This window comes from Phyllobates terribilis, unplaced genomic scaffold (assembly GCF_046119375.1).
Source record: "Phyllobates terribilis strain yellow unplaced genomic scaffold, ASM4611937v1 Scaffold_167__1_contigs__length_4167997, whole genome shotgun sequence".
Lineage (NCBI taxonomy): Eukaryota > Metazoa > Chordata > Amphibia > Anura > Dendrobatidae > Phyllobates > Phyllobates terribilis.
In genome coordinates this window covers 3,833,258-3,905,346 of record NW_027362927.1, presented here as the reverse complement: position 1 = coordinate 3,905,346, position 72,089 = coordinate 3,833,258, and the positions used below count along the sequence as shown (strand labels likewise).

General features: G+C 44.3%; 2 protein-coding genes and 1 non-coding gene across 6 annotated transcripts; all 3 read right to left on the bottom strand.

Annotated features, from left to right (window-relative positions):
* Window positions 1–1,965: 1,965 nt before the first annotated feature.
* LOC141207906 (uncharacterized) lies at window positions 1,966–17,542 on the bottom strand. Its single transcript, XM_073664468.1, has 5 exons — window positions 17,321–17,542; window positions 17,115–17,238; window positions 16,934–17,031; window positions 15,818–15,908; window positions 1,966–6,439 (listed from the first exon to the last, which is right to left on the bottom strand). Exons 1-5 carry the CDS (start codon window positions 17,540–17,542, stop codon window positions 5,415–5,417), a joined length of 1,560 nt encoding a protein of 519 aa, XP_073520569.1. The 3' UTR covers window positions 1,966–5,414.
* A 24,228-nt stretch (window positions 17,543–41,770) lies between these two features.
* On the bottom strand, window positions 41,771–71,793 carry LOC141207915 (uncharacterized). Of its 4 annotated transcripts, none has more exons than XM_073664479.1 (13): window positions 70,421–71,793; window positions 62,870–63,077; window positions 62,561–62,740; window positions 62,354–62,477; window positions 62,173–62,270; window positions 61,884–61,974; window positions 50,080–50,237; window positions 48,117–48,266; window positions 47,811–47,987; window positions 47,604–47,727; window positions 47,423–47,520; window positions 47,134–47,224; window positions 41,771–43,646 (listed from the first exon to the last, which is right to left on the bottom strand). In XM_073664479.1, the coding sequence occupies exons 2-13, from the start codon at window positions 62,945–62,947 to the stop codon at window positions 42,457–42,459; spliced, it is 2,559 nt and encodes an 852-aa protein (XP_073520580.1). In that variant the 5' UTR covers window positions 62,948–63,077; window positions 70,421–71,793; the 3' UTR covers window positions 41,771–42,456. The 4 variants fall into 4 exon arrangements, with proteins under 4 accessions (XP_073520580.1, XP_073520579.1, XP_073520581.1 ...); XM_073664478.1 differs by having other exon boundaries at window positions 70,438–71,793; XM_073664480.1 differs by having other exon boundaries at window positions 62,870–62,993; window positions 70,438–71,793.
* Window positions 46,039–46,157, bottom strand: LOC141207936 (U5 spliceosomal RNA). The gene has a single exon (XR_012278210.1). It is a non-coding gene; the product is annotated as a U5 spliceosomal RNA (small nuclear RNA).
* Window positions 71,794–72,089: the final 296 nt, after the last annotated feature.

The following is a 72,089-nucleotide window of genomic DNA, read 5'->3' as shown; positions in this document are numbered from 1 at the left end:
CAACTGCTAGGATCTTAGCACCTTTGTTCATTTCTCATATCGCTAAATTTCATGGTGTTCCCAAAAACATAATATTTGATTGAGGGGTTCAATTTCTGTCTAGTTTTAGTTCCAGATTGGGTAACAAGCTGTTTTTTTTCTCTCAGTCTATCATACCGAGACTAATGGTCAACCAGAAGGATGAACCAGGAAATAGAGCAGTATTAGTGATGTTTTGTCTCCTCTAATCAGGAAGACTGGGTGGAATTTCTGCCCCTTATCGAGTGTGCTCTAAATAACCGTTCCTCAAAGGCTACCGGGACCTTGCCTTTTTTTAGCTGCTGTAGTTTTAATCCAGTGTTTGGGAATATTTCAGGATTCCAATCTTCCCTGCCAGAGGAGGAGAGATTTTGTCCCCAACTAATTAAGGTCTGGAGGGAGGACAAAAGGGATTTTTTGGTAGCTAGTGACCAGGCCAAAAGTGGTGCTAACTGCAGATGTAGGATTGCTTCTATCTTTAGGATGGGGGATTTTGTGTGGTTGTCCTCAAAATATCTGCGCTTAAAGATCACATCTAAAAAGTTTGCACCTAAATTTGTAAGTACTTATAAAATTATTACAAATTTAAATCCTGTGACAGTTAATTTGCAACTTCTTATTACCTGGAAAATCATAATTCTTTCCATTCTTCTCTTTTCAAAAAATTTGAGGGGACCTCAAGACATAAATGAGGTGGATTTGGAAGGGTGTCGGGAGTAGGAGGTAGAGCGAGTTCTTAGTTCCAGGTGGGTCAGGCGCTGTCTGCACTATCTCGTTAAGTGGAAATATTATGGTCCTTAAGGTAGCTCCCAAGTTAATATGGGGGATCTTCCTGCGATCAGATAAACAGATTATTGGGTGGGGTTGGGGAAAACCCAGCAGTCATGGTACACATTGGTACCAATGACAAAGTTAGAGGAAGGTGGAAGGTCAAAGGGAATTAGGAGAGAAGCTGAAGTACAGGACCTCTAAGGTAGTGTTTGCATAAATACTGCCGATTCCACTAGCATCACTAGAAAGTTAGCGGGAACTTAAGGAGATAAATAAGTGGCAGGATAAAGGGTTTGGGTTCATGGAGAACTGGGCCTACTTCTGTTGGCTACAGGCTCTACGATAGGGACAGGCTGCACCTCAACTGGGAGGATGCAGATGTGCTGCAGTGAAAAATGGTCAGATGGATGGAGGAGCTTTTAAACTAGGATCTGGGGGGGAGGGAGGTTTTATGTGCAAATAAGGGGATAGAGTAGACAGAGAGAGAGAGAGAGAGACAGTAGGGGTCAATGAGGATTTAGGGGGCTGGGACATTCAAGGAAAGTAAGGAGGCAAGTAGGAGTAATAAATAGTTAATAGTATTAAACGTCTGCTGGCAAATGCAAGAGGTCTTGCAAACAAATTGAATGAATCAGAGACTCTAATGTCAGCCACAGATTACGATGTGGTGGGCATTACGGAAACCTGGCTGGAAAGCCATGACTGGGTGACAAACATAGAGGATTACACTACATTCAAAAGGTTAGGAAAGAAAAAACGGTAGAGGGGTGGGTATTTTCATTAAATCCAACTTAAGACCTCAAACTCAATGATGACATGGGGGGGGGGGGGCTTCGACAGTGTAGAGTCAGTATGGGTAAATGTACATGAAAATGCCAATAATGTAACGCTGTTAATTGGAGTTTGCTACAAGCCTTCTAATATAGCTGAACATGTAGAGGATGAAATGCTGCAACAAAAAAGTCATGGTCAAAGTGTTGGCTCCCTTGAAATTGTTCCAGAAAATGAAGTAATTCTCGCAGAAAATTATTGCAATTATACATATTTTGTTATACATGTTTATTTCCTTTATGTGTATGGAAACAACACAAAAAAAACAGATAAAAAAAAGGCAAAGTGAACATAATTTCACACAAAACCACCAAAAATGGGCTGGTCAAAATTGTTGGCACCTTTTCTCAAAATTGTGGGGTGTGGGTAAACAACTTCGTTTCAAGCATGTGAAACTCGTTCATACTCAATTGTGGCAAGTAACAGGTGTGGGCAACATGAAAATCACACCCAAAACCAGATAAAAAGGGAGAAGTTGACTCAATCTTTGCATTGTGTGCATGCGTGTGCCACACTAAGCATGGAGGACAGAAAGAGAAGAAGAGAACTGTTTGAGGACTTGAGAACCAAAATTGTTCTAATCTTGAAATTATTGATTTTTTTCAAGTCCATCTCCAAAGATCCGGATGTTCCTTTGTCCATGGTGCACAACATAATCAATACATTTACAACCCATGTCACTGTAGCTAATCTCCCTGGATGTGGACAGAAGGGAGAAATTGACGAAAGTGTAGTCCAGATGGTGAATAAGTAGCCTCACCAAAGTTCCAAAGAAATTCAAGCTGTCTTGAATGCCCAGGGTGCATCAGTGCCAGCATGAACCATCCGTCAACATTTGAATTAAATTAAACGCTATGGCAGGAGAATAAGGCGGACCCCACTGCTGACACAGAGGCATACAATAGCTACACTGCAGTTTGCCAAAATGTACATGAGTAAGCTAAAACCCTTCTGGGGAAGCGTCTTGTGGACAGAGGAGACCAATATAGAGCTTTTCGGTAAAGCACATCGTTCTACTGTTTAAACAGAATGAAGCCTACAAAGAAAAAAATCACAGTAACTACAGTGGAATATGGTGGAGGTTCAAAGATGTTTTGGAGTTATTTTGCTGCCTCTGGCATTGGGTGCCTTCACTGTGTGCAAGTCATCATGAAATCTGAAGATTACCAAAGGATTTTGTGTGGCAATGCAGTGCCTAGTGTCAGAAAGCTGGGTTTGCGTTCTAGGTCATGGGTTGCCAGCATGGCAATGACCCCAAACATACATCAAAAAGCACCCAGAAATGGATGGAAACAAAGTGCTGCAGAGTTGTGAAGTGACCGCCAATGAGCTCGGATCTAAATCCCATTAAACACCTGTGGAGAAATCTTAAAATTGCTGTTTGGAGAAAAATATTAAAATTTGAGAGTCTTCAGTAGTTGATACCTTTGGCTAACTGAAAAGATGGTAAATTGCAAAATTTCAAGACTACTCAGGTCTCTTCTTTAGACATAGTATAACACAAAATCTGAAGTGTCATATATTTATACACAACAGGGCACAGGAATAATGCAATAGATAAGATAAGTGGCATGAAGCAGAACTATTAGTATGGGAGAGGGAGAAGCAGTTGTGGCCATGAATATTGGAACAGTTCATTGATAAGGAGTGTGAAAGTTTTATTGTCCTGTGATTGAGGTCGGGTCCATGATTGTGATGCCCCCAAACGGTCTGAGGAGAACATTCCTTAGTTAATGTAGAAATACATAAAGCCATGCGACACATTAACTCCTGATCTGTGAGTGTGTCAAAGATTGTCATAAGTTTGTAATTCCACATTTTTCTGTCTCTCTGAGATTTGAAGTTACCTTTTAATACAAGTAATTTCATGTCAATGATGCTGTGATCAGGGATAAAAAATGTCTGGCCACAGGTAGATCTATTCTTTTTTCTTTTATTGTGTGGCGATGAGAATTCATCCTTGTTCTAAGTTTTTGCCCTGTCTCCCCTACGTACAGACCCCCAGCTGGACATTTGGTACATATAATTAAGTACACTACATTAGATGTGATGCAGCTGAAAGTACCTGGGATCTTGTGGTTGTCTCCTGATTTGAGTTGGGAATCTTTATCTGGTCAGTGGTCATTATAAATAGACAGGTTTTACATTTTTTCTGGCTGCAGGGAAAAGTTCCTGTAGCTGTTGGAAAGGACAGGGAGTTTCTGATAATGATGCTTCTTAGATTTGGGGGCTGCCTAAATCACAGAAGTGGGGGGTCTGGAAATATAGATTGTAATCGGCATCTTTTTGTAATAATGGTTGTAATTTCTATGCAGCTCCCATTAGCATCTCCAGATTTGGATTGTAGGTGACTACTAGAGACTCCAGATTGCTTTCTTGTTTAGTTTTGAAATGTAGGAGATGATTCCATAATATTCTGGTGGCTCTTACAAGAACAATTGTAAACCAGATTGCATGGTAGTCCTCGTTCAAAAAGGCCTTTCTGAGGCCACCAATGTGTTAATTTCAGTACAGGAGTAGTTGAGTGTTAAGTTGATGGTGGGATGAAATTGATTAAAGTGTTCATGGAACGTCTTAAGCTGTTGCTGAGATTCTGTCCAGATGATTAAACTATCGTCAATGTAACGGTAGTAGGCAAGAGGCCTGATGGGACATGAGGACAAGAAGTCACTATAAAGCTTGGCCACAAAAAGATTTGCGTACTGTGGAGCCATTTTACTTCCCATTGCTGAACCAGTCTCCTGTAGATAAATGTTATCAAATTCAAATAATTGTGGGTGAGGATGAATTTTGTAAGTTTCACCACAAAGGTGAAACAATCCTCCTTGTCTGTTTTCTTTCCCTCCCAATACCTTTTCTTTCTACCACGGTTAGGTTTCTGGGAAGTTATACTTATTCCTTTTATTTTTGGTTCTCATTAGCTTGCCTTCTTTGCCCTATATGAATGTGTCTTAGTTTCTCACTCAGGGTTTCCATATCTTCACACTTTTCTTTCCCCTTGTTGACAGTGTATTGCTGCCCCCCCCCCTCTGATTCCTCAGGAGGTAAGAGAAACTCCTCAACTGCCTATTAGGGAGTTAGGTCTGAGGTGTTATTTTTAGTTAGCTGGGGCCTGTCTGTACAGAGACCAATTGGGTGTAGTTGCTGCATTCTTCCCTGTGTGGGTACTCTGGTGGCTATCAAGATGCGCTTTCTGGTTAAAAGATTTCCCAAATTTTGAACATGAAAATGGCTTCTCTGCCCGACTCTCCTGAATCTCTTTTGCTCTTTATGATCCCAACTAGTCTCACCAATTACAAAAGGTCTTTAGTAAGCTACCTTATACAGGCTGCTAAGAATATCATTCCTCGTCAATGGAAAAGTACTTCTCCACCTACTCTGGAGGAGTGGTTCTGTGACATAGCTCTTCTAAATAGGATGGAACATTTGATTGCCCGATCCCCCACTGATTGTGAGTCTTGGAGAGACTGGATTGAATTCCAGGAATCCGATGCCTACCGTCTTACATCACACTGATGTGACCCACCCTTTTCTCTGGTGCGTTTCTTCTCTGTTCGGATTGTGCTCTGCATTGGTTCGGGCCTGGCTGCACTACGTATGGTTTCCATTGGATTTTAGTAACTTCATAATTGTAATACTGATGGCCTAAAATGTTTTCTTCCTTCCTTTTTCTTGCTATAACTTGATGTTTTATTGGACGTTATACTTATATTCTATGATATATTGATGCTGATATTGTCCTGGTTATTCATTTTTTTTTTTTTTTTTTTTGTAATTGAAAATTATTTAACCTTTCAATAAAAATTGAATTTTGAAAAAGGCTTCTCCCCTGTGTGACTTCTCTGATGTTTATTAAGAGTTACTTTCCGCGTAAAATATTTCCCACATTCTGAACATGAAAAAGGCTTCTCCCCTGTGTGAGTTCTGTAGTGTTCAACAAGATTGCATTTCTGTTTAAAATGTTTACCACATTCTGAACATGAAAAAGGCTTCTCCCATGTGTGAGTTCTCTGGTGTATAACAAGACTGTATTTCAATTTAAAATGTTTACCACGTTCTGAACATGAAAAAGGCTTCTCCCCTGTGTGAGTTCTCAGGTGTATAACAAGACTGTATTTCTGTTTAAAATGTTTACCACATTCTGAACATGAAAAAGGCTTCTCCCCTGTGTGACTTCTCTGATGTTTATTAAGAGCTGATTTTCGTGTAAAATATTTCCCACATTCTGAACATGAAAAAGGCTTCTCCTCTGTATGAGTTATCTGGTGTATAACAAGACCGTATTTCTGTTTAAAATGTTTACCACATTCTGAACATGAAAAAGGCTTCTCCCCTGTGTGACTTCTCTGATGTTTATTAAGAGCTGCTTTTCGTGTAAAACATTTCCCACATTCTGAACATGAAAAAGGCTTCTCCCCTGTGTGGGTTCCCTGGTGTTTAACAAGATCTGATTTCTTGTTAAAATATTTCCCACACTTGGAACAAGAAAATCTATTCTCGGCTGTGTGAATTTTTTGATGGTTAGGAAAAGATTTTTCGAGAGGAAAACTATTTCCATATTCTAAAAATGTCTTCTTTGCTTTAGGAGCAGTTTGTTTTTTAATGCTTAATTTGTGACTATAATTTTCCTTAGTAGTTGGTAATGAATCAGAAGACAGGACCTGTTTCAAAGGATCAGATGACAAATCTTTGCTGTGAAGGGATGATGGTATATCTGGAGTAATGGCATTCAATTCAATTGTATCCTGTGGGATCTCAAGATCTTCTGATTTAAAAATTGAAGATGTCAGCATTACCTCTGATCTCCAGGTACAGTTATCTGCTAAGATAAAAATCTATTATTTTTCAATAAAATATCCTTGGATTTTATTTTTTTACATTTCTACTTAAACAGTCTATAATAATGGCAAGTTATGTACCGTATTTTTCGGACTATAAGACGCAACGGACCATAAGACGCACCTAGGTTTTAAGGAGGAAAATAAAAAAATAAAAATTTAAGCATAAAATGTGGTCATGATGCACTTTTAAGGGGGAGGGGGGTCTTCTGCTGACACTGGTACAGGGGTAATGTCCCCCAATTCTGACAATATCCCCCATCCTGGTATATATGCCGCCCCTTCCTTTTATACGTGGTCCCCATCCCCATCCTGGTATGCCTGGCATCCCTCCATCCTGGTATGCATGGCACCCCTCATCCTTATCCTGGTATGCATGGCACCCCTCATCCCTATCCTGATATGCATGGCACCCCTCATCCCTGTCCTAGTATGCATGGTACCCCTCATCCCTGTCCTGGTATGCAAGGCACCCCTCATCCCTGTCCTGGTATGCAAGGCACCCTTCATCCCTGTCCTGGTATGGATGGCACCCATCATCCCTATCCTGGTATGCATGGCACCCATCATCCCTATCCTGGTATGCATGGCACCCTTCATCCCGGTCCTGGTATGCATGGCACCCCTCATCCCTGTCCTGGTATGCATGGCACCCCTCATCCCTGTCTTGGCATGCATGGCACCCCTCATCCCTGTCCTAGTATGCATGGAACCCCTCATCCCTGTCCTGGTATGCATGGCACCCCTAATCCCTATCCTGGTATGCATGGCACCCCTCATCCCTGTCCTGGTATGCATGGCACCCCTCATCCCTGTCCTGGTATGCATGGCACCCCTCATCCCTGTCCTGGTATGCATGGCACCCCTCATCCCTGTCCTGGTATGCATGGCACCCCTCATCCCTGTCCTGGTATGCATGGCACCCCCAATCCCTGTCCAGGTATGCATGGCACCCTTAATCCCTGCCCAAATATGCATGGCACCCCTAATCCCCATCATGCTGCACATTAAAAAAAAATAAACACTCCTACTCACCTCTCTTCTCTCTCCTCCAGCGCTGCGTCCTGTCTGCCTGCACTGATCTCTCCATGTGAGCCGTGCATGACGTCACTGCCATGCACGGCTCACAAGGAGAGATTAGCTGCTGGAAGTCACTGCTTCCCACGCCGGGACTGTGTGCACGGGGAGCAGTGAATTCACTCTCCTTCATAGCCGGCACATAGCGGAGCCGCGCTGCGGCTGCTGGCTATCTCCTGTGCCCGCTCATTAAAGGGAATGAATATTCACCCCTTCCCCATGCCCATGGGCATGGAGAGAGGTTGAATATTCATGCCCTTTAACAGCGGGCATAGGAGAAAAAAAGGAGGAAAAAAGTGCGTCTTATAGTCCGAAAAATACATTGAATTAATTATTCACCAAGACACTGACATTTCAAAATCTAATAGAAAACCTCATAGGATGAACCAGTAGAGCGTGGTTTTCAACTGTTTGTTCATTCTGCCTTTCAAATATGGAATAAAAAGCCACCAAGTTATGTAGGCAACAATAATACCAATTAAAACTTCTACTCATCTCACAAACAACAAGCCCCACTCAGGTCCATCGTCTGTAAATGGAAAAAAAATCATAGTTACCGGTAACAGGATTTTACAGAGCCCATGATAGCACCACCTGAGAGATGGTATCCGCCCACCCAGGACAGGAAACCTGCTGAATAAAAAAGGCGGTACCTCTCCTCCACATCAGTTTTGTTTTAGAGCATGAGAGAACCTCCAGACAGTCTGTTAGTACACAACTACCACCAATAAAACATTTCTCACTATACACCCATATATAGAGAACACCATAAGTGATAAAAAAAGGGGGGGGGCATAAAAGGGTGCTGTTATGGGCTCTGTAAAATCCCGTTATCGGTAGGTAACTATGATTTTTTTCCCCTTCTCCTATGATAGCACCACCTGAGAGATTTATATAGAACAGACACCTTAGGGATGGATCACCACTTGCAACACCTTTCTCCCAAAGGATAGATCAGCAGATGAAGAAAGATCAAGCCGGTAATGGTTATAAAAGGTAGAAGGAGATTACCATGTTGCTGCCTTACATAGGTTATCAATGGACACTTCTGCCTTCTCAGCCCAGGAGGCTGCACCAGCTCTGTGGAATGGCCCTTCAGGTTCTCTGAAACTGGCACATTACTAGGGAAATATGCTAAGCTAACAGTGTCCCTGATCCAGCTAACTATAGTTCCCCTTGTAACTTTAAGCTCCCTGGAAGGAGACAAATAAGGCATCACTTCTCCAAGGCCTTGTTACCTCCAAATACTGAACCAAAACCAGTCTAACATCTAGAGTATGAAGCCTCTGTTCCCCTAAATCTGTTGGGTTAGGATACAATGAGGGGAGAATGATCTCCTGTGTTCTGTGGAATTTGGAGGCCACCTTCGGAAAATAGGCTGGGTCTGGTATTAATGTAACTCCATCTACAGTGACCTGTGTAAAAGGATGATTTACTGACAGAGCTTGTAAGTCACTAACTCTACGGGCTGATGTTAGCGCTATCAGTATCACTGTGTTCAGAGTGAGAGTTCTTTCTGTCACGCTTCCTAAGTGCTCAAAAAGGAGACTTAGTCAGGGCTTCCAGGACCAGGTTTAGATCCCAGGGAGGCATTCTCGGGGTAGCAATAGGTCTGGATCTATTGCACGCCTTTTTAAACCTGATAACCCATCTATCTGCTGCCAAATTATAGTTATATAAAGCTCTAAGCGCTGATACTTGCACCTAAAGGGTACTGGTAGCCAACCCCATATCTAAGACCCTTTGAAGAAATTCCAGAATAGCTTTATAGGAATTTTAACCTTAGCTCACTGCGCCGAAATAGATAGGAATTTTGACCATGTCCTACAATAGATCTTAGTCGTCACACTGCTTTTGAGCAGAGTAGTTACTAGACCTAGGGAAAACCTTCCTGGATTAGTAACGACCTTTCAAACTCCAGGCCATCAAATGCCCAACCTCTGATAATGGAAGCCTGGGCCTTGCTTGAGGAGATCTGGAGTATCTGGAAGGACCCATGGATCTGACTGGGACATCCTCTTTATCCAGGTGAACCAGGGTCTCTTGGGCCAGAATGGGGCGATTAGTATGACCCTTGCCTGCTCCTCTCGGATCTTCCTCAAAATCGTTGGCATTAACATTAGTGGGGGGAAAGCATAGGCTAGGCCAAAGCTCCAGGGTATTTGTAATGCATCTAATGCATAGGGTCTTTCTTTTGGATTTAAGGAGCAGAAGATCCTTGTTTTTCTGTTTCGTTTGTTTGCGAAAAGATCTATTTCTGATTGACCCCAGCGATCCACAATTTGCTGGAATACTGTTGGATTCAGCTCCCATTCGCCCTGATTCAGTATATTCTGACTCAGAAAATCTGATCTTTAGTTTTCTTTGCCTCTTATATGCAGAGCCGAGAGCATAAATTGATGTTGTTCTGCAAACTACAGAATCTGCTCTTTCACTAACAGGAGAGGTCGGGATCTCGTGCCCCCCTGATGATTTACATAAGCGACTGTTGTACTGTTGTCTGACATAATTAGGATGTGTTGTTCCTGTAGTTGGGAACTGAACTTCATCACTGCATTCTTTATCGCCGACAGCTACTTCATGTTTTGAGAAGGCTTTCTCACTGTCCGACCAGATTCCTTGTATTACACGATCTCCCAGATGTGCTCCCAGTCATCTGAGCTTGAGTCCGCTGTAATTATGTCCCTGACCTGATACGACCAGGGAACTCTCTGTGACAGGTTCTCCCGATCCAGCCACCATGCGATTGAGCTGATGGCTGTATTGGAAAGTGTCATCTTCCTGTCCAAGTGTCCCCCTGAGTTGTTTCTCCGCTGCTAGGATATCTTGCTGCAGATATCGGGAGTGTATCTGAGCCCACTGGACTGCTGGGATACATGATGTCATTGTACCTAAAAGAGACATTGCTTTCCTTAGGGTCATGGATGGATTCCTGACTACTCCTTAGTCTAAGGACATAATTCTGTTTTTCTTGTCTTCTGGTAGCAGACAAGTCTATCCCTCTGAGTCCAAGATAAGCCCTAAAAAAGACGGAACCTTCCGACGCTCCACGCTTGACTTCTCTAGATTCAGTATCCATCCAAGATTGATCAGGCTGGCTCTGACTCTTGTCAATGCGAGTTTTCAATGCTCTCTTGATCTGCATACTACCAGGAAGTCGTCCAGATAAGGGACATTCTGGAGGTCATGCGCCATGACCTCCAGAATGATCTTCGTAAAGATTCTCGGCGCCATGGAGAGGCCAAAGGGCAGAGCTGTGAACTGAAATTGCCTCACACGATTGATGATATATACAGCTACTCTCAGATATTGCTGGTATCCTGTATGGATTGGGAAGTGGTAATAGGCGTCCTTCAGGTCGAGGACACTCATAACAACCCGGGAACAACACCTTTATGGCTAATATTATAGATTCCATTTTGAAGGGTCTGTAGATTAGAAAGTTGTTTAGGCCCTTCAAGTTGATTATGGTTCTAAAGGAGCCATCCGGCTTCTTTATCAGAAACAGGGGCGAATAGAATCCTTTCCCCTGCTTGCTTATCAGTCTCTCTCAGAACCTTCTTTTCCACTGGTTTTAATACCTCTTGCTCCAGGGATGTTTGCTCTCTGGGCCTCCTGGGAGACGAAATCCTGAAGGTCTGCAGGGGAATGGATCTGAATTCCAGTCTCAGTCCTGTCTTTATAATCCCTAATATCCAGGCACTGGATGTAATTTTTTCCCAGGTAGGCAGGAAGTGGGACAGTCTTCCTCCTACCTGGGGAGGCCCATCACTTAGGGGTTTTTCTGTTCTCAGAGGAAGGACCTCCGAACATGAAGCCTTCACTCCTTGTCCTTTCATCTGCCCTGGTCTCTGAAAAATTTACCTATGCTATACCTCCTTTTACAAAAGGAAGTCTTGTACTGAGGCATCAACACACTGGAAAACCTGTGTTTCTTATCTGTGGCTTTATCCAGTATGTCATCCAGAGCTTTGCCAAAAAGAAACTCCCCTTCACACGGGATTGAACAGTTTCATCTTAGACTGTACATCACCTGACCAGCTCTTGAGCCACAGAGCTCTGCGAGCTGCGATGGATAAATTCGCTGATCTGGCGGCCAGCCTTACTGAATCTGCCGACGCGTCCGCGAGGAAAGCAGCCGCCCCCTGCATTAGCGGAAGACTGGCCAGGATTTTTTCCCTTGGAATGTCCCCTTTAATCTGGTCTTCTAGATGCTGAAACCAGACCATCATTGACCTGGCTGTGCAAGTGGCTGCGACTTCCGGTTTCAATGCTCCCGCTGGTCCCTCCCAGGTTTGTTTTAATAAGGTTTCCGCTTTTTTTATCAAGAGGATCCTTGAAAGCTCCTAAATCCTCAAACGGCAGGGTGGATTTTTTTTAGAGAATTTTGATACTGTCACGTCAATTTTTGGGGTTTTATCTCACCTGGTTGATTCTTCTTCCTCAAACGGGTATCTTCTCTTTGAAGGTGATGGTAACTGCCCTCTCCCATCAGGTCTTTTCTATTCCCTGTCGATAAACGATCCTCTCATTGACAGGGAATGTGCGCCTCTTCTTCTGATCCAGACCCCCAATCATGATGTCCTGAACAGTACTAGGGGTCTTGGTATCGGCTATGCCCATAGTTGTTCTGATGGCTTTAATCAGCTTATCCGTGGTTTGCACTGGAAAACATGGCCTACCTCCTGTATTGCTATCTGAGGAAGATGATGATGATGAGGATGACGAGTAGGTAGGAGAGGAAACAGACTTCCCCTTGCCCTGGAATACTACAGAATTTCTGAGTCTGATGTATGACATCTCAGCTTCCTACTCTTTTTACGTATAACCAACGTCTTTAGGGAGTCCCTAACCTCCGTCTGGATTAAAGATTTTAAATCCATAGCAAAATTAGGTGTTTCCTCTGATATGGTTTCTTGGATACAACTCGGGCTAAGCTTTTTAGTATAAGTGTTGGGAAAATTAACCCTGCACAGCGCACACTCCATGTTATTCCTCTTGGCACTACACTTTTTGGGTTTTTCCTAGTAGAAAAAATACATAGAAAAAAGGGACCCATCTACTATGGTGAACTTTCACATAGATCACTCACTACTCTGCCGTTCAGGGTACCGGAGATTGAGGCTGGATCAATTCATATGATCGCTCCCGGCTGGAGGTGGTGGACTCGCGACCTGCCCTGCTCCTCTGGCTGGTCTTGCTGCCGCTTGTCTGACTGACACTGCTGTGGCCTTGATGGAGCTGCTGTTGCTGCTGAGGCTGCTTTGGTGGCTTCTGCTGCTTCTGCTCTGGTGACTGCGGCTCTTGCCGCAGGGCTCTTCACTTCCTGACACACGCCCTGCGTGTGCGCAGCCCCATGGACCAGCATTCCGGCGCGCAACGTCAGCAGGGTGCGCCGGAAACTAACATGCGCTCTGCGTGTGTGTAGTCCTGGTCCCGGCACGCTACGTTAGCAGGGCGCCCCGGAACCTCTTGACACGTGCCCTGCATGTGCACAACCCCGGAAGTCCCACTTGCCAGCGCGCTTAGCCACAGGGTGCATAATACCACTGCACTCCCGCGTGTACCCTTGGTGGGCGGATACCCTCTCTCAGGTGGTGAAAAAGGAAAAAAAAACAGAGGTTTCCATAAAGGCTCTTGAAAAGCAACATGGCTTCCATAACCCAATCCAGCAATATCCGATCTCCCAAAGTCAAATCTCCCCCTTGCTTCTGAGCCTTGCAGTGCGCCCAAACCACATTTAGCATCTATGTATTTGACATTACTATAGTGAGAAGAACCCACTTAATTTACGGTGTGTGTCTCCTGGAGCACAATCTGGGCACTATGTGTTGGGCAATAAAATGGCATAATTGCAATTTTCACTCTCCAACATCCACTGCATTCTAATATCCGGAAAGTGCCAGTAGAATCAAAATAGTCACTACCCCTTTAGATTAATTCCCTGAGGGTTAAAAATTACACAATGGAGCAATGGAGTCACTTTATGTGGATTTCACTGTGCTGCCCTGCTTAGGGCAGCACGATAGCTCAGTGCTTCGTACTGCAGCGCTGGGGTCCTGGGCTCAAATGCCACCAAGGACAACATCTGCAAGGAGTTTGTATGTTCTCCCCGTGTTTCTCTGGTTTCCTCCCACACTTCAAAGACATACTACTGATAGGGAATTTAGATTGTGAGCCCCAATGGGGACAGCGATGATAATGTATGTAAATCGCTGAGGAATATGTTGGCGCTATATATATATATATATATATATATATATAAAGAAAATAAAGATTATTACTGCTCTGGTTTTCTGTTATTACGTCATATTAGGGCTTCTGCAAATGGTGTGTCCCATCTCCTCTGGGATCTGCTCCCCGACGTCTGCTTCTCTCACCAGAAGCCGCCTTATTCATCCTGCAGGCGGCGCTGGTGATGGAGGAGACGTCAGAACCAGAAGCTCTGTATGGCGAAGGCTCTGTCCAGCCACTAAGATTAGGGTGCCTGGGACCTGTAGTACCATCCAGTCTGGCAGTATGGGTGTGTGCTGTCCAGCTGGAGTAATCTGCTCCCTGCTTCAGCCAACTGGAAAGCACCACACCCTACTAAAGCTGGAAGCATATTGCTGGAAGCTGCCAGATACAGCCTTGTTCTCCTCTGGGTCAGTCCTCTGTGCTCAGCTCCCGGCTTGTGTATTTGTTTCCTGTTGTGACCTCGGCCCGTTTACTGACTACTCTTGTGTCTTCTGATTTTGTATTTTCTCTGCTCTCCTGGTTCTGACCCGGCTACCTGACTATTCTTCTTCCCATCTCACTCCACAGAACAGCAGGTAACACTGTGGCCCAAGCCTAGGGGTCTCTGTGTAACGCCAGATCCATGTAGAGGGGGTTAAAGGGTAATGAGCAAAACTGTGAGTATAGACAATAACACATCTCCTGAAATGATCAAACTCAAGAGTCTTCATCAGTAAAAAATGAGTAACTAATGGTGAAACCTCTCTGGGGTAATTATAGTATGCGGCTTGGTGGCTCTTGGCCATCTAAATTATTGTAAGGTCTAATAAATATTTTCTATCACATGAGATTCAAGAAAAAAATATACTTTTATTAAAGAGAACTATGTATAATAGTGCAGAGCTGAAAATGTCTTAATTTTAGATCTCGGGCATCTGGGAGAGTCAATGGAGACCTTTTTTTTAAAGGCTACCAAGGAGTTACAGACTGAAGTAAGTGAGGCCGGACGATCCCACCACAATCAAACTATCATACAGAATGAACCTGGAAAAAAATAACTTATTTTTTTATTCTATGTTACATCCTCAACAACAATGTATGTATGAGAGGAGAACTACAAACTAAACTGGAGTTGCACTCATTTGTGGTGGACCATTGGCGCTACTATGAGTCCTGACCAGAAGAGTAGAGAAAGTATTAGCGCCCCAATTTCAGGAGAGATTGTGCAGTAATGTGAATTCCTTAGGATTGAAAATATAATGTAATTTATGACGTGGAGTGAATCCATGAAACCAGGACTCGAGCCAACACATCTCCTGCAGGCGGGAATAAATGTATATTACAGCCATCAGCCACGCACAGCTTAGAGATATATCATGCACAGGTGTAATGTTTTCTGTATAGTTTATCACAATCCTGTTTGAAGTTAGTCCGTTTTAGAAGAAATTGAAAACTCAATATAAAGGGAGACTCTACTGTTATTGTACAGAAATTCACACTTGGCCTCACTGCACATTTAATGTTGTAGATCATAAAAGTGACGTTTGGCCAGAAAGACTGGACCTGGTCTTGTAGGAACCATATGAGGACATTCAGCAGGACAGAAGGGAGAGAAGGTAGATTCATCCAATAAGATATCAGGGATCTAGGAAGCCAACACCATCATTACCCTCTGTTTCTCTTACAGGCCCATCATAATATTTTTCTTCAAGTGATTTTCTAACTTGTCAGCCCATTCTTCATACGCTGTCATTTGGCTTTGTAGTTAATAATAATAATCTTTTTATTTATTTATTTTTTGTAGTTTACAGATCTGCGCAGGTCACGGTCAGCGTCTCCTAATCCCAGGGGGTAGGTGGATTGTCGAGGTTGTAAGTTCTATAGAAAAGGGCTTTCAATGTCCAAAATGATTTGAACAGTTTAGGGTGGAGGAGAATGTTGTGGCCTAGAGGCAAAATGATGATCACACGATTGTGATACGGCCGGACTACACCACCGATAAAGCAGCCACAGCCGGTGACTGAGAAGAATCTGTGACTTCTCTGCATTTAGTGGTTACTACTCACCTGGGTAGTCATATGTAGGAATCTCCTCTTTACAGCGCTCATCACCCCTCACATATGTCTCTGTAGTATTAATATGGGTCAGATCTTCACCCTGAAACAAATATTGGAAAAGTCACAGACAGATGGAGAAGTCCCATCTATGATTAGCTCTAATCCTGCCATCTCCACCGTTCTCATTACAATAGTCTATAATATAACCGGGGATGCGTATCTCTGTCTTAAGCCTCGATAGACTGCGCATGCGCGACGCGCAGTCTGGCTCCAGACAGAATCAGGCATCCAGCCGTTACAGGTAAGAGGAGTATATGGCTCCGGAGATCGCGATATGCGTAGGCACTGAACACATACCACAATCTCCGGCGCCATACTTACCTGATCGGGAGGAGCGTTGCTGCAGCGCCTCTCTTCTTCGGAGATGGGGCTGGAGTGAGGCGTCGGATTGGCGCATGAGCGTAGTGCTATCCGGCGCCATTTTACTGAAGACACATTTACAGTGTGCGTTCAGCAAAATGGCGCCAGACAACGCAGTGCTCCGGTGACACACTCCTCCCCCGGCCTCCGGCAGAACAGGGCGCAGAAGAGCTGGAGCACAGAGAAGAAAGGGGAGTATAACTGTTTATTTTTTTGTATGTGTGTACAGTGTGAAAGGAATGAGGGGGCCACACATATCAGGATTGGGGGGTGAGGGGGCCACACATATCAGGATTGGGGGGTGAGGGGACCTTGCATACCAGGATGAGGGGTACCACACATACCAGGATTGCAGGGTGAGGGGACCATGCATACCAGGATTGGGGGGTGAGGGGTACCACGCATACCAGGATGTGGGGGTGAGGGGTGCCATGCATACAAGGATTTGTGGGTGAGGGGTGCCATGCATACCAGGATAGGATGGTGGGGACAGGATGGGGGCAGCACAAATACCAAGAGGGGGGCAGCACATACCAGCATGGGAGACCATATACCAATAAAAATGCTCACCACCTGGGCGTAGAATGGGTTCAATAGCTAGTATAAAACATATAATACTGGTGGATAAAACAAGACTGAGCACAAGACCTTCACAGCAGTCTACACATCATAGGGGAGATCTCATGACACCTTCTCTCCATCTACCTGATGATCCTGAGGAACATTGGGGTCTTCTTGTTTACAGTCCTGTGGAAGAAGAGGACGGGGACATCTCTCTGGTGTTGTTCTCTTACTGGATAAATCTGTAGGAAACACATACAGGGACTGAATTCATTCTTTACATACAGATAATTATAGGCCATGTGTATTTAGTCCTGTCTATTACCTGGTGATGTGAGGGGCTGGGGAACCTCCATCATGACGTCCTTGTACAGATCTTTGTGTCCTTCTAAATACTCCCACTCCTCCATGGAAAAATAGACAGCGACATCCTGACATCTTAAAGGAACCTGACACATACAATGATAATGTCATCCCCCGATCCCTTCATATTGTTACTGTATAATGTCCCAGCATTCCCAGCAGTGTCACCTCTCCAGTCAGCAGCTCAATCATCTTGTAGGCGAGTTCTAGGATCTTCTGGTCATTGATGTCCTCATGTATCAGGGGGTGAGATGGAGGTCCTGTGATTGGGCTCAGGGGTCTTTTCCATCCCTCAGACACAGGGTCCTGACAGCGCTCACTAGAGGTCTTCTTCACTACTGTGTAATCCTGGTTATGGAGAGACACATTAATAAATCTCCCTCCAGACATTTCCAGAGTCCTCACCTCTCCAGTTCTGTCCATCTGTTATTCCCATAGATAAGAATGATGTAATGGGACGTCATCAGAATCTCTCACCTCTCCAGTAAGCCGGAAGAGGATCTCTAGGGTGAGGTGTAATATCCGCTCCGCCATCTTGTCTCTGTCCATATCCATCCTTGATGGGTAAATCAGGAAAATTCTCTTATATAAAAGATCTTCACTGAGGGGATCCGATATTGTAGGGACCTGAATGAGAAGATGATGAGCCTATATAACATCATAAAAATCCTGTGTAAGAATACAATTACTGGAGATAATAAGGGGAAATGTGGTGGGCCACTGAGGAGGTCCCAGATGTTGCAGAAGGGCCAGCTGGGGTATGTAGTCTCAAAGGCAGCAGATAATGATGTCACAGTAGTTGAAGTGGACCCCTAAACACTTCCCTAGTGTCCACAACAATTGTCGGAAGGTGGCACTTGTGGATGGTATAGGACCCCCAGGGGGCACTCCTGTAGTTGTGGTGTCTGGGTGCAAGTTTGGAGTGTCCGTGATGTTTGTGCAAACTCAAGCAGCCAGACACGGAGGTGAACTTGTAAACATAACAATTTTACTGAAGGAGGTAACGGGGTACAGTCTCTCTTGAAGGCAAAGTTTACAGTATTTTGTGCATAGGAAAGTAATGGTTCTCTCCTCATGAGACAAGCGAGGTTATGGTCTCTCAGGGCGGCTGGAGCAGAGTCCTCTTCACTTGCTAGTAGAGGAAATGCTATGCACAGTCTAAGAAATATTACACTGATGGAGGGACCTTCACAGATTGGCTCTCCGTGGAAACACACTAAAGTCTGGGTGTGCTCAGTTTTTAGCCCACCGTTCCCTTTCGCAGGGGGTAGGTTTAAACAAAAAGTCGGTGGTGTGGCAGCCACGTGGATCTGGTCCGGCTAGAAGCAAACAGGATAACCAACGTGCAGGAGAGCACATGAACAGCGTTATCTCTCCTGACTGGAAGACGCTTGTCTTTTTGGGAAGGAGATTATGTGGAGAAAAATGTCCCCCCAGCGTGGACTGGCATGGAAACTCTTCTGTGAGAAATAGTGTCTGTCTCCTATATCTTCATTAGGCAGCTTGAACCCCCCACTACTGATTTGTACCAGTGCTCAGTCAGTGTGCGAGCCCTGAGCTGGGAGACTCCTCACAGCCGTTTCTATGGCAGCTTATTGTGAGGAGAATAATCACTTACCTTTCATATACACACATTGGCCAGTAGATGGCAGGAAAGTCCAATTTACAATGCAATGTATTATATCCCCTAACTCACAGTGCCCACAGTGGAACAAGTCTACTATCACACTACAACTGGCTCATTTAGCAGCAGTAGAACGGGTACCGCGATGCCACAGAAACATATGAGGAGATATATTATTTTACAGTACCGTATTTTTCGGACTATAAGATGCACCTAGGTTTTAGAGGAAGAAAATATAAAAAAAAAATTTAAGCAAAAAATGTGTTGACATTGCTGACACTGGTATAGGGGTAATGTCCTCCAATTCTAACAATATCCCCCATCTTGGTTTATATGTCCCCCTTCCTTTTATACGTGGCCCCCATCCCCATCCTGGCATGCCTGGCATCCCTCCATCCTGGCATGCATGGCACCCCTCATCCCTATCCTGGCGGCATGCATGGCGCCCCCCATCCCTATCCTGGCATGCATGGCACCCCCCCATCCCTATCTTGGCATGTATGGCACCCCCCATCCCTATCCTGGTATGCATGGCACCCCTCATCCCTGTCCTGGCATGCATGTCACCCCTCATCCCTGTCCTGGCATGCATGGCACCCCTCATCCCTGTCCTGGCATGCATGGCACCCCCCATCCCTGTCCTGGCATGCATGGCACCCCCCATCCCTGTCCTGGCATGCATAGCACCCCCCATCCCTGTCCTGGCATGCATGGCACTCCCCATCCCTGTCCTGGCATGCATGGCACCACCCTCATCCCTGTCCTGGCATGCATGGCACCACCCTCATCCCTGTCCTGGTATGCATGGCACCACCCTCATCCCTGTCCTGGTATGCATGGCACCCCCCTCATCCCTGTCCTGGTATGCATGGCACCCCCCTCATCCCTGTCCTGGTATGCATGGCACCCCCCTCATCCATGTCCTGGTATGCATGGCACCCCCCTCATCCATGTCCTGGTATGCATGGCACCCCCCCTCATCCCTGTCCTGGTATGCATGGCACCCCCCTCATCCCTGTCCTGGTATGCATGGCACCCCCCTCATCCCTGTCCTGGTATGCATGGCACCCCCCTCATCCCTGTCCTGGTATGCATGGCACCCCCCTCATCCCTGTCCTGGTATGCATGGCACCCCCCATCCCTATCCTGGCATGCATGGCACCCCCCTCATCCCTGTCCTGGTATGCATGGCACCCCCCTCATCCCTGTCCTGATATGCATGGCACCCCTCATCCCTGTCCTGATATGCATGGCACCCCTCACCCCTGTCCTGATATGCATGGCACCCCTCATCCCTGTCCTGATATGCATGGCACCCCTCATCCCTGTCCTGATATGCATGGCACCCCTCATCCCTGTCCTGATATGCATGGCACCCCTCATCCCTGTCCTGATATGCATGGCACCCCTCATCCCTGTCCTGATATGCATGGCACCCCTCATCCCTGTCCTGATATGCATGGCACCCCTCATCCCTGTCCTGATATGCATGGCACCCCTCATCCCTGTCCTGATATGCATGGCACCCCTCATCCCTGTCCTGATATGCATGGCACCCCTCATCCCTGTCCTGATATGCATGGCACCCCTCATCCCTGTCCTGATATGCATGGCACCCCTCATCCCTGTCCTGATATGCATGGCACCCCTCATCCCTGTCCTGATATGCATGGCACCCCTCATCCCTGTCCTGATATGCATGGCACCCCTCATCCCTGTCCTGATATGCATGGCACCCCTCATCCCTGTCCTGATATGCATGGCACCCCTCATCCCTGTCCTGATATGCATGGCACCCCTCATCCCTGTCCTGATATGCATGGCACCCCTCATCCCTGTTCTGAAATGCATGGCACCCCTCATCCCTGTCCTGATATGCATGGCACCCCTCATCCTTATCCTGGAATGTATAGCCCCTCATCCTTATCCTGGTATGTATGGCCCCCTCATCCTTATATGTATGGCCCCCTCATCCTTATCCTGGTATGTATGGTCCCCCTCATCCCCATCATGCTGCACATAAAAAAATAAAAATAAACACTCCTACTCACCTTTCTTCTCTCCTCCAGCACTGCGTCCTGTCTGCCCCACTGATCTTGCCATGTGAGCCACGCCTGGCATCACTACCATGCGCGGCTCACAAGGAGAGATCAGCTCCCGGAGGTCACAGTGACTTCATGCTCCTTAATAGCCGGCACACAGCTGCAGAACAGCTCCTGCTGGGAGATCGCGTGTGCAAGCTATTAAAGGGCATGAATATTCACCCCCTCTCCACGACCATGAGCATAGAGAGAGGTTAAATATTCATTCACGCTCCCATGGGCGTGGGGAGCACTGAATATTAATTTTCTTTAGCAGCGGGGACAGTGTAGGCTGCAGCAGGCGGCTGCTGCCTCCTGTGCCCCACTCCCCCACCGCTACCGCTCCCCCCACACATCATATATATACCCCCTCATCCCCCAACATTCGGACTATAAGACGCATCTCCTATTTTCCTCCAAACCTCATCATCAACTACAAAAAAAGTCTGACTGCTGTGCTTGCCAACAAGGGTTTTGCCACCAAGTACTAAGTGTTGTTTGCAAGAGGAATCAAATACTTATTTGTCACTACAAAATGAAAATAAATTTATCTAATTTATACAATGTATTTTTTTTTTTTTTTTGGATATTTTATCTCTCAATGTTAAAATTAACCTACCCTTAAAATTACAGACTGTTCATGTCTTTGTCAGTGGGCAAACTTACAAAAACAGCAAGGGATCAAATAATTATTTCCTTCACTGTATGCACGTTTTTCTCAATATCTGAAATTAAATCAGAATAAACCTTTCCCATTTTAGGTCAATTAGGATTACCATAATTTTTAATATTTGTCAAGTGCCAGAATAATGAGAGAGAGAGAATGTTTTAAGGCAGAGAATGTTTTAAGGCATATTTATTACTTACTGCAAAGTCAAAAGTTTACATATACTAAGATTACTATGCCTTTAAACAATTTTGGACTGCCCATATGATCATACTGTTAAAGGTCCGGGTGGTAGAACCTCTGTGCTGAGATATGAGGAGGGACCAGTGGGGCGTAACTGGACCCTGGCTACACGGCGGCTTAATCGACTCCGTGAACCAAGAAGGGACGGAGAAGGTGGAACAGGTGCCACACTGGGACCGACCTCCAGTGAGAGCAGGCAACTCCCACGGGACTGATGGCCAAAGCCAAGAGGCATGACAGATGAGCATGGCTGATAGACAATGCAGGTAAACGGGCAGGCAGACTGACAGGCGGACAAGGCTGATAGACAGGCAGGCAGCACTGGGACCTGAGGGCTGGAAAGAGTGCTTAGAATACAAACCACAACTTTGCACAGGCACCTCCATTTTTGAGGAGGTGCTTTAAATAGGGGCAGTCCTCCGGCCATTGGCCAGGCACTTTTTAGGACGGCGCGCGCGGCCCCTTTAAGAGTACAGTGCCCTGGGAAGACGCTGCGGTGAGACCAGAGGAAATAGCGGGGAAAGCCGAACCATAGCCGCGGTGATGAGTGGATCGACGTTTCTGCCGCGCAGGAGGCAGAGACGCCGACACTACACATATCACGTGTTTGGAAGCTTCCGGTTTTTTGGCAACATCTTAGTTATTTAGAGACACACGTATGGATGTATTTTAATACACACCTGACACACACTGCTTCTTTGTGTAGCATCATGGGAAAGTCTAAAGAAATCAGCCAAGATACCAGGAAGAGAATTGTGGACTTGCACAAGTCCAGCTCATCCTTGGGTACAATTTCAAGATACCTGAAGGTGCCTCATTCATCTGTACAAACAATTATACGCAAATACAAACAAGATGGGAATGTCCAGCTATCATACCGCTCAGGAAGTAGGCGGGTTCTGTGTCCCAGAGATGAACGTGCTTTTGGTCCAACATGTGCATATCAACCCAAGGACAAAAGCAAGAGACCTTGTGAAGATGATGGCGGAAGCTGGAAAGACTGTGTCAATATCCACAGTGAAACGAGTGCTGTATCAACATGGGCTGAAAGGCCACTCTGCCAAGAAGAAGCCATTACTCCAAAAGAAACCTAAAAAAGCCAGATTAATGTTGGCAAATGCACATAGGAACAAATACCTTAATTTTTGGAGGCATGTCCTGTGGTTTGATTAAACTAAAATTTTGGGCATAATTACCATTGTTACATTTGGAGGAAAAAGGGAGAAGCTTGGAAGCCTAAGAACACCATCCCAACTGTGAAACACGGGGGTGACAGCATCATGTTGTGGAGTTGTCTTGCTGCAGGAGGGACTGATGCACTTCACAAAATAGATGGCATAATGAGAAAAGAATAATATTTGGCAATACTGAAGCAACATCTCAAGACATTAGCCATGAAGTTAAAGCATGGGCAAAAAGGGTCTTCCAAATGGACAATGACCCAAAGCATACTGCCAAAATGGTAACAAAGTGGATTAAGGATAACAAAGTCAATGTTTTGGAGTGGCCACCACAAAGCCCTGATCTCAGTCCTATTGAAAATTTACGGGCAAAGCTGAAAAGGCTGCGAACGAGGCGACCTACAAACCTGGATCAGTTACACCAGTTTTGTCAGGAGGAATGGGCCCAAATTCCAACCAAACTATTGTGAGAAGCTTGTGGAAGGATATCCCAAATGCTTGACCCAAATCATTCAGTTTAACCCCTTTACCCCCCCAGGGTGGTTTGCACGTTAATGACCAGGACAATTTTTACAATTCTGACCACTGTCACTTTATGAGGTAAGAACTCTGGAATGCTTTAATGGATTCCCCTGATTCCGAGAATGTTTTTTCGTGACATATTGTACTTCATGACAGTGGTAAAATTTCTTCGATATCACTTGCGTTTATTTGTGAAAAAAATGGAAATTTGGGGAAAGTTTTGAAAGTTTCACAATTTTCAAACTTTGAACTTTCATGCACTTACATCAGAGAGATATGTCACACAAAATAGTTAATAAATAACATTTACCATATGTCTACTTTACATCAGCACAATTTTGGAAACAATTTTTTTTTTTTTTTTTTTTTTTTTTTTAGGGAGCTATAAGGGTTAAAAGTTGACCAGCAATTTCTCATTTTTACAACAAAGTTTACAAACCATTTTTTGGGGGTCCCCGTCACATTTGAAGTCACTTTGAGGGGTCTTTATGACAGAAAATATCCAAAAGTGACACCATTCTAACAACTGCACCCCTCAAGGTGCTCAAAACCACATTCAAGAAGTTTATTAACCCTTCACATGCTTCACAGCAATTAATTGAACGTGAAAGGAAAAAATGAACATTTAACTTTTTTTCACTAAAATTAACTTTTTTTCACTAAAATTTTACTTTAACCCCCAATTTTTTTTATTTTTACAAGCGTACCAGGAGAAATTGGAAACCAAAAGTTATTGTGCAATTTCTCCTGAGTATGCTGATACCCCATATGTGGGGGAAAGCCATTGTTTGGGCGCACGGCAGGGCTTGGAAGGGAAGGAGCGCCAATTGATGTTTTCAATGCAAAATTCGCTGGAATTGACAGCGGACCCCATGTGCCTAAACAGTGGAAACCCCCACAAGTGACCCCATTTTGGAAACTAGACCCCTTAAGGAACTTATTTAGAAGTGTGGTGAGCACTTTGGACCCCTAAGCGCTATGCAAAAGTTTATGACGTAGAGTTATGAAAAAAAAATCATTTTTTTTTCCACAAAAACGATCTTTTATCCTAAATTTTTTTATTTTCCCAAGGGTACCAGGAGAAAGTGGACCTCAAAATCTGTTGTCCAATTCCTCCTGAGTACGCTGATACCCCATGTGTTGGAGAAAACTACTGTTTTGGTGCACATCAGGGCTAGGAAGCGAAGGAGTGACGCTTTGGAATGCAAACTTTGATGGAATAGTCTGCGGGCATCATGTCACGTTCTCAGAGCCCCTAATGTGCCTAAACAGTGGAAATGGCCAACAAGTGCCCCCTTTTTGGAACGGATACCTGATTTGTGAATCTTATAATGTAGTGTCATACGTCAGTTGTGTAGTGTTCGTCAGGTTGTCATACGTCAGAAATTAATTTAGTAGTCCATGGAAGTATGGTACTTTTTGAAGCATTCTTTCATGCACAGGCCAGGTTTGTCGGGGCAGGTGTCACATTGATGAATGGTGTCCTTGCGTATTCACCTTTTATAAACACACTCGGCACTTCTTTTGTGACCTTTTTTTCCGCTGTGAGGCATCTGCCCTGGGAAATGCTGGTCTGGTACAATTCGAGGACCTTCAATTCCGGAAGTACTGGGGCCCGCTCAGTCACCACTGCAAAATATCAGGGCCTTGATAACTACCTCCTGGAACTGAAGGTACAACGTAGAAGTCTGGCCTGCACATTGTGATAGAAGGAAAGCGTTGTGCATTGCCATCTGTACAATGTGCACGGCCAACTTCTTGTACCACACCTTGGCCTTTCTCAAAGCACTGTACAGCTGGAGGACTTGATCAGAGAGATCAACTCCCCCCGTGTACTTGTTGTACCCCACTACACAGTCTGGTTTGATGACCTGTGTAGTGGAACCTTGTACAGTGCTGAGGGTGCTGCCATCACCATGTATGGTGGTCAAGAAAAGGACATCCCTCTTGTCCTTGTACTTGACCACCAGAAAGTGGTCGCTACATTGGGCTCTGCTCTCACCCATTCTGAGCAGCTGCCCAATTAGCGTCTTTGGGAGGCCTCTTTATTTTTGCGGACAGTATCGCAGGCTGCGGTACGTAGCGCAGAGAGGGACTAGAAAAGAGGGGCACCAGTATAAAAGTTAAAGTATAAGTGATAACCTTTATCCAGCAGTGTGTGCAACAAGTCCCACACAATTTTCCCACTCACTCCCAAAACAGGGGGGCATTCAGGGGATTTAATCCGGGAGTCCTTCCAGTCATAAACTCTAAATTTGTGAGTGTACCCTGAGGTACTCTCACAAAGTTTATACAGCTTGATTCCGTACCTGGCCTTATTATTGGGCAGGTACTGACGGAATCCAAGCCGCTCCATAAAAGCCATTAAGGACTCATCCACGCAGATGTCCCTTTGGAGCACGTACACTTTAGCAAACTTGTTGTTGAAGTGGTCGATGATCGGCCGAACTTTGAAAAGATGATCAAAGTTCGGGTCATCGCGTGCAGGACACCTTGCATTATCGTTGTAATGCAAGAACTTGTGGATGGCCTGAAAACATTTCCGGGTCATGACCATTTGTAACACTGGAGTGTTATACAAAACGTCAACACTCCAATATTGTCAAAGTTCTGGCTTCTTCAGGATCCCATATGAAGGACCAGGCCCCAAAACTTCATTATTTCTACTGCGTGTATAGGAGACCAGTTAGAAAATGATGAAGAGGGGTTTTGTTCCAAAAATTGATGAGCGTATAAATTAGTTTGGCCCACCATGAGGTTTACAAGATCCTCAGAGAAAAAGACTTTGAAAAAGTCTAGTTCTGTGAGGCCGGTGGTGTCAAACCTGATTCCTGATTCCGCCACAAAATCAGGAATCAGTGGCTCATAATTTTGGGGGGCAAGGTCCACATGGGGTCAGTAGTAGGGGGAGGGCGCTGGTTCATCTCTTCTCCTGGGGCGTCTGAGTGGCGGTTCAGCAGCACCTGAAGGACTCCCACTTTCCCGGCTCCATGTTTTAAAATTGTAAAGAATAAAGGATCTTCATATTCAATCGCTTGCTGGAGTGCCACCTTCTATCTGCTAACAGGATATCAAAGGAAAAATCTTTCTTTGCGCAGAGCACCTGCTGATTAGCGATCCCTGGCTATTTGTGACTGACGCTCACTGGACTGCAAAAAGGTATGCGATTGGAATAAGATCTGTGGTCACTGATCAGCGCTCGGCCGCTGCACGAAGCGCAAAGAAAAAGGAAAACGGACAACAGTCGAGCGATGAAGTGATGATCAGCACTTGGAGGCAGAAAGGGGTATGGGAAGGGGGAGAGGGGGATTGGGGTGGATGAGGAGGGATCAAAAAATCCTACTTACAGTTGTTGTCTTTCAGATGTCGTCTATCAGATGTCTTCTGTAAGATGTCTTCTGGAGCAGGAGCATCGATTGTGGTGTCACAGGCTTCTGTGGCCCAGCACGGAGCACAATCGGACAGCGTGACCGCCCTCTAGGAAAAAAAATGGTTAGTTGAAAAAAAAAAGGTAAAGTAGCGAGCACGAGTGCTGATCGGTGATTTGCGTCACCGATAAACTCTCGGTGGCTGCTGGATGTACGCACGGAGGTGGTGCAAAGTGAGGGGGGAGGAGAAAGAATTGACAGGGATGAAATAAAGTCGTGAAATGCAGCGAGCTTGGACGTTGATCAGTGAAGTAGTCACTGGTCAGCGCTCGGCCGCTGCAGGACGCACAAAAAAACAAACAAACTGGGGGCAGGGTGGGTAAAAAGGAGGGGTTTGGGGTGGATGAGGGGAGAACAGAGATGGACTTACCAAAGTCTTCTCTGTTCTTCTTTCAGCAGCAGGTCCAGGAGTAAGATCTGCAGCAGCAAGACACGGAGCAGGAGACCCAGGACGCAGCAGCAGGACGCCAGCGCAGCAGCGACTGGAGCAGGTGAGAAGGTCTTGTGGTGTCACAGGTGCTTCTGTGGCAACACAATGCCCAGCACAGAGGTGATCATACGTGACCGCTCCGTAGAAATCCTCACCAAGTGTGAGGAACTGCAGGGCGGTCAAAGGGGGAATGATAGGGTAGTGACAGCCAGGTCACAGGCCAGTCACCTCTCGATCAGGAACGCTGATTGGTGCGATCGATGATGGCATCGATCGCACCAGAGATGGCTGGGGCCTGGGCAGCATCACAGGGGGTCACAGGGAGGTGACAAGTCGGTCACCGCCCTGTGACCGCCTTGTCACCTGTGTTCAGGTACTCTGATTGGAGCGATCGATGTCATCATCGATCGCTCCAATCAGAGCTGTCTGGGGCCTCTGCTGACATCACAAGGGGTTATGGGGCGGTGACAGGTAGGTCTCAAGCCGGTCACCGCCCCGTGACCGCCCAGTCACCGCGCGGTGGCGCTATGATCGGTGCGATCGATGTGATTGGCGATCACACCAATCATAGCGGGTTGGGGAGAGGGCTGGGGTTTCTTAGCAACAGCCTAGGATCGATGCTCTTATGAGCACCGATCCCAGGCTGCACATCACTGTTTCCGGCAATCTGATTGCCAGAAACAGTGAGAAATGCTGTGATTGGCTGTTCAGAATTGTAAACTAAACGGTCCCTAATTGACCGACACTTTCTGAAAGTTATTGTGGTAGTAGATCACACGGCACTCCCAGGTCCGAGTTGACTACAAGTACACCCTAGTGTTTTCTGAGGATATTAAAGATATGGTCACTCTGATTGTCCAAAGTTCCTATTTCTCGTGTTATCCCATCTTTTTCTTGGTTAGGTATGAAGGAGTGTCTGTACCCTTGTTCCATGAATCTGGTGTTCATGTCTATTGGCCGTATATTAAAATCTGTGATATTAGAGCAGCTTCTTCTCAACCATAAAAATTGGCCCTTGGATATTGTTTGTTTTTTTTTGTTGTTTTTTTTTAGGGGGATGGGGTGGCGGCTATCCCACTTCAATAGTTTACTAGTGCTTGTAAGTATTTTGTAGATAAGTGTCGCTAGGGTCCCATCCCGCTATATCTTATTTAGAACATCCAGGAAAGGCAACTGGTAATAATTAACCTCTGATGTAAATCTAAGGCCGACTCTATTGATGTTGAGTTCCCTGACAAATTCAAGAAACTTTTCACTCGTCCCTGAGTAGATAATAAGAATGTCGTCAATATATCTATACTATGTCCCAGTATATGGATGCCACCACTTATGATCATTATGAATATTGTGATTTCCTCCCACTAGTCCAGGAATAGGTTAGCATACGAGGGGGCACAGGGGCTCCCCATCACAGTACCGCTGAGCTCGGGGGAAGTACTTCCTGTCAAAAAGGAAGAAGTTATGAGTAAAAGTGAATTTTAGAAGATCCTCTATGAAGTCATTATGTCTGCTACACTTTATTGATCTCAATTTCAAGAAACGTCTTACACCTCTGATGCCATCCTCATGCTGTATATTACTGTACAAAGCCTCAATATCTAGTAAAGCCTGCTCCCCTACATGCATGTATACATGCTCGAGGGTATACATGTAGGGGAGCAGGGAAAGGGAAGACCATTTTCCAGAAAGTTTATTCCAACCTCAGGCAGTACTGTGGGAACATTATACTGTGTGGGGGGCATCATACATACTGCATAAGGGGCATAATGGGGGCATTACACTGTGTGGGGGCATCATACATACTGCATAAGGGGCATAATGGGGGCATTACACTGTGTGGCAGCATCATACATACTGCATAAGGGGCATTACACTGTGTGGCAGCATCATACATACTGCATAAGGGGCATAATGGGGGCATTACACTGTGTGGGGGCATCATACATACTGCATAAGGGGCATAATGGGGACATTACACTGTGTGGGGGCATCATACACCCTGCATAAAGGGCATAATGGGGACATTACACTGTGTGGGGGCATCATACACCCTGCATAAGGAGCATAATGGGGGCATTACACTGTGTGGGGGCATCATACACCCTGCATAAGGAGCATAATGGGGGCATTACACTGTGTGGGGGCATCATACATACTGCATAAGGGGCATAATGGGGACATTACACTGTGTGGGGGCATCATACATCCGGCATAAGGGGCATTACACTGTGTGGGGGTATCATTTATCCGGCATAAGGGGCATAATGGGGGCATTACACTGTGTGGGGGCATCATACATCCAGCATAAGGGGCATAATGGGGGCATTACACTGTTTGGGGGCATCATACACACTGCATAAGGGGCATAATGGGGGCATTACACTGTGTGGGAGCATCATACATCCTGCATAAGGGGCATAATGGGGGCATTACACTGTGTGGGGGCATCATACACCCTGCATAAGGAGCATAATGGGGGCATTACACTGTGTGGGGGCATCATACATCCTGCATAAGGGGCATTACACTGTGTGGGGGCATCATACACCCTGCATAAAGAGCATAATGGGGGCATTACACTGTGTGGGGGTATCATACATCCTGCATAAGGGGCATAATGGGGGCATTACACTGTGTGGGGGCATCATACATCCTGCATAAGGGGCATTACACTGTGTGGGGGCATCATACACCCTGCATAAAGAGCATAATGGGGGCATTACACTGTGTGGGGGCATCATACATACTGCATAAGGGGCATAATGGAGGGCATTACACTGTGGGGGGCATCATGCATCCTGCATAAGGGGCATAATGGGGGCATTACACTGTGTGGGGGCATCATACATACTGCATAAGGGGCATAATGGGGGGCATTACACTGTGTGGGGGCATCATACATACTGCATAAGGGGCATAATGGGGGCATTACACTGTGGGGGCATCATGCATCCTGCATAAGGGGCATAATGGGGGCATTACACTGTGTGGGGGCATCATACATACTGCATAAGGGGCATAATGGGGGCATCATACATACTGCATAAGGGGCATAATGGGGGCATTACACTGTGGGGGGCATCATGCATCCTGCATAAGGGGCATAATGGGGGCATTACACTGTGTGGGGGCATCATACATCCTGCATAAGGGGCATAATGGGGGCATCATACATACTGCATAAGGGGCATAATGGGGGCATTACACTGTGTGGGGGCATCATACATACTGCATAAGGGGCATAATGGGGGCATTACACTGTGTGGGGGCATCATACATACTGCATAAGGGGCATTACACTGTGTGGGGGCATCATACATACTGCATAAGGGGCATAATGGGGGCATTACACTGTGGGGGCATCATACATACTGCATAAGGGACATAACGGGGACATTACACTGTGGGGGGCATCATACATCCTGCATAAGGGGCATAATGGGGGCATTACACTGTGTGGGGGCATCATACATAATACATAAGGGGCATAATGGGGGCATTACACTGTGTGGGGGCATCATACATACTGTGTAAGGGGCATAATGGGGGCATTACACTGTGGGGCCAGTAAAGGGGTCCTGTACTATGAGAACAATACGTTTCCTCCCTTCCTGTCTCCATAGTTGGGTCGTATGTATCTATTACAGGAAACAGAACAAAAACCTTATGATTCTTATAAAGGGGCAACACAAGACCCCAAAAGAGTCTCCGTGCTGAAGGGGTTAATGCCCCCTGCGCCCAGTAATGGGGTCTCCACATACCTCCACCTGCAGAGCCGCCACCACATATATGGCTGCTCTGTGCGCACAGGAGCTGTGATGAGGTCACAGGAGGGAGGAGTCAGGGGTCACATGATCAGGGGCCTCAGTGGATGCAGGACTCTGCTGTGCTGGTTGTCATGGTGCTGGATGAGCTGAAGTTTATGTGTGGGGTCAGGAGGGGTTTACAGTGTGGATGTAGCAGAGCCGCGTGTGTACGAGGTGTACGGAGCAGAGCCATGTGTGTACGAGGTGTACGGAGCAGAGCCGCGCGCGTGTACGAGGTGTACGGAGCAGAGCCGCGCGTGTACGAGGTGTACGGAGCAGAGCCGCGCGTGTACGAGGTGTACGGAGCAGAGCCGCGTGTGTACGAGGTGTACGGAGCAGAGCCGCGTGTGTACAAGGTGTACGGAGCAGAGCCGTGCGTGTACGAGGTGTACGGAGCGGAGCCGCGCGTGTACGAGGTGTACGGAGCAGAGCCGCGTGTACGAGGTGTACGGAGCGGAGCCGCGCGTGTACGAGGTGTACGGAGCGGAGCCGCGCGTGTACGAGGTGTACGGAGCGGAGCCGCGCGTGTACGAGGTGTACGGAGCGGAGCCGCGCGTGTACGAGGTGTACGGAGCGGAGCCGCGTGTGTACGAGGTGTACGGAGCGGAGCCGCGCGTGTACGAGGTGTGCGGAGCGGAGGCACGCGTGTACGAGGTGTACGGAGCGGAGCCGCGTGTGTACGAGGTGTACAGATCGGAGCTGTGTGTACGGAGCGGAGCCATGTGTGTACGAGGTGTACGGAGCGGAGCCGCGTGTGTACGAGGTGTACAGATCGGAGCTGTGTATACGGAGCGGAGCCATGTGTGTACGGAGCGGCCAATAGCAAAGCCCTTGAGGTGTGATGAACATACGACCCCCTAAAATAACCCCATTTCGGACACTGTGCCCACGAGGGAAGTCATCTGAGGGTGTAATGGGCGTTCTTACTGTCTTATCCCACAAGTTTCTCACTGATTTCTTTACCACTCGGTTGGGTGTAAATAATATTACATTTGCTCAGAGCCGCAGCGAGGGGCGGACATACCGCCGATGCAGCCGCACCCGGGCCCAGAGGTGGAGGGGGGCCCATGCAGGAAGGGGCATACTGCTCAGGCAGTAGACCACGCAGCTGCTATGGAGCCCCTTGACTGAGGGCTGATGCTGCTTAACCCTGTCCACTCCCACCCGTAATGATTTTTGACACCCTGGGCAAAGTGCGGCCATTGAAAAATGGGGCATGTCATGCAGGAGAGAGGCTGGTGGCCAATGAACGCTTCCCCATCAGACTGATAAGAGCGCTCATTGGCTGCTGTGTCTGTCCTCCTGCGTGGACTTACAGTGGGTCTTCTGTCTCCTGCTGTTCCTTTCCCAGTAGAATTTCCTCTAAGAGTAGGGGGTTGGGCGAGGAGAGTCCACAGCATCGGACAGCACGTAGGGGCAGGAAGCTGAAATCAGTCCTGTCTGCTGTGTTCCCTCCTCCACAGTGCGTTCTGCAGCCCTCTCCAGAAGACCCCAATATCATAAAAGATTAGTATATGAGTGTATGTATATGTGTGCAGGGCTGCCACCAGGAATTTCAGGCCCCATACTGGCAAAAACTTTTTAGGCACCCTGGAGACTCCGCCCCAGCTCCACCTCCACTCATCGATCCTTCCACAGTCACACCGCCCACTCTTGGAAAAACTCCACTTCTACACCACATCCTTATCAATCACACATTACGGGTATGTGCCCACGCTCAGGAGGCGTCTGCGGCCCCGAAGCTGCGGGATAGCCGTGCGGCTTCTGCCCTCATTTTATGCAATTGAGTGGTGCAATTTTTTTTTAGGACATGTGGAGTTTCCTCATAGAAGTTAGACTGTGGAGAAAGTCCACATGTGGACCCGCAAGAGAAATTGACATGATGCGGGTCTGAAAGACGCGACGCATGCCAGTTTTCGTGGGTGATCCATTGGTGCACAGAGTCGCATAGTGGACATGGGATTTCTAGAAATCCTATACACTATGCTGTAACACCTGGCCGCTGCAGGTTTGTTGCTGCATAAGCTGCAGTGTCAAACCCACAACAGCTCCTGACCATGTGCACATACCCTAACAGTTCCCATAGAACACCAGATCACATACAGTACCTTATGAAAGTATTTGGCCCCCTTGAACTTTTCTACCTTTTGCCACATTTCTGGCTTCAAACATAAAGATATAAAATTCAAATTTTTTTCGGAACAATCAACATCAAATGGGACGAAATTTATTGGATATTTTAAACTTTTTAAAAAAATTTAAAAAGTGGGGCGTGTAATGTTATTCGGCCCCTATACTTTCAGTGCAGCAAACTCACTCCAGAAGTTCAGTGAGTATCTCTGAATGATCCAATGTTGTCCTAAATGACTGGTAATGATAAATAGAATCCACCTTGTGTAATCAAGTCTCCGTATAAATGCACCTGCTCTGTGATAGTCTCAGGGTACTGTTTCAAGTGCAGAGAGCATCATGAAGACCAAGGAACACACCAGGCAGGTCCGAGATACTGTTGTGGCGAAGTTTAAAGCCGAATTTGGATACAAAAAGATTTCCCAAGTTTTAAACATCTCAAGGAGCACTGTGCAAGCGATCATATTGAAATGGAAAGAGTACCAGACCACTGCAAATCTACCAAGACCCGGCCGTCCCTCTAAACTTTCATCTCGAACAAGGAGAAGACTGATCAGAGATGCAGCCAAAAGGCCCATGATTACTCTGGATGAAATGCAGAGATCTACAGCTGAGGTGGGAGAGTCTGTCCATAGGACAACAATTAGTCGTACACTGCACAAATCTGGCCTTTATGGAAGAGTGGCAAGAAGAAAGCCATTTCTAAAAGATATCCATAAAAGTCTTGTTTGAAGTTTGCCACAAGCCACCTGGGAGACACACCAAACATGTGGAATAAGGTGCTCTGGTCAGATGAAACCAAAATCAAACTTTTTGGCCACAATGCAAAACGATATGTTTGGCGTAAAAGCAACACAGCTCATCACCTTCAAAACACCATCCTCACTGTCAAACATGGTGGTGGCAGGATCATGGTTTGGGCCTGCTTTTCTTCAGCAGGGATAGGGAAGATGGTTAAAATTGATGGGAAGATGGACGGAGCCAAATACAGGACCATTCTGGAAGAAAACCTGTTGGAGTCTGCAAAAGACCTGAGACTGGGAGGGAGATTTATCTTCCAACAATACAATGATCCCAAACATAAAGGAAAATCTACAATGGAATGGTTCAAAAATAAACGTATCTAGGTGTTAGAATGGCCAAGTCAAAGTCCAGACCTGAATCCAATCGAGAATCTGTGGAAAGAGCTGAAAACTGCTGTTCATAAACGCCCTCCATCCAACCGCAATGAGCTCGAGCTGATTTGCAAGGAAGAATGGGCAAGAATTTCAGCCTCTCGATGTACAAAACTCCTCTTCCCTCATCCCCTATAGTAATTGTCCACGGGAGAAGAGCTGACACTTTGGCCAGTTGCCTCTATGCAAATCAACACACACATGAGAAGGGCCTTGTAAGCAAATGCTGGCCCAAAAGGTGCTACCAAACCCAATTGACACAGCCTTGTGATAGATTTACAGCTAACTGAGAAGGTTGTATTCTCAGTGCTTCAAAGGGAATGTAACAAAGGCCTGCAAAGCGCCCAAAGCCGATATGGAATAACTAAAGTTCCATATGTCCGATAATAATGGGGCCTATATTTTGGGTGGCAGGGTCAGCTAAGGAACAATATGGATATTTTCCCGTCTCTGTAAGCCCCTCTGTGGCGCAAAAGCAACAAAATAGCAGACGGCAGGTATACCGTCTGTGGTCTCTGGAGAAAGGTAAAATCATAACGGAAAATATGGTATCACTTTCGGGCCTCTATGATCAACCCATGATAAGTTATCGCAAAAAACAGATATCTAATAAAAATATGAAGGCTGGAGACCAGCCCCCGTGATGTCATCACAGGGGGTATGTGGGCAGGTCTCCCCTTAGGCATAAAAGAATCCACGGAGGATGGATCAGCACTTATGTTGGAAGTTACATATTTTGTGTAGCACGGGTCACATTCGCTGAACAGCATCGGAGTGCTTACCTCCAACTATACGGAGTCGCCCCTGCGAACTGTATAGAGTAAGTTGAGAATTGGAAGACAACTGTAATGTGTTACCTGAGAAAGGTTTTCTATAGAGTGTGGTGTCCACTTTATGAGATGTTACTATATTTATTTAAATGGTGTTGAACAGCAATGATGGCCAATGCGTGAGGGATGGAGGAATACAGGTTGACAACATTTCTGGTGACAAACCTATATTCTTCCTGCCACACGAACCTGTCAAAAACCCTCACGACAGATGTAGTATCTTTCACATAGCCTGGTGTTTGAATAACCAGAGGATACAAATGTTCACCAGCCATTGGCTTAAATTCTCATTCAATGAACCCATACTCAAGATAATAGGGCGAAGGGGGGGGGGGGAGAGATACCCTTGTGTGTTTTGGGGAGCCCATGAAAATTGGGTAAAATGGGATAATCAGGTAACAGCCAGCGCTGAATTTTGTTATTAAACACCGACAAATAAATGCCTTCCTCCAGAATACTGGACAACATTGTTTTATACAAATTGGTAGGATTCATAGAGACCACCAGAGCAGATTTCATATATCAACAGTTCTAATAGCACATACTCTGGGGCATCAGAACATGTCGTGTCCATACATAATAATGATCTCACACATTTTTCTTTCTTTGGTCTTGAAAAAGTTAATTATCCGGTAATGGGTGGAAACAGACAGAAACACCTTAATATGCGTGAAGCCTTCTGGATTTGATGTGTACATACTAAATACCCTTCGGGTAATGAATTTCCGCAATGACCTGTTTTACATCTATTGATGAAATTCATACTGGTTTATTCCCAGCAGACATCTATATGGTGACATTCCAGGTTTTCTGAATTTATTTTGTGTTTTTCCGGTTATTATTTGCCGGTGTACTTATTTGCCTTTCTGTATATTGCGCTATCATCGCTGATTCATCTTCGCAGAACGCACATAAATGATGCAAATATCTTAAAGATTTTTCAGCAATGACGGAGTATTTCCATTGCAATGTTCTGCAGCTTATTTATTTTCCATTTCTCATATATTTATTTTTGTCAGTTTTCTCGCAATATAATTCAATTATTTGTTTTTCGTTGATACAGATAGAAATTCCCGCTACATCCACAGCTTCACGATTCAGTTCTGCATCAGATATTTGTTTTTGTCAGTTTTATTATAATGTAATTACCTGTTTTTCGTTGATACAGATAGAAATGCTTCCTCCATCTATAGCCTCATGATCAGGTTTTCCATCAGACTCTATGCAGACGTCTCCCATTGCCATTGATCTGTTATACATTCAGCTCTTGGATATCATGGATTTGTACGCTCCATCTAATCTGATTCGCCATTACAATGCTCCACAGTAATCTGATTCGCCATTACAATGCTCCACAGTAATCTAATTCGCCATTACAATGCTCCACAGTATTCTGATTCGCCATTACAATGCTCCACAGTAATCTGATTCGCCATTACAATGCTCCACAGTAATCTCACCAGTGTTCTGTACTTGTTCTCGTCTGTTTTACAATGATGCATCTATTTGCCTCCCGTTGATATGACAGATAATGCTCGGTATATCTGCGGCTCTATGATCCTTTGCCAGGATATTATACTTTGCACCAGATCAGATGTGGGTGGATTTCCTTGTAAATCTTCTACTATGTAATCAATTTTGATTTGCATAATTTTTTCCCCTCTATATGTTCATTGTTATAGGTTTATAGTTTCTCCATATTGGTTATTGTGCATATTATTTTATATTATATTTTTACGTGTGTCAGATCGATAAGAACAATATTTCTATTCACAATTTAGACATTGATATGCTTTTTCTCTGTTTATTGGACATTGTTATTGCGATGCTCTATACTGAATCTAGCATCCATCTCATGTATACATGTTCCTGTCCCTCTATAATCAGTATATCCTCCCACCTTCCGTTGCTATAGTTGATGGCATTTGCGATGTTCTGACCCTGTGATCTCACACCTGTACACTTAATCCCGGTGTTGTGTTCCTATATGGGATAATCCCTGGCAGCTAACACCGGAGGTCTTCACACAAATGTCCTGCAATAAACAGTTTATATACAGAGGGGGATACGGATATGCATGAATAAGAGGATGAGGTCTAATTCTATCTTATTTTTCACCATCATGGTGTTTTGCATTTCTGGCTTGTTGTGTGACGCTTGTAATAATCACCTTGTCTGTATTTGATCTCGTTGCCTTCAATGTGAACTGTGGCTGGGATTTTCTTCACACCTTTTGCAAGTCTAATTGATTTCTCATTTTGTATTATGTGACTCCATTGTGCTTGTATATATATATATATATGACTTCATTGTCCTTTTCTCATCTGCTATGACTAAGGGCGCAACCCTAGCGCCAGAAACGTGTAAGAATTTTAAATTTTTTGTTTTTTTTTAAATGATCCAATATATTTTTCTCATATTTTACCTGTTGGAGTGCCGATTTTCTCCTTTTCGTTTTCTTCATATGGCTGTGCTCACCAGCCGGACCGGCACCCTTCAGTGGACTATCTTCACCCTGTTTGGATTCAGCGTTGCAGCTCCCTAACCCTCCCTCCTGTTTCTTTACAATATTTTAACACGTATCCTAGGCCTCGATGTTCCCCATACAAACTTGCTCTTAGAATTGTTGAGACGGGAGAAATCTGAGGAACGCAAACCGGAACGGTCTGAAATATATAAAGAAGATCTGGTAAAATGTCCATTTTGATCACACTAATACAACCAAACCAGGACAAGGGTTTCAAGTTATAATTCATTAAATTTTTAACCATTTGTTCAAGGACGGGGGATATAATTTAAACAATACAGATCATCCAAGTTCCCCAGAATTTGTATACCCAGGTACTTAATTGTGTCTTTTTGCCACTTAAAGGGAAAGTTAGAAATGAGTTATTGTGTCAGTTCAGCGTTAAAAGTTATGTTATGGCTTCTGTTTTAGAGTAGTTGACTTTAAAATTCCTTACATGGCCGAGTTATTCAAATTCCTTTATTATAGAGGGAAATGAGATCATTGGGTTTGAAACATAGAGCAACAGGTCGTCTGCATGTAGAGCTAGTTTATAGTGATGTGAGTCTATAGTAACTCCACTAATATCTGGATTTGTGTGTAATGCTACCACTAAATGTTCCATCACCAATGTGTATAGGAGAGGTGATAAGGGACACCCTTGTCTCGTCCCCTTTTTAATAGAAAATGTGTCATATAGAAGGCCGTTTACCCTATCGCTTTAGGATCAGTGTAGAAGGATAGAATTTTAGATAACAAGAAAGAGTCCAACCTAATTTGTGGTAGGGTGCTCTTCAAGAAAGTCCAATTCACTGTGTCAAACGCTTTTTTAGCGTAGGCAGAAACAAGGCACATTGGGATCCCCTGTTTTTTTGCATGTGAAATTAATGTTTTATTTTTATTATCACGAGCTTCTCTGTCCTTAATGAAGCCAACCTGATCGTTGCTGACAATTGAGGGTAGATTGTGGGAGAGCCGTGTTGTAATTACTTTAGAGAATATTTTGACGTCTACATTATTTAATGATATTGGATGAATATTAGGGCAGGTATTTGGTCCTTTTCCAGGCTTTGATAAAACCGTTATTTGAGCCTTAAGTGATTGGGGGGCAAAAGGGGGAGTCTTCTGAGATATTATCGAACACTTTGGCTAAAAATGGTAATAACAGAGGTGCAAACATCTTATAAAATCTATTATTGAATCCATCTGGCCCAGGGCTCTTCCCGATAGGGAATGATTTAATGGCTTCTCCTATCTCTTGTTCAGTGAAAGCTTGGTCTAGTATCTCCTCCTCAGGGGTCTGTAAGGAAGGAACGGCAGTGTCCATAATATATTTGTCATTTTTAGTTTCAAGAATATTAGGTGGTATGTCGTGGTATTGTCCATGAATATTATATAGCGAACTATAAAAGCAACTAAATGCTTTAGCTAGGTCAGTGGGGTTATGAATTTGTTGTCCGGGGGCCCCTTTTATTTTGGATACGTATGTCCTTTACACGTGTGGATGTAACCTCCTTGCCAATGAGCGACCACATTTATTTGTGAATTCGTACGAGTATCTTCACATGTGATCTTGGCATTTTGTATACGTTTGATCTAGTAAAGACCTTCGCTCCTTTCTTTTTTTTCAATCAGATCATTTTTATTTAACAAAACAAAGAATTACCAACATTTGTTTTTTTTAAATAAACTTTGTGACAAAAAAAAATAAAGAGAAAAACCAGTAAACAATACGACAACCGGTTTACAATGATATAAATCCCAATATCGCTCTATAGTACAATGGTTTGGAACAGTAATTTGCACATAAATATCTGAATACTTCATGACTGCTTATTTTTTTCCCTATTGAGACAGCAAAAGAAAAAGAATATATCTAAGAAGGGACAATTGTGTGGACTGAGACAATTATTATTTGCTGACACCTTGGGTATAAGGATATAAATTCCTGGTTTACTATAAGGAAATGGACAAACGATCCAGTATAGTATTTCTGTGAAGGTTCTTTGAAGCAATACCTGGTGTATTTAACCATTGTTCCCATATTTGTATGGATTTCTTGAGAGCGTTCCTTTAATATAAGCTCCACTTTCCAAGCATAGAGTGTTATTTTTCCTGGATTTTAGTTCTGTTATCGTTTGGGGAGAATTGTCTATCCAATGTAGTGCCAACAACTTTCTGGCTTGGAATAATATTCCTGACCTAGCTATTGCCATATGGGAGTCTGGATCTACGTCCTCTCCCAGGAGTCCTAGGATACAGATTTTAGGTTCCAACTGAAGTTGTATCCCAAATACAGATAGTACAAGAGCGATCACCCCCTTCCAGGGGGGTGAGGTGGCCACACATATCAGGATTGGGGGATGAGGGGAACCAAGCATACCAGGATTGGGGGATGAGGGGTACCATGCATACCAGGATTGGGGGATGAGGGGTACCATGAATACCAGGATGAGGAATGGGGTGCCATGCATACCAGGATGAGGGGTACCACACATACCAGGATTGGGGGGGTGAGGGGTGCCATACATACCAGTATAGGGATGAGGAGTGCCATGCATACAAGGATTAGTGGGTGAGGGGACCATGCATACCAGTATTGGGGGGTGTGGGGTGCCATGCATATCAGAATAGGGATGAGGGGTACCATACATACCGGATAGGGACCAAGGGTACCCTACATACCAGGATAGGAATGCGGGGTACCATGTAGACCAGGATATGAATGCGGGGTACCATGAATACCAGGATAGGGATGAGGGGTACCATACATACCAGGATAGGAATGCGGGGTACCATGCATACCAGGATGAAGGGTACCATGCATACTAGAATAAGGATGAGGGGTACCATGCATACCAGTATAGGGATGAGGGGTGCCATGCATACCAGTATAGGGATGAGGGGTGCCATGCATACCAGGATAGGGGATGGGGTGCCATGCATACCAGGATAGGGATGAGGGCGCCATATATACCATGATTGGGGATGAGGCGTGCCATGCATATCAGGATGAGGGATTGGGTGTCATGCATACCAAGTTTCTGGGATGAGGAGGCCATACATACCAGAATTGGGATGAGAGGTGCCATGTATACCAGGATGAGGGATGAGGTGTCATGCATACCAGGATAGGGATGAGGGGTACCATGCATACCAGGATAGGGATGAGGGGTACCATACATACGAGGATAGGAATGCGGGGTACCATTCATACCAGGATGAGGGGTACCATGCATAGCAGAATAGGAATGAGGGGTACCATGCATACCAGAATAGGGATGAGTGGTGCCATACGTACCAGGATAGGGGATGGGGTGCCATGCATACCAGGATAGGGATGAGGGAGCCATATATACCAGGATTGGGGATGAGGCGTGCATTGCATACCAGAATGAGGGATTGGGTGCCATGCATACCAGGTTTCTGGGATGAGGAGGCCATACATGCCAGATTTGGAATGAGGGGTGCCATGCATACCAGGATTGGGGATGAGGGGTGCCATGCATACCAGGATTGGGGATGAGGGGTGCCATGCATACCAGGATTGGGGATGAGGGGTGCCATGCATACCAGGATTGGGGATGAGGGGTGCCATGCATACCAGGATAGGATGGTGGGGACAGGATGGGGGCAGCAGAAATACCAGGAGGGGGGCAGCACATACCAGCATGGGAGACCATATACCAATAAAAATGCTCGCCACCCGGGCGTAGAATGGGTTCAATAGCTAGTTACAATATACAGGAGCATGATCTGACCAAACAGCAGTTCCTACCTGAGATGTAGGTTGCCATGTAGGCAAGTGACAGCTAATTAAGAAAAGGACTATATGGCTATGCATAATATGTAAAGGAGAATAATAGGTATAATCCTTTACGTCTGGATGTAGTATCTTCCATACATCGACCGGTTGAGACCAAAGCACAATTAGCAAAGCTTTTGTTTGTGTTTTAGATTGGTGACTCCAGCTCAGGGACGTGTCTAAAGAAAGATCCAAGACTAAATTAAAGTCACCTCCAGTGATAAGGTCCTCCGCAAAATATTTTAGTTTGTTTAAGTAATGACGACTTGTCTTAACTTGGTCACTTACAGGCTGGAGCTGTCTGGCATCATGAGGGTTAAGACTGCTTCTTTTTCCATGCTGAGGTGAGGCAGTAATAGCTCCGGAGCAGGAAGATAAGACCTTCCATAAGAAACTCTGCATACCAGACATGCTGACAGAGGTGGAGGACCTCAGATTAACCTCTGATCTCTTCTTTCTTTCCCATATCGAAAGTCATGTTTGAGGCTGTAAATTGCTTATAATTCCGCCAAGAACACGGTCTGAAGAGAGTACTCTCAGTGTGTGCATTCTCATGGTGATATGTCCAGGCCATGTCCTTCCTGTTGATGTACAATACGTCTGAAGGTGGCGTTGATTGGCAGCAGGATTGTGTGATGTAACAGCCTTACAGAAACGCAAGTTGTGACACCAATGGAACGGCGCCAGAACAGGAAGTGCGTATGAGTGTTTTTATTTTAACAAGGCCAAACATGAGGAATGAGAAGGAGTTGTCCTAGTAGCGGACAACCCCTTTATGAAGATACAATATTCGGTTAAAAATGAAAAAGGCTTCTCCCCTGTATGACTTCTCTGAAGTTTGTTAAGAGTTGATTTCCGTGTAAAACTTTTCCCATATTAAGAACATGAAAATGGCTTCTCGTCTGTGTGAGTTCTCTGGTGACTAAGAAGTGATGATTTCTTCACAAAACATTTCCCACATTCTGAACAGCAAAAAGGCTTCTCCCCTGTATGACTTCTCTGGTGATTAACCAAATCTGATTTCCGGCTAAAACATTTCCTACATTCTGAACAGCAAAAAGGCTTCTCCCCTGTGTGACTTCTCTGGTGATTAACCAAACTTGATTTCCGGCTAAAACATTTCCCACATTCTGAACAGGAAAAAGGCTTCTCCCCTGTGTGAGTTCTCTGGTGCTCAACCAATTCCGTTTTCCGGGTAAAACATTTTCCACATTCTGAACAGGAATAAGGCTTCTCCCCTGTGTGAATTCTTTTGTGCGTAACAAAACCTGATTTCCAGCTAAAATATTTTCCACATTCTGAACAGAAAAAAGGCTTCTCCCCTGTGTGAGTTCTCTGGTGCTCAACCAATTCTGTTTTCCGGCTAAAACATTTTCCACATTCTGAACAGGAAAAAGGCTTCTCCCCTGTGTGAGTTCTCTGGTGCTTAACCAAATCTGATTTCCAGCTACAACATTTTCCACATTCTGAACAGGAAAAAGGTTTCTCCCCTGTGTGAGTTCTCTGGTGCTTAAACAAATCTGATTTATCTTTAAAACATTTCCCACATTCTGAACAGCAAAAAGGCTTCTCCCCTGTGTGAGTTCTCTGGTGATTAACCAAATCTGATTTCTGGTTAAAACATTTCTCACATTCTGAACAGGAAAAAGGCTTCTCCCCTGTGTGAGTTCTCTTGTGCTTAACCAAACACGATTTCCGGCTAAAACACTTTCCACATTCTGAACAGGAAAAAGGCTTCTCCGCTGTGGGAGTTCTCTGATGTCTGATTAAACTTGATTTCTCTGTAAAACATTTTCCACTTTCTGAACATGAAAATGGCTTCTTTGTTTTAGGATCAATTTCTTTTTTATTGCTTATTTTGTGACTTTGATTTTCCTTAGTAGTCGATAATGAATCAGAAGACAGGACCTGTTTCAAATGATCAGATGACAAATCTTTGCTGTGAAGGGATGATTGTAAATCTGGAGAAATGTCATTCACTTCAATTGTATCTTGTGTGATCTCAAGATCATCGGATTTAAAAATTGAAGATGTCAGCTGTCCCTCTGATCTCCTGGTACAGTCATCTGCCAAGAATAAAACCAATTATTATTTATGAATAACATATCCTTAAAATTTATATTGTTGAATATTTCTACTTAAACTCTACGTAAAAATGTACTTTATGTAAAAGTATCATTATTTACCAAGAAAACATATCACAGAAAAATCAGCCTTACCAACACCAAATCAGATAACAAATGCATTAGCATTTTAGTGTTGGTTGGGTGTACTGGGGTGTCTGTCCATGTGGGGTGCACTTATATAGTGCTGGGCAGCCTTCCTACCCAGTATGGACATCATCAGTATCCTAAGCCAGACACTGTGCATCAAACCTACCTGTGTGACTGGCGTCCTATGCAAGCTTCATCTGTGTGCATCTTTAATACTAGGCAACCACCCCCTCCATGAATTGGTACGATTATTGGTGTTAGTAAGGCTGTATCTTTTTCTGTGATTTTTTTTAATTTTGCCCTATGTTAGCCGTCATTATTCACCAAGACAATAACAGTTCACAGTCTAATAGAAAACCTCATAGCATGAACCAGTAGAGCATGGTGTTCATTCTGCCTCCCAAATATGGAATAAAAAGCCACAAAACAATGTTATGTAGGCAAAACTAATATCAATAAAAACTTCTACTCATCTCACAAAAAACAAGTCCCCACTCAGGTCCATCACCTGTCAATGGAAAACCAGAGGTTTCCACATTATTAGTGGCTCAAAGGCTTTTGAAAAGCAACATGGCTTCCATAAACCAATCCAGCAATATCCACTCCCCCAAAGTCAGATCTCCCCCTCACTTCTGAGCCTTGCAGTGTGCCCAAACCACATTTAGCATCCATGTATTTGGCAATACTATAGTGAGAAGAACCCACTTAATTGATGTTGTGTGTCTCCTTTAGCACAATATGGGCACTATGTGTTGGGTAATGAAATTATATATTTGTAATTTTCACTCTCCAACATCCACTGCGTGCTAATTTCCGGAAAGTGCCTGTGGAGTCAAAATAGTCACTACTCCTATAGATTAATTCACTGAGGGTTATAATTTCCAAAATGGAGTCACTATGGGGATTTCTACTGCTCTGGTTTTCTGCCATTTTGTCATATTAGGGCTTCTGCAAATGATGTGTCCCATCTCCTCTGGGATCTGCTCCTGTGACGTCTGCTTCTGTCACCAGGAGCCGCCTTATTCATCCTGCAGGTGGCGCTGGTGATGGAGGAGACATCAGAACCAGAAGCTCTGGGCGGCGCAGGCTCTGTCCAGCCTCTAAGATTAGGGTGCCTGGGACCTGTAGCACCATCCAGTCTGGCAGTATGGGTGTGTGTGCTGTCCAGCTGGAGTAATCTGCTCCTTACTTCAGCCATTTAGAAAGCACTACACCCTACTAAAGCTGGAAGCATATTGCTGGAAGCTGCCAGATACAGACAGCCTTGTTCTCCTCGGGTTCAGTCCTCTGTGCTCAGCTCCCGGCTTGTGTATTTGATTCCTGTTGTGACCTCGGCCCGTTTACTGACTACTCTTGTGTGATTTTGTATTTTCTCTGACCTCCATGTTCTGACCCGGCTATCTGACTATTCTTCTTGCCATCTCACACCACAGAACATTAGGTAACACTGTGGCCCAAGCTTAGGGGGGTCTCTGTCTAAGTCCAAATCCATGTAGAGGGGGTAAAAGGATGATGAGCAAGGCAAACCCTGGGATCTGGAAAATGGAGTAGATAGCGCTAAGCCTGTTTGTGGTAGCCATCTTTTGAGCTGTCAGGTGACAACGAACAGTGTCCCCAATACATTGTGTCTGCACACCATCCCAGCAAAATCTGCATTCAAATAGCTAAATGGCGCTCCTTCCCTTCTTAACCTGCCATGTGCCCAGACAGTAGTGTACAATTGCATACAAGGTATTGTCAGATTCAAGAGAAGTTGGAATATTATTTGTAAGGTCCATTTGTTTCCTATTATCCTTTGTGAAGAATTCCAAAGTTATCACCATATAAAGTGACACACGTCAGATTTGAAAAATGTCAGAGATAGGTGCTGGGAAAGGAAGTTGTTTCTGCGCTCTCTGGAGTCACGACAAAGCATTATTATGGATAAAAATGTAGGTTAATTGTCTACGCGTTTCAGAGACCACTGACTCCTTCCTCAGGACAAACCGTACATAACCTCTTTAACGGGTTTAGTGGTTTAATAACATAGCGGGTTTGGGGGAGCAGATGAAGCTCTCCATTTTTCAGCTCTTTGTGGTTGTTTTTTTCTTTCCATTTTTGGAGCATCCTTCAGTTAAGGGTAAAAAAAAAAGCAAAAGCATTTAGTCAACGCCCAGAATATAAATACCCCGATACCACAAACCATTCAGCAGTTTTGCAGACATTGTGTAAAATCAAAGTAAAATTCCCCGCAATCTTTCAATTTGTGTTTAAAAAAAAAAAAATTTGAAAAAATATCTTCACAAAACTCAGTTTTGCTTCTCTCCATGGAAATCTTTAGCAAAAGGCGAAAGATTTTTACATTCTGAAGAGAAGCCAGAGTATTTTTCCATAGATTTGAAAAATGGGCCCAGATAGGAACACAAAATTGGCTGCAGGAAGGGGTTAAATCAGAGTATTTTGGGCACTAACTACTAAAGTAAAAACTGTGAGTATAGACAATAACACATCTACTGAAATGATCAAACTCAACAGTCTCCATCAGTAAGTAGTGAGTAACTAGTGGTGAAACCTCTCTGGGGTAATTAGAGTATGGGGCTCGGTGGCTCTTGGCAATCTAAACTATCGTAAGGGCCAATATTTTCTGTCAGACGAGTTTCAAGAAGAAATATTAGACGTTCAAAGAGAACTTTTTATAATAGTGCAGAGCTGAGGTGTCTTAAATTTAGCTTAGAGATATATCATGGCACAGGTGTAATGTTTTGGTTTTTTTTGTTTAGTTTATCACAATCTGGTTTGAAGTTAGTCGGTTTTAAAAGAAACTGAAAAGTCAGGATAAAGGGAAACTCTTGTTATTGTACAGAAATTCACACTTGGCCCTCACTGCACATTTAATGTTGTAGATCATAAATGTGAAGTTTGGCCAGAAAGACTGGACCTGGTCTTGTAGGAACCATATGAGGACATTCAGCAGCACAGAATGGAGAGAAGGTAGATTCATCCAATAAGATATCAGGGATCTAGGAAGCCAACAGCATCATTACCCTCCACTTTCTCTTACAGGCCCATCATAATATTATTCTTCAAGTGATTTTCTGGCTTTGTGGTTTACAGATCTGGGCAGGTAACGTCTCCTAATCACAGGGAGTAGGTGGATCCTCCAGGTTGTAAGTTCTATGGAAAAGGGTTTCAATGCCCAAAATCATTTGAACAGTTTTGGGTGGAAGAGAATGTTGTGGTCTAGAGGCAAAATGGTGATCACACGATTGTGATACGGCCGGACTACACAACCGATAAAGCAGCCACAGCCGGTGACTGAGAAGAATCTGTAACTTCTCAGCAATTAGTGGTTACTACTCACCTGGGTAGTCATATGTAGGAATCTCCTCTTTACACCACTCATCACCCCTCACATATGTCTCTGTAGTATTAATATGGGTCAGATCTTCACCCTGAAACAAATATTGTAAAAGTCACAAACAGATGCAGAAGTCCCATCTATGATCAGCTCTAATCCTGCCATCTTCACCGTTCTCATTACACAAAAGGAAAACACATAATACTGGTGGATAAAACAAGACTGAGCACAAGACCTTCACAGCCATCTACACATCATAGGGGAGATCTCATGACACCTTCTCTCCATCTACCTGATGATCCTGAGGAACACTGGGATCTTCTTGTTTATAGTCCTGTGGAAGAAGAGGATGGGGACATCTCTCTGGTGTTGTCCTCTTACTGGATAGATCTGGAAGAAACACATACAGGGACTGAATTTATTCTTTACATACAGATAATTATAGGCCGTGTGTATTTAGTCCTGTCCATTACCTAGTGATGTGAGGGGCTGGGGAACCTCCATCATGACGTCTTTGTACAAATCTTTGTGTCCTTCTAAATACTCCCACTCCTCCATGGAGAAATAGACAGTAACATCCTCACATCTTATAGGAACCTGACACATACAATGATACCGTCATCCCCCCGATCCTTTCATAGCGTTACTGTATAATGTCCCAGCATTCCCAGCACGGTCACCTCTCCAGTCAGCAGCTCAATCATCTTGTAGGGGAGTTCTACGATCTTCCGGTCATTGATGTCATCATGTATGAAGGGGTGAGATGGAGGCCCTGTGATTGGGCTCAGGGGTCTTTCCCATCCCTCAGACACATGGACCTGACAGCGCTCACTAGAGGTCTTCACTAATATGTAATCCTGGTTATGGAAAGACATATAAATAAATCTCACTACAGACATTTCCAGAGTCCTGACCTCTCCAGTTCTGTTCATCTGTTATTCCCATAGATAAGAATGATGTAATGGGACGTCATCAGAATCTCTCACCTCTCCAGTAAGACGGAAGAGGATCTTTAGGGTGAGGTGTAATATCCCCTCCGCCATCTTGTCTCTGTCCAAATCCATCTTTGATGGGTCCATTAGGAAAATTCTCTTAAATAGAAGATCTTCACTGAGAGGATCTGATATTGTAGGGACCTGAATGAGAAGATGATGAGCAGATGTAACATCATAAAAATCCTGTGTAATAATACAATTACTGGAGATAATAAGGGAAACATATGAGATTTATTATTTTACAGTATTTAGTTTTCTTCTTTACATATACTAATAAAACCTATATATTTTAGGACACAGACAACACGCAGTTTCTTCCTTGGAGTCTGTAGCTGAACACATTTCTCAAAGACTCATCTGCCATAAAGCTAATTCTCCTCTCATTTACAGACACTGCAATCGGCATTAGCAATACTGCAGGAAATATTCATTACACGTGACATGAGAAATAACTACTTCATGAGGACGACATCTTCATCTTCTACTACGGCTCTTGAAACATATTTAGCCAGAGTTCTTCACTGACTACATCTCCACCAGCCGTCTATATGAATGTTTCCCGTCTTCCCCGGACTGTAATCTTCTATCACATTAGATCTCATGTTTGAACAGAAAAAAGGCTTCTCCCCTGTGTGAATTCTCTTGTGCTTAACCAAACCTGATTTCCGGCTAAAACATTTTCCACATTCTGAACAGGAAAAAGGCTTCTCCCCTGTGTGATTTCTCTGATGTTTGATTAAACTTGATTTCTCTGTAAAACATTTTCCCCATTCTGAACAAGTAAATGGCTTCTCCTCTGTGTGACTGCTCTGGTGATTAACAAGATTTGATTACTGGTTAAAAAACTTCCCACACTTGGAACAAAAAAATCTATTTTCTGCTGTGTGAATGTTTTCATGTTTAAGGCTATGTGCCCACGATGCAGAAATGCTGCATATTTTTTACGCTTCTCCCTGGCAGGAAAAACGCATGCATTTTTTACATGCGTTTTTCCCGCCAGGTAGAAGCGTTTGTCAAGCGTCTTTGCATGCATTTCTGCATGCGGGTTATCAAGCGCTTTTCCGAGCGATTTTAGCATCACTTGGAAAAGTGCTTGACAACTTGTTCACACTATATAAATCCATGCAACCAGCATGGATTTATAGTAGTGTGACCAAGTTAGTTAAAAAAAAAAGAATAAGAATGTTAAAAAATAAAAAAAATAAGTTTATACTCACCTTCCGATGTCCTCCCGGTGTTATCTCTGCTGCGTCCGGTGTGTTGGGCAGCTCGCTCTGTTGTGAAGGACCTGCGGTGATGTCATTGAGTCATGTGATGGGTCACATGACTCTGACGTCATGGCAGGTCCTTCACAACAGCGCGAGCATTGCAAGAGACGGGACGGAGCAGACAAAACACCGGGAGGACATCGGAAGGTGAGTATAAACTTCATTTTTTATTTTAAATTCTTTCTTTTACAGTTTCTATGGTACCCAGGTCTGGATGAGAGTCTCCTCTTCTCCAGACTTGGGTACCATCCGCACATAGAAACGCATAATATCCGTGTGTACAAATGTACTGACACGGATATTATGCGTTTCAATGCAAGTCAATGGCGGCGATTACGCTGCGTGTCCGCAAAATGAATGGACATGCTGCGGATTTTTGAGCGCAGCATCAACGCTGCGGAAAAATCCGCAGCATGGGCATTGACATTGCGGCTTGTCATTGGGGACCCTGGGGGGCGGATTACCAAGCGTTTCCCAAGCGTTTATGCTGCGGAAATTTCGCAGCATAAACGCTTGGAAAACGCATAGTGGGCACACAGCCCAAGAAAAGACTTTTCGAGGGAAAAACTTTTTCCATATTCTTAACCTGAAAATGGCTTCTTTGTTTTAGGAGCAATTTGTTTTTTAATGCTTATTTTGTGACTTTGATTTTCCTTAGTAGTCGGTAATGAATTAGAAGACAGAACCTGTTTCAAATGACCAGATGACAGATCTTTGCTGTGAATGGATGATGGTATATCTGGGTTAATGGCATTCACTTCAATTGTATCCTGCGGGATCTCAAGATCATCTGATTTAAAAATTGAAGATGTCAGCTGTCCCTCTGATCTCCTGGTACAGTCATCTGCCAAGAATAAAACCAATTATTATTTATGAATAACATATCCTTAAAATTTATATTGTTGAATATTTCTACTTAAACTCTACGTAAAAATGTACTTTATGTAAAAGTATCATTATTTACCAAGAAAACATATCACAGAAAAATCAGCCTTACCAACACCAAATCAGATAACAAATGCATTAGCATTTTAGTGTTGGTTGGGTGTACTGGGGTGTCTGTCCATGTGGGGTGCACTTATATAGTGCTGGGCAGCCTTCCTGATGTAATAGTATGGGCATCATCACTATCCTAAGCCAGACATTGCATCACACCTACCTGTGTGACTGGCGTCCTATGCAAGCTTCATCTGTGTGCATCTTTAATACTAGGCAACCACCCCCTCCATGAATTGGTAGGTTTGTGAGTGGTTGCTTCATCAGTATTTAGCACCTGCACTGCCCCCCCCCACCTTTATCATTAGGGTCTTCAGCATCCTGCTAGTGCATTTGTTATATGATTTGGTGTTAGTAAGGCTGTATCTTTTTCTGTGATTTTTTTTAATTTTGCCCTATGTTAGCCGTCATTATTCACCAAGACAATAACAGTACACAGACTAATAGAAAACCTCATAGGATGAACCAGTGGATCGTAGTGTCCAACTGTTTGTTAATTCTGCCTCCCAAATATGCAATAAAAAGCCACCAAACAATGTTATGTAGGTGAAATAATACCAATAAAAACTTCTACTCATCTCACAAAAAACAAGTCCCCACTCAGGTCCATCATCTGTCAATGGAAAACCAGAGGTTTCCACATTATTAGTGGCTCAAAGGCTTTTGAAAAGCAACATGGCTTCCATAAACCAATCCAGCAATATCCACTCTCCCAAAGTCAAATCTCACCCTCACTTCAAAGCCTTGCAGTGCCCCCAAGCCACATTTAGCATCCATGTATTTGACATTACTATAGTGAGAAGAACCCACTTAATTGATGCTGTGTGTCTCCTGGAGCACAATCTGGGCACTATGTGTTGGGTAATGAAATTATATATTTGTAATTTTCACTCTCCAACATCCACTGCGTGCTAATTTCCGGAAAGTGCCTGTGGAGTCAAAATAGTCACTACTCTATAATTTCCAAAATGGTGTCCCTTTATGAGGATTTCTACTGTTCTTGTTTTCTGCAATTTGGTCACATTAGGGCTTCTGCAAATGGTGTGTCCTATCTCCTCTGGGATCTGCTCCTGCGATGTCTGCTTCTCTCTCCAGAAGCCGCCTTATTCATCCTGCAGGCGGCGCTGGTGATGGAGGAGACGTCAGAACCAGAAGCCCTGGGCGGCGCAGGCTCTGTCAAGCCACTAAGATTAGGGTGCCTGGGACCATTAGTACTATCCAGTCTGGCAGTACGGGTGTGTGTGCTGTCCAGTTGGAGTAATCTGCTCCCTGCTTCAGCCAACTGGAAAGCACCACACCCTACTAAAGCTGGAAGCATATTGCCGGAAGCTGCCAGATACAGCCTTGTTCTCCTCTGGTTCAGTCCTCTGTGCTCAGCTCCCGGCTTGTGTATTTGTTTCCTGTTCGGAGAATCTCTAATCCCGTTTATTTTACTTAGCATTATATATTGTTTTGAGTATATCAATAGCCAATCACCTACAGCCGTACTACAGGCTTAAACCAATGTTAGTACGATTATTACAGAAACACACATATGGTCATATTATCGTTAGTTCGGCACATGATGGAAAGTTGCAAGGTTATACATCCCGGCTCAGACTAGATAGATAACAGGAGCAGGGTGTTTCATAGAATGTTCTTGAGAGAAAAGGTTCTTGTGAGAAAATTGCATGTGAAGCAGGAGAAAAGAATGAAAGAATGTATGCTATGCAAGGTGTAATAATAACATCATTTTAGAAGCTAGCACAAAATGAAGTAACTATAGCATGAATATCGATATGTCCTTTACATCAACCTTGTAACATAATAATTTGACACTCACTTGGTCAACCGTGAAGGGTCATTGCTGCCCTCCCTCAACAGCTTGGTGCCGTGACTCGGATCCCTAACCAGGGACGCCCCACCACCTCTGGACGTCCACAAAGAGAGACTTGCTTTCGGCCTCCCCCACTGGAATTGGGACTGATCATCCCCCACAAAAGCCACAGTAAGTGCCCGAGTTCTTTACTAGTGATACTGACCATTTGGCGTGGTTTCCACGTGGTGCGTGGTTGTTTGCAGTATGTCTGGATGTCTTGGTTGGATATAGTCAAAGGTGAGACTATAGGGGTGTAGTCCCATTAGGGGTCTGATATTGATAACTTTTAAAGTAGTACCACCTCGGATTGACAAGTGAATATTGTATGAATCTTCCTTAACTTCTGACAAAGATTCTTAGGAGACTGAACACTATTAGTATCAGTCGCGGCAGGTGATCGAAGATTGGGTAGGACACGCACACAGATATAAGTATATTGAGTGTCCAGAGGGCTGCAGACGCGAGCTCTCCTCCTTTCACCTAGTACCGTACGTGACTTCCCCGAAGGGAGGGGCGAGTCAGTGGAACAGTTGAGGCCGGCCGGACTCATACTGTGCACAAATCAAGGATCTTTGTCAGTCGAAAGGCAGCAGTGCAGTGATTAATCAATGTTTCTGTGGAGCAGAAAGAAAGTGTCTCCCCCTCAGGAGGGAGAGGATGTGATGACTATCATGGTCGGTTGAGAGGGGAAAAGATAATTTAAGAATGAACCAAAAGTGTTTAAGTTGTTAAACTTTCCCGTGGAGGGGAGACTTCAGCCTTCATTGTGGGACGAAGGAATCCGGCAGAAAAGGGGAAGATTAGTTGACTGTGGATTGTTGGAAGATGCTGAAAAGTTTAAGAAAGTTGCACATGAGATTTGTGGTGATGGATATGTTGAAATAGAGGAGGAGCCTGGTTATTTCAATTATCTTTATGTCAAGAAAGTAAAATTATCTAGCACTGTGACAAAGACTGGCTGTTTTGTGCTACAAAATGAAGCTGATGGGGAAAAGGTAGAGGAGGAAGTAGATTCCCCTTCCCAACTTATGTGTCCACAAACTGAATCTGAAGCCCCTAAAGAAGCATCCCCTACCCCCACAAATGTAGCCGTACCCCAGCCCCTGAATCCGGAAACTGAGCAATTTATACCTAAGGAGATTAAATACCCTGCACTTCCCACTGGTGGCCAGCCACCACCATATAACCCAGATGGCTGGCTTTGTAAAGTGTGTTGGGTCACCAATCCGGGATGGCGCGAGACGTGTTATAATTGTGGAACACGCAGACCCAGTGTTGTAGCACCAACCTTCCCATTACTTAACGCTGACGGTGGGTATTATGAACCATTGCCCCCACCTGCTCCCGCCATGGTCCACACTCCATTCGGGGAGACCCAGGGACCTCTGAACTCTACCCTATTCACCCTCTCCCGAACTGGGGAAATAGAACATGGACACGAGTACCAGGAGGTGGCGTCTGTTTTGCTGAATGGTCCTTCGGAATTTTCCACTATACTGAGAATAGGCATGGGGAGTACACCGCAACAGCAAGTTGGGATCATTGTAAACGCAGCAAATGCAAAACTACAGCATGGGGGGGGGGGGGGGGGGGGGAGGGCTAGCTGCAGAAATATGTCGTATTGGGGGGCCTACAATACAAACTACATCCAACGATTACAAAATATGATCCCCTGGATGTACCCAGGTCACAACACCTGCTTACAGAAACAATTCAAAACACCATAGCATATGCATCACAGCTTCATGCGGTCCCAACCCTAGCCCTGCCATTTATTTCCACCGGTATTTTTGGATATCCAAAACAAGACGCAGCCAAAATAATAGTCGGGGGTATAAAGTAATACATCGCCACGCATCCAACTAAATTGAGAGAGATAAGACTCTTGGCCATCGACAGGGATCTCGTTTATTATGCCGCTCAACTAATCAAACCCGATATCTAGTCTCCCCCAGTGTTCCCCTACCTCCAAGATCTCCCAACAATCAGTACTCATGCTGATTTCCCTCCAGCTCCACCCCCTCTCACAAAGATGGAGGAAATGGAGGAAGCGGACCACAATACCAGCCCACCCAAATATACCCTGTTTACCCCAGTACAGACAGATACTCTGTGTAACCGTCTCCCGGATCCCGAACATTCCCCAGTGGCTTTTTACAGGGGCATGGCCGCAAATAGAGAGATATATTCAACAACAAGGCAAGATCTTTTACACCTGCTCCGTGTAAAAGCCGGTGAAGGATATTATCCCATGGTAGAGGCAGCTGTCCCATATAATAGAGCATTAGACACCAATACGTATGAGAGTGGGGTTGACTTCTGTCAAGCCCTTAAAATATGGGCTCAGGATAAGTTGGCTGATCAATCCACTACCCTCACAGATGTCACTCAAGAGAAGGGAGAGTCGGCTGAGAAGTTTTATGGGCGCCTTATGCAGGTCTATAAGGACCTTGGGTTCTCCTTACATACTAAAACTCATTGCCAGCTGTTAGTATCCGCCTTTATCCAGGGGTTACGGACTGAAATCAAGGATGCGATATTGGCTGTATGACCAGATGTTGAGTCAGCCACCCCAGGAGATGTCCTAAAGGTAGCAAAAAGCTTCCAGAAAAGTGTCGCCCGGACCGCTTCTGCGGTTAAGCCCAAATCTAAACCCGCTGCAGTGGCAGTTGCGGCACCTGCAGTACCCGCAACACAGTATCCTCCCTTACAGCCCCACTATTACCCCATGGCGGTATCTGATCAGCGAGTAATGTATCCCGGGAAAAGGCCACTAGTGAATTCCTGTCTTCAGTGTTGGATGTGTGGCCGGACGGGACATTTCCAAAGGGACTGTCACACCCCTGCTAGCCAGTGCACCGCCCAAGCCCCCTATCTAGAAATAGGATGCCCGGCCCACGAGACTCACGAGAAAATGTCCTCCAAGACCATCCATTCTGAAATTGAGGCCAACCAGAGTCTGCCATCGTGATGCCCGTAACCACCCCTGGGCTCTGTTCATCTGTAGTTATCCCAATAGGAGGGAATCCGGTGAAGTTCATGGTAGACACTGAGGCGGCCAACTCCATTTTAAAATCCACTGAACTGCCCCAGGGTCTCCCAGTCCAATTTTCTAACGACAATCTAATATTGATCGGTGTAGATGGCAGACCTAACAAACACACTCTCACTAAACCTATTCCGATTGGCCCATTTCCAGAAGTAATGGCACAATTTGTCATATCCCTGATCTGCCCGGTAAATCTTTTAGGAGCAGACCTCTTGTCTAAATTCCGATCCCGAATTCAATACCAGGACAATGGTCAGATGATCCTTACTTTAAAGGATCCAAACTCTGATGCACACAGAGGAGCTCTGCATCTTACGGGCGCTACCCACGGTTATGATTAACATATCAGATACGATTGGAAATCTCCCAAAAGATCCCAGGTTAGCTCCATACACAGAGGAAATCCCTTCTCATCTGTGGTCACAAGGCCCAGACGACATTGGGTGATTGCCGGTAGAACCAATACAGGTGTACCTCAAGCCCGGAGCGCCCTTTCCCAAGGTTCGCCAGTAACCGCTCACACATGCACAAGAACAAGGTCTACACCAGCAAATTCACACCTTGTTAGAGAAAGGGGCACTAATCCCCTGCGTCTCCCCGTGTAATACGCCGTTGTTCCCCGTAAGGAATAAATCCCAACCGGGGCAGCCGCCCGCTTATCGATTGGTGCAGGATTTGAGGGCAGTAAATGCAGCGACAGTCTTGGAAACTCCTGTGGTGCCTAACCCACATACACTTCTCTCACAAATACCATCTACCGCAGCCTGGTTTACAGTAATTGATTTAGCAAACACCTTTTTCAGCATTCCACTACATAAAGACTGTCAGTTTCTGTTTGCATTTACATATCAGGGCAGGCAATTGACTTGGACGGTGATGCCGCAGGGAGCGCAGAATAGCCCTAATCAGTTTGCAAAGAACATGTCTAGCTGTCTGCTGCCGTGGCAGCTGGACAACTCTGAGGTAGTACTATTACAATACGTTGATGATCTTCTTTTGTGTGCCCCCACGGAGCAAGTGTCCATCAGGGCCAGTGTTAGCCTCCTCAAGCATCTAGCAAAACTGAATTGTCGAGTCTCAGCCTCGAAACTTCAGTTTTGCCTCGGTCAAGTGGTTTTCTTAGGCCACTGCCTTACTCAGGGTGCCAGACATCTCACAGAAGAAAGAAAGACCATCTACCTACTACCATTCCCAAAAGATCCCATAGAGCTGCAATGGTTCCTCGGACTATGTACATATTGCAGACAATGGATCCCAGGCGCTTCACGTCTGATGGAACCCCTATATGATGCATTAAAAGAAAACACTCTGGCTGGTGTAAACAACAAGGACCACCAAGAACTGCTGCAACAAGCCTTTGAGCAACTAAAATCAAGGATAATGACAGCCACTGCCCTTGGAAACCCGGATTATGTTCAACCTTTCCATTTGTATGTCTCCGTGACAGGAGGGCATGCAGCCGGAGTACTCACGCAGAGACACTATACAAAGCAGCGCCCGGTCGGTTATTACTCAGCGCTTCTGGACCCGGTAGCCAGGGCCTCCCCCAGCTGTCTACGAGCGGTTCACGCCACACAGCAGTTACTTGAAAAAATGGCGGACATCATCCTTGGACATGAGACTCACATTTATGCTCCACACAATATTGCGGCTGTTTTGGGTTTACAGCAACCTAAACATCGGTGCACACTGAGACACCTACGGGTGCAGTGTACGTTGATTTTGACAGAAAATGTGAAATTACATTGGTGCACCACCATCAACCCGGCCACCCTGCTACCAGCACCTGAAGGAGAGGGGAAAGATGCTCCACCACATGATTGTCTGGAACAAATTACTGCGGAGTCAACTCCACTTGTTTTAGTGGGGGAAGTACCCTTTGATGACCCAGGACTTACGTTATATACGGATGGATCCAGATATGCTGACACCTCTGGCAGGTTTCATACTGGATATGCTGTCACAACTGAAGATACATTGGTAGAGCCTGCAGCCTTACCTCCCAGTATGTCAGCACAGGAAGCAGAGCTCAAAGCTCTGATTGCTGCTTGTCAACAGGCTGAAGGAAAACGTGTGAATATATTTACTTACTCGAGATACGCCTTCGGGATTGCACACGACTTTGGGGAGATCTGGGCAAGGAGAGGCTTTGTCACGACTGCAGGTTCTCCTGTGAAAAATGCTGAAAGCGTCAGACAATTGATGGAAGCGGTACAGCTACCAAGACAGTTGGCTGTTGTAAAGTTAAAAGCTCATACCCGACCAGATGCCCCTGAAGCAAGAGGTAATGCACTTGCTGATCTCCATGCTATGCAAGCAGCTCTTCTTCCAACATCCATGTCCATGGCTGTTACGCGGCAGCAAACCAAACAGCTAAATTCCGTGCCAACCCAGGATCAACCTGCAGAAAATCATCAACCGGTCCCTCCAATCACAAAGCTACGCTGCACATAGCAAAAAGTCTCTAAAGAAGAACGCCAGTCATGGAAGGAGGCGGGTGCTAAACTGATAGATGGGCTATGGAAAAAGGGACAACTGTATTGTTTGCCTCGACTCCTATATCAGGCCGTTGCAGCCTGGGCCCATGGACCGGTGCATCGAGGGAAGAATCAAGCTTTGCTACTGGTACAGAAACTCTATTGGGCCCCAGGAATTTCCACCGTGTTGAGCGCACAAAAGAAAGGTTGCTCAATATGCCAAAGCTGCAACCCAGGCAGATTACAGAATGTACCGACAAAACACATTGCTAAACCAGAGTATCCGTTCCAACGATTGCAAGTTGATCATATCACTCTCCCTAAAGCAGGACGATATGAATACTGCTTAGTGGTAGTGGATATGTTTTCCAGCTGGCCAGAAGCATTCGCCGTTCCAAACATGACTGCCAAGAAGCTGGTCTCTGAAGATGTTTGCCGGTATGGAGTCGCAGAAGTTATCGAAAGTGATCAGGGACCAGCCTTTTCCTCATGCGCATATCAAGAAATACTTACCATGATCGGATCAACAGTGGCGCTGCATACTCTTTACCATCCTCAGTCAAGCAGCAAGGTGGAGAGATTGAATAGCACACTGAAAAGGCAATTGACCAAAATGATGCAGGAGGATACGGCCCAGTGGCCTGAACTCCTTCCCATTGCACTATACCACATACGCACCACCCCCATAGGGAAACAAACTGTCACCCTATGAGATACTATTTGGGTCACAACCAGCTATAGCTTGATTTACCCCACAACAATTATCAGAAGAAACAGATCATGTTGTGCAATATGTGATTCAGCTTGCCAAAGCCTTAACTAACACCCATGCGTTAGTATCATCTTCTATTCCAGATCCAGCTGATGCAGAAGGTTATCATAACCCTCAAGTCCGGAGATAATGTGTATGTGAAGAGGCATGTACGGAAACACAGACTAGAACCATTGTATGACGGACCATACCAAGTGCTCCTTACAACCCCAACAGAAGTAAAACTTGAAGGGAGGTCAACATGGATCCATGCTTCACATTGCAAACGTCAACCATCCTGAGATGTTTTATGATAATATGTATGGTTAGATTAATCAATACCTGGAATAGCCTACAACAGAGTACTGACCCTTTTAATAACAAGTTCATTACTCACCACCAGATTTTGGTACAAGAATTGAGTCAATTAGAGAACAACCCGATCAGTGACTGTTGGATATGTACTCACTCACCAGTTTCAGCCACTAGTATGCCTTTTCTTGCGGTCCCAGTCACTCTGGAAGAAATACTAAACTGGCCCAATTGTAGCGGCGCCCTTGCTAATAACGCTACTAAGTTTAGTAGATTATGGAACACCACTGTATCTCCCCTGGTGGCAAGGAAATCTTACTGCCACCAGTAGACACCTACAATGTCTTGCCCTTAAAGGAAACAAATGGGTGCCCAGAAACAAGTCTTCCTTGACTAATTTAGGCTTCATACCAACTGAAGGTCTACAAATCAGTTTTAATGCTACTCCTAGTACGGCAGATGCTTTTAAACCGTCATTGTTGGAAAGATACATTCATAATCACTCATGGGTACATGCAAATCTGTTTATAAAAGGTACCAATGATACATGTTATAAAATATCTGGTAACATCCCTTGCAATGAATCTTCTGAATATAAGCCTAGTGATCCAACATGTGGCAATCCGGATATTGGATACTGTAGCCCCCTGGGACAAATGCCTTCATGGTGTATGTTATCAAATAACACAGTTTTTATCGATTTGGTACATAAATTAGTATTACTGCACTCTGCTTTATGGGATCTGCCATCAGCCACAAATTGGGTCTGTGGGAATAATGCGTATAAATGGCTCCTAGTCAGAGTAGGGGGGACTTGTACGTTGGCCCGGCTTACTCCAGCCACTTATCTTATTCCCCATAGTAAAGTAGATATGAGAACCATCCCTCTTCATACCATCTATAAATGTGCCAAGGACAACACTCCACGCCCATCAGTAAGACCTCATTTAGTACAAATGAGTATGCCCAATAAGATAGCCAGTACTGTCTTCCTCTACCCTATAGTAACACAAATGTGGGACAAATTAGTGGAAGTCACTGACTACTTAGATGACCAGATTTGGAGTGTGCTGGAAGTAATTAATACTACTGTTGAGGTGCAGAATCAACTTATTATAGAGGCTAATCAACATACTTTAGTGCTGGACTATTTGACAGCAGCTCAAGGAGGGATGTGTCAGGTTATAGGCCCAGCCTGTTGTCACTATATTGACCCCGGCTCTACCATACGGTTAAAGACTAAAATGGAAGACATTAGGAAACTCAGGGAAGAATATAACAAACATAACGAATTGACCAAAGACAGTTGGTGGTCTGATATGTTCTCCTTTTTAAATCCTGCTAATTGGTTTAAAGGGATTGGTGGATGGATTGTTGGAATATTACAAGGAGTGTTGCATATTGCTGCTTGCATCTTGTTAATATATGTCTTACTAAAACTAGTCTTTTATTGTATCCCATTTTGCATGAGGAAAACCTGCCAGTCATCAGAGAGCAAGGAGAACGCTGTTAACAGACATCCAGTGCTACTGTACACGGACCTCCCAGATGTGACCAGCATTGAGGACCTGGACGGCAAGGGAATGATGACCTTCACCCGCACGCCCCGACCAACCTCACGTCTGAAGATCAGAGCTTTATGATTATATCAACCAACAAGGGGGGATGGACATGCCGCGATAGCCTCGATTGGTAACAAGGGCACTAATTGAGTGAAGACCAATGTCCCTCAGGCTCAAAGCATGACCCTGGGAAAGCACCTCTAATGTGGATAATAACATAATTTTTAGGGGGGAAAATGTAAAGGACATATTGATATTCATGCTATAGCAACTCCATTTTGTCTGCTTGTTTTAAAATCATTTATTATCACTCCTTGCATAACATACATTCTTTCCTTCTTTTCTCTCGCCTCATCTTTCCCACACTAATTTTTCTCACAATAACATTTTGTATTTTGTCAGACATTCCGCTCCTGTTATCTAACTAGTTTAGGCCAGGATTGACCTTGTAAAATTCCATCGTGCTTCGAACTAATATGACCATATATGTGTTTCCGTAATAATTGTACTAACATTGGTCAGCCTGTAGTACTGTAGTATGACTGTAGGTGATTGGCTATTGATATGCTCAAAACAATATAAAATGCTAAGCAAAATAAACGGGATCAGAGATTCTTTGAATCCTCCCAATACAGAACATTGTTTTCGTATGGTTTTCTGTGGATTGCAATCAACATAATAATTTGACACTCACTTGGTCAACCGTGAAGGGTTATTGCCCTCCCTCAACAAATCCATGAAACCAGGGCTCAAGCCATGGCCACACATCTCCTGCAGACGTGAATAAATGTATATTACAGCCATCAGCCACGCACAGCTTAGAGATATATCATGGCACAGGTGTAATGTTTTCTGTATAGTTTATCACAATCTGGTTTGAAGTTAGTCGGTTTTAAAAGAAATTGAAAAGTCAGGATTAAGGGTAAATCAGCTGTTATTGTACAGAAATTCACACTTGGCCCTCACTGCACATTTAATATTTTCAATCATAAAAGTTAAGTTAGGTCAGGGAGACTGGACCTGGTCTTGTAGGGACCATATGAGCACATTCAGCAGCACAGAAGGGAGAGAAGGTAGATTCATCCAATAAGATATCAGGGATCTAGGAAGCCAACAGCATCATTACCCTCCGCTTTCTCTTACAGGCCCATCATAATATTTTTCTTCAAGTGATTTTCTCACTTGTCAGCACATTCTACATACGCTGTCATTTTACTTTGTAGTTCACAGATCTGGGCAGGTAACGGTCAGCATCTCCTAATCCCAGGGGGTAGGTGGATCCTCCAGGTTGTAAGTTCTATGGAAAAGGTCTTTCAATGTTCAAAGCCATTCAAACAGTTTTGGGTGGAAGAGAATGTTGTGGTCTAGAGGCAAAATGGTGATCACACGATTGTGATACGGCCGGACTACACCACTGATAAAGCAGCCACAGCCGGTGACTGAGAAGAATCTGTGACTTCTCTGCATTTAGTGGTTACTACTCACCTGGGTAGTCATATGTAGGAATCTCCTCTTTACACCACTCATCACCCCTCACATATGTCTCTGTAGTATCAATATGGGTCAGATCTTCACCCTGAAACAAATATTATAAAAGTCACAGACAGATGGAGAAGTCACATCTATGATCAGCTCTAATCCTGCCATCTCCACCGTTCTCATTACACAAGTATAAAACATATAATACTGGTGGATAAAACAAGACTGAGCACAAGACCTTCACAACCGTCTACACATCATAGGGGAGAGCACATGACACCTTCTCTCCATCTACCTGATGATCCTGAGGAACATTGGGATCTTCTTGTTTACAGTCCTGTGGAAGAAGAGGATGGGGACATCTCTCTGGTGTTGTCCTCTCACTGGATAGATCTGGAGGAAACACATACAGGGACTGAATTCATTCTTTACATACAGATAATTATAGGCCGTGTGTATTCAGTCCTGTCTATTACCTGGTGATGTGAGGGGCTGGGGAACCTCCATCATGACGTCTTTGTACAGATCTTTGTGTCCTTCTAAATACTCCCACTCCACCATGGAGAAATAAACAGCGACATCCTGACACCTTATAGGAACCTGACACATACAATGATACCGTCATCCCCCCGATCCCTTCATAGCGTTACTGTATAATGTCCCAGCATTCCCAGCAGTGTCACCTCTCCAGTCAGCAGCTCAATCATCTTGTAGGTGAGTTCTAGGATCTTCTGGTCATTGATGTCCTCATGTATCAGGGGGTGAGGTGGAGGCTCTGTGATTGGGCTCAGGGATCTTCCCCATCCCTCAGACACAGGGTCCTGACAGCGCTCTCTGGAGGTCTTCTTCACTACTGTGTAATTCTGGTTATAGAGAGACACATTAATAAATCTCACTACAGACATTTCCAGAGTCCTCACCTCTCCAGTTCTGTCCATCTGTTATTCCCATAGATAAGAATGATGTAATGTGACGTCATCAGAATCTCTCACCTCTCCAGTAAGCCGGAAGAGGATCTCTAGGGTGAGGTGTAATATTTTCTCAGCCATCTTGTCTCTGTCCATATCCATCTTTGATGCGTAATTCAGGAAAATTCTCTTATATAGAAGATATTCACTAAGAGGATCCGATATTGTAGAGACCAGAATGAGAAGATGATGAGCCGATGTAACATCATAAAAATCCTGTGTAATACAGTTACTGGGAATAATAAGGGGAACACATGAAGAGATTATTGTACAGTATTTAGATTCCTTTACATCTACTAATAAAACCAACAGTGGTGTGAAAAAGTGTTCGCCCCTTTCCTGATTTCTTATTCTTTCACACTTAAATGTTTCAGATCACAAAAGAAATTTAAATATTAGACAAAGATAACACAAGTAAACACAAAATGCAGTTTTTAAATGAAGGTCTTTATTATTAAGGGAAAAAGAAATCCAAACCTACAGAGCCCTGTGTGAAAAAGTGATTGCCCCCCCAACTCCCCATTAATCTTTGGGAAGCGGAGTTCAATTTCGCTAGCCATATAGAGGCCTGATTACTGCCACACTTGTTCTCAATCAAGGAATCACTTAAATAGAACCTGCCTAAAAAAGTAAAGTAGACTAAAAGATCCTCAAAAGCTAGCCATCATGCTGCGATCCAAAGAAATTCAGGAACAAATGAGAAACAAAGTAATTGGGATCTGTCAGTCTGGAAAAGGTTATAAAGCCATTTCTAAAGCTTTGACACGCCAGCGAACCACAGTGAGAGCCATTATTCACAAATAGCAAAAAACATGGAACAGTGGTGAATGTTCCCAGTAGTGGCCTGCCGATCAAAATTACCCCAAGAGTGCAGCGACGACTCATCCAAGAGCTCACAAAAGACCCCACAACAACATCCAAAAAACTACAGACCTCACTTGCCTCAGTTAAGGTCAATGTTCATGACTCCACCATAAGAAAGAGATTGGGCAAAAATGGAAACTCCCAGAACTGGAAGTTGACCCGACATCACCGATGTCCCAGTCTCAATGATTGACTGGGCTGTGGGCGAAGTTTCATCACTTCATAGCCCAGCATCTCGTGGGCTTGCGGCACTCTGTTAATGAAAGCAGTGAAGAGAGAGCGCACACGATGCTGGGCTGTGACATGTGGTGAAACGCTGCCCACAGCCCAGTCAATCAATTCCGGAACTTGACGTGAAGTCACCAGACATCAGAGGCAACTGCAGCCGGGGGTCACATGATGGTGCTAAGAGGACAACGATAGCGCCGCTCACAGGCACATTTGGAAACACAAGGTATTTGAAGAAAGCCTTATTTCCTAGGTTTAAATCCATCTGACAACTACACATTGCAGTGGATAACCTCTTTAATGTGACCATCTCTTAATGTTTTGATACACATGTCCAACTGTTCAATGTTTCAGTACTGTAAGATGGCCGCCGGACAGGTGTGACGTGCAGAAGTAGTGCTGTTGCTTTAAAAGCATTCAGCAACTATTAGAAGTAACAGAATCACAGGAGACAGGAAGTGTTGTGCTCCAGAAGCATCCAGCAACTAGAGGGGTTAACACAGTCACAGGAGAAGGGGAGTGTTTTAGCAGAGCCCCAGGGGGATTATGGGGAAGTTGTTTACTGTCTGTCCAGAGCCAAAGAGAAAGGTGGCTTATGATCTGTATCTGTATCTGTATCTCACAGAAGGCAAGAAAACAGAATTCAGGTCAGGAGGGAAGCTAAACACAGGTCAGATAGACTCCCTGAGCTAACAGTGTGGAGTATTGTCGACCAGGAAGATAAGGACTGGAAGGAATCCTGTCATAGGGATCGTCTCCCTCATCAAACCCCCCCCCCCCCTGCTCCATGCAGGATAAAGAATGCTGTGTACAATTGAGTCCTTGTGAAGGAAAAGCCTGTGGTTGTGTATGCATTTAAACTGTGCTGTACTGTGCTACAGGATAATAGACTGTGTACTGCTGTGCTGCAAAGGAGACTGTACTGTTATTACTGGAGCCTGTTGCTCAAAGAGACATGTACATTGCATTGGCCATGCCTCATTAAATGTTACTGTTCTACCGTTTATGAGGACTCTTTCAAATGTGTCTGGTCAGCAATTTAATCTGTCCTGTGCCTCAGAGAAGCTGCAGCCTATGGTCGCCCGGAATAACTGTTCCCCCAGAATTCCAACGAATTCATTTAATCGGTCTCGCCCCTATCTGAGCTTAGGCGGCGTGCATGTAACACAGGTGCTTGAGGGGAGATATATATCATCGAGGTTGGTAGCTTTGGTGATGTAAGCCTTGGAAAGCAGACTCAAGGACAGATAGTGCTGAGGGTTAATAGGGCATATCAGGGCCGAATTTACGAGCAGTCAAAGAGTGGGGCTCACATAGTCCCAGCTGGGGGTGTGGCAGATAAAATGAAGACCAAGTGTCTCATTCAGTGTCTGTGACTGGAACTGTGGAGACCTCCAGGCTGTTTGCTAAAGGACACTGACCCGAGTAGGCGAACCCACAGCACTGTCTGAACTATTTACTTTCTGTTTTTCACTGTGTCGGAAAAGGGCGTCTTTTTGTTAGCTTATGCTGAGTGGTTTATGAAGTTCTAATAAACTAGCCTGGACATTTTAATGAAACTGGTGCTTTCCTCAACCGCAGCTGAGTGAGTAGAAACCCTACAGAACTTTTTGCACAACTTGCTGTTCTCTAACAAGGAGCTTAATGGCAAAATTCACAACAAGTGTTTGATCCATGAATCGCCCAAAAAATTTAGGCGTTAGAATTGAAGCAGGATGTTTTTAGATGAAAGTGGTCACTGAGCTTTGAGTGTCACAGAGTGTCATCATCAGCAGGTTGCAATAGAGATACAGAGAGAGTGGAAAAGTCACAGAAAGGCAGAGAAGTGGACATTCTTTGGCCACACTCCACACTGATGACTGCTTCATTGTGAACAATGCCTTTCGGAACTGGATGATGAACGCCACACAACTGCAGGCACATTTAAGGGAGGTGAGAGGCACCCAAGTGTCATGTCAGACCATTCGAAACAGTTTACATCAGTGTGGTCTGCTAGGGTACCTGACCACACCACCAGGCACAGGCGTCATCGACTTGCATGGACCAGGTAGCATCTACGCTGGACGAGGGAACAGTGGACTTCAGTGCTGTTCATTGGTTAAAATCGATTCATGCTGAGCAGAAATGATGGCTGTCAACGATGTTGGAGACATCAAAGAGAGTGCTATCCATCAGCGACTTTTGTCGCCAGTGAGGGTTTTGTTACAGTGTGGGCAGGTGTGTCTAGTCAATACAGAACTGCCCTACCAAACCAAACAGCCAAAGAATAGGTGGAAAAGATCTATAAATGCCCTAGCGTTTCCCTCTCTATCAGCACACCTACCTAACGTGGAGGTTGGCACCCTGTCCTGCGCAATGGCGCCCCCACTCATCGGCGGCGGTCCCTGACTATATGTCCCTATGACACCTCTATTTCAAAGAAAGGAGTTAAGGACATTTGCTTATTCAGGCCATTCGGGTGTACCGTTCTGAGGTTGAAAATCCAACGGGTCTACCTCTGTAAAATCGACCTATCCCAGTTACCTCCTTTCACGGGAGATGTAATTTTCTCGACCCCCATAAATAGGATCTTCCTTACATCCCCGTGATGCAGTAGGTTGATGTGATTAGCGACCAGTGTGTCTCTTTTATTCCATATATCTCGTATATGTTTCCCCACCTTCCTACGAAATTCTCTTCTTGTTTTTCAACATACGCCACCACACACTCACATGTGCCGTTATAGATGATGCCCTTAGTGCGACAATTTATGAAGTGCCGAATGGAGTACCTGATACCAGTAACATTGCTTCTGAACTCTGCCTGACTGGATCGATTCACACATCTTACATCTTACCCCACATGTGAAACACCCTTTGATTCCTCTGTCCAACCAAGTTGGGGTGGTTCTCAGCTGATACTGGCTACGCACTAGTCTATCCCTCAAAGATTTACCTTTTCGGTATGTGATTTGTGGGTAAGGTGTGATCTCATTATCCATGTCTGTGTCCATCTTTAATGCTCCTTTGGAGGATTGATCTAATCTCCTCCTCTCTATTGCAATATCTCATGACGAATCGTGTAGTTTCACTTTGATCGGGTTTTTTAAGGCCTCGTTGTATGCCTCCCTCAAGGCTATTTCGGGGTAACCTCTGTCTTTAAACCTTATCTTGAGGTCATCTGCCTGCTTCTTGAAGGACCGCAAGGTAGAGCAATTCTGGTGCATTCTTAAATATTGTCTCTTGGGGATTTCCCTCCTGAGGGGCGCCGGATGGTTGCTCTCCCACTTCAGGAGGGAATTTGTGGCCGCTTCTTTCCTAAGGGTCTTAGTGATAATTTCACCCTTGGAATTGATCTCAATTTTAATGTCCAAAAAGGCCAGGCTAGATGAATTCAACTCATACATAAAATGTAACCCAATATTGTTGACATTGAGTTTCTTGACAAAATCCTTGAACGTCTCCTCAGTGCCCTTCCAGATGACAAAGATATCATCAATGTAGCGGAGCCACATGATAATACTCTCCTCAGGGCACTGCGAAGTGTCACCAAAAACAATAGTTTCCTCCCACTAGCCCAGGAGCAGGTTGGCATACGATGGTGCACACGGACTGCCTATCGCGGTGCCACTGAGCTGGTGGAAGTACTCCTTATTGAATAAAAATAAATTTTTGATCAGGCAGAATTCCAGTGCTTTCATCACGGACTGGTTATGTCTCTCGTACTGTCACCCCCTGGTACTCAAATACCGCGTCCAGAACGATCTGATCTATAAAACTGTCACACTAGTTAACCCCTTCAGTGAACAGTGTAAAAAATAAAAAAGGTGGCAAAAAACTATGGTTTTTCATGAAGCCGCCAAAAAAGTGAAATAAAACACCATCAAAAAGTTAAATTTAAATTAAAATTGTATCACAAAAAACATCATCTTGTCACGCAAAAAGCAAGCTGTAATACAGCTCCGTCAGCAGAGAAGAAAAAAAATATAGCTGTCAAAATATAGCGATGCAAAAATGATTAATTTTCTATAAAATTGTTATTATTGTGTAAAAGCGCCAAAACATAAAAATGATATAATTGTAGTATCGCTGTAATCATACTGAACAGAAGAATAAAGCTGCCTTTTAGCACACACGGAACAAGATAAAAAAATCCAAACAATTGCTTGTTTTTGTTCATTCTGCCTCCCAAAAATCGGAATAGAAAGCGATCAAAAAATGTTATGTGCCCGAAAATGGTACCAATAAAAACATCAACTCGTCCCGCAAAAAGCAAGCCCTTAAATGACTCTGTAGGCAGAGATAATGAAAAATTATAGCTCTAAAAAAAAAAAAGGATCTTTTAGTGTGTGACAGCAGCCAAACATAAAAAACAATATAAATCTGGTATCGCTGTAATCGCACCGACCCATAGAATAAAGTCGTCTAATCATTTATACCACATGAGGAATGGCATAAAAAGTAAATAAAAACTATTCTTCACCTGCTGTTGATTTGTTCATTCTTCCTCCCAAAGATCGCAATAAGGCTTGGCGCACATTTATCCTGCGCTCTACGCTGAGCGCTTACATCAGGGTTTCCGTGTAGATCTCTGAAATATGTGATTCAGATGGAACCCCCGGTGGAAGATTCCCTATAATAGGGCAGATTAAGACACTGTGGACTCAAGTCTGTCCTATGATTTGGCAGTGTCCATATTTTTAAGCGTGCATAAAAGCGCAATAGACCAAAGTTTTGTGTACTTCTGAAAAAAAGACAACGCTAAACACAGACGAGATGGAGTCCACAGTAACTCTGCTGCCTCATTATAGTGAATGGGTTTTATCTGAATCATGTCACTCAGAGATTTACAGTGGGGGGAAATAATTATTTGATCCCTTGCTGTTTTTGTAAGCTTGCCCACTGACAAAGACATGAACAGTCTATAATTTTAAGGGTAGGTTAATTTTAACATTGAGAGATAGAATATCCATAAAAAATCCAAGAAAATCACATTGTATAAATTAGATAAATTTATTTGCATTTTGCAGTGAGAAATAAGTATTTGATCTCCTACAAACCATTATGAGTTCTGATTCCTACAGACCAGTTAGACGCTCCTAATCAACTCATTACCTGCATTAAAGACAGCTGTCTTATATAGTCACCTGAAAAAGACTACTATCCACAGACTTAATTAATCAGTCAGACTCTAACCTCTACAAAATGGGCAAGACCAAAGAGCTTTCTGAGGATGTCAGGGACAAGATTATAGACCTGCACAAAGCTGGAATGGGCTACAAAACCATAAGTAAGACGCTGGGTGAGAACGAGACAACTGTTGGTGCAATAGTAAGACAATGTAAGAAATACAAAATGACTGTCAATCGACATCGATCTGGGGCACCATGCAAAATCTCACCTCGTGGGGTATCCTTGATCATGAGGAAGGTGAGAGATCAGGCTATACACTACACGAGCTGGAACTTGTTAATGATCTCAAGGCACCTGGGACTACAGTCACCAAGAAAACCATTTGTAACAGATTACACCTTAAAGGTTTAAAATCCTGCAGTGCCCTCAAGGTCCCCCTGCTCAGCAAGGCACATGTGCAGGCTTGTCTGAATTTTGTCAATGAACACCTGGATGATTCTGTGAGTTATTGGGATAAGGTGCTATGGTCAGATGAGACAAAAATTGAGCTCTTTGGTATTAACTCAACTCGCCATGTTTGGAGGAAGAAGAAGAATGAGTAAAACCCTAAGAACATCGTCCCAACCGTGAAGCATGGTGGGGGAAACATTATAGTTTGAGGGTGCTTTTCTGCAAAGGAGACAAGATGACTTCACCTTACTGAAAGGAAGATAGATGGGTTCATGTCCCATAGAAAACTTATGGAGGGAGTTGAAGCTCTGAGTTGCCAAGCAACAGCCTCAAAATCTTAATGATTTAGAGATGACCTGCAAAGAGGAGTGGACCAAAATTCCTCCTGACATGTGCGCAAACCTCATCATCAACTACAAACAACGTCTGACTGCTGTGCTTGCCAACAAGGGTTTTTCACCAAGTATTAAGTGTTGTTTGCCAGAGGGATCAAATACTTATTTCTCACTGCCAAATGCAAAAAAATATCTAATTTATACAATGTGATTTTCTTGATTTTTTTGTATATTCCATTTCTTAATGTTAAAATTAACCTACCCTTAAAATTATAGACTGTTCATGTCTTTGTCAGTGGGCAAACTTGCAAAAACAGCAAGGGATCAAATAATTATTTCCCCCACTGTAGATGGAAACCCCAATGTAAGTGCTCAGCGTAGAGCGCAGGATAAATGTGATCGAAAATGTTATGTAAAATGTTTTCAAAAAATGCTTCAATTCAATCTACAAAAAATGCAAGTCCCCGCTCAGGTGCGTCTTCTGTCAATGGAAATATATGGGGCTTCCACGTTACTGGTAGTACAAAGACTCTGCAAAAGCCTGTGCTAAACAATTATAGATGGCTCTGTAGGAGTTATTAATATACCTGAATACATTGTGTACCTCTTGTTACCCTATCACAGCACTAGTTGTATTTTGTCGACTTGGATTTAGTCTCTACCAACCATATATGTGGTGGCGGCTCTAGAGGTGGAGGTTAATCGCCTCCAAGATTTCGTCCGAATATCCCTCATCCTATGAAATTCTGTGCCTCAACACGTCCGATTATCCACCATACTTTTATCCTTCAGATGGAACCTGAAAATACATCTCTTTAACCACTTCGCGCCAGAGCCTGTTTTTGCCTTCGTGACCGGGCCAATTTTTTCAATTCTGACCACTGCCAGTTTATGAAGTAATTACCCTGGAACGCTTCAACGTATTCCCCTGATTCTGAGACTGTTTTTTCGTGACATATTGTACTTCATGATAGTGGTAAAATTTCTTCGATATCACTTGCGTTTATTTGTGAAAAAATCGGAAATTTGGCGAAAATTTTGAAAATTTTGCAATTTTCAAACTTTGAATTTTCATGCCCTTAAATCAGAGAGATATGTCACACAAAATAGTTAATAAATAACATTTCCCACATGTCTACTTTACATCAGCACAATTTTGGAACCCAAATTTTTTTTTGTTAGGGAGCTATAAGGGTTAAAAGTTGACCAGCGATTTCTCATTTTTCCAACAAAATTTACAAAACCATTTTTTTAGGGACCACATCACATTTGAAGTCACTTTGAGGGGTCTTTATGACAGAAAATACCCAAAAGTGACACCATTCTAAAAACTGCACCCCTCAAGGTGCTCAAAACCACATTCAAGAACTTTATTAACCCTTCAGGTGATTCACAGGAATTTTTGGAATGTGGAAGAAAAAAATTAACATTTAACTTTTTTCACAAAAATGTTACTTTAGACCCAATTTTTTTATTTTTACAGGGGTAACATGAAAAAATGGACCCCAAATTTTTTTGTGCAATTTCTCTTGAGCGTGCTGATACCCCATATGTGAGGGAAAACCACTGTTTGGGTGCACGGCAGGGTTCGGAAGGGAAGGAGCGCCATTAGACTTTTTGAATGTAAAATTTGTCTGAATAATTAGCGGACGCCATGTTGCGTTTGGAGAGCTCCTGATGTGCCTAAACAGTGGAAACCCCCCACAAGTGACACCATTTTGGAAACTAGACCCCTTAGGGAACTTATCTAGATGTGTGGTGAGCACCTTGAACCCCAAGGTGCTTCACAGAAGTTTATAATATTGAGCTGTAAAAATAAAATTTTCACATTTTTCCCACAAAACCGTTTTTCATCCCTTAATTTTGCATTATCATAAGGGTAATAGGATAAATTGCACCATGAAATTTGTTATGCAATTTCTCCTGAACACGCTGATACCCCATATGTGGAGGCAAATTACTGTTTGGGCACATGGCAGGGTTTGAAAGGGAAGGAGCGCCATTTGACTTTTTGAATGTAAAATTTGTTTGAATAATTAGCGGACGCCATGTCACATTTGGGGAGCCCCTAATGTGCCTAAACAGTGGAAACCCCCCACAAGTGCCACCATTTTGGAAACTAGACCCCTTAGGGAACTTATCTAGATGTGTGGTGAGCACCTTGCACCCCCAGCTGCTTCACAGAAGTTTATAATATTGAGCCGTAAAAATAAAATTTTCACATTTTTCCCTCAAAAAATGTTTTTCATTCCCTAA

Bases quoted from the DNA above. Each gene is read 5' to 3' on its own strand.
- LOC141207915 (XM_073664479.1), bottom strand. From the start codon at position 62,947: ATGGATATGGACAGAGACAAGATGGCTGAGAAAATATTACACCTCACC. The intron at 50,238-61,883 runs GTGAGTAGTAAC...TATTCTTGGCAG, and splicing joins TCCTACATATGACTACCCAG to ATGACTGTACCAGGAGATCA. The intron at 47,728-47,810 runs GTGACCGTGCTG...TGTATGTGTCAG, and splicing joins TTGAGCTGCTGACTGGAGAG to GTTCCTATAAGATGTGAGGA.
- LOC141207906 (XM_073664468.1), bottom strand. From the start codon at position 17,542: ATGTCTGGAGGGAGATTTATTAATGTGTCTCTCCATAACCAGGATTAC. The intron at 17,239-17,320 runs GTGACACTGCTG...TGTATGTGTCAG, and splicing joins TTGAGCTGCTGACTGGAGAG to GTTCCTTTAAGATGTCAGGA. The intron at 17,032-17,114 runs GTAATAGACAGG...TGTTTCCTACAG, and splicing joins CCAGCCCCTCACATCACCAG to ATTTATCCAGTAAGAGAACA.